Below are 72089 nucleotides of genomic sequence, written 5' to 3' on the forward strand. Positions count from 1 at the left end.
CCAGTCGTGGCCAGATTTCAGAATATGACTCAACAAGGTCATCACATGGTGGAGTTATGGCTTTTCTGCTCCTTCATGTATTGCTGCCATTGGCTTTTCTGCTTCTTCATGTATTGCTGCCATTGGCTTTTCTGCTCCTTCATGTAATGAATTAGTATCCTTTTTGTGAATTTTGTCTAACTGTTTTGAATCTCCAGGATAGGACATTGGTTATGGTTATGATGACCTTGAAATGTACTTGGGCTGCAATGGTCCTTATAATACTACCTCTGCCTTATGTTATCTTGGTCTGAACTGATAATTTTAAATTCCTTTTATGAACTGACATGTTAGAATAGCTTGCTAATTAGATAATAACAGAGGAAAAGTTCAAGCATTGTAGTGCAGCTTATAATAATTCATCACCACTTCTTTGAAATGTTGTTAATTTCTTTGTATTCATAAGACAATCACCAACGATCAGGGCGGTAACTACAAAACGGCAATCTCAATATGGGTAATGGGTTCAAAACCATAGAGCCTGATGTCTCATAATGAGAAATGTGATTTTGGAGAATTTTTGGTTTATTTTGAAGAAAATGTATTGAAGAATAAAAAATTTACAATCTCAATATGGGTAATGGGTTCAATGTCACCGAAATTTCATCTATCTTATTGATGAATTGTGTTTTTTAAATCTAAATATTAAAATCCTATGGTTGGAGGAATTTTATTTTTGATAGAATTTACTTGGTGAAAAGGACATGCATCAAAGTGAATAGAGGATCAGTTGCTGTGAGTATCGATGGAGTGTGTTAATTTTCTTATACCCAAATACAGGTGATTCCTTGTGTTGTGCTGTCTTTGTTCGTTCATCCCACAACCCAGCATCATACTATTAACCAGATTTTCTGGGCTTTTTGTGTTTATCTTGAAGCTGTATCAGTTCTACCTCAATTGCGAGTCATGCAGAACACAAAGGTCTCTTAAAAATATATTTCAGTCTGTTCCTTTTACTTTACTATCTTTTAATTGTTTGAAACTGTTTGTAGTTAATTCTGAAATTGAACTTTCAGATTGTTGAACCATTCACAGCACACTATGTTTTTGCCCTTGGAATTGCAAGGTTCTTGAGTTGTGCACATTGGGTCCTCCAGGTTTGTTGGGATTTTGACTTCTAAGATGTTTTTATCATCCAATTCTGAAAATATTTAAAACTATTTTATCATAATATCCTCTAATTGAGTATCATCAATAATTTTCATATTTATACCTTGGCTTTATTATAAACCTTGGCTCGCGTTGTTGTGTATCACACTTCTACTTCAATGAAGTTTTTGGATTTAGCACTTTGATCCGAAATCGTGTATTTTTTTACAGGGTTTTGGAAATGTAGGTTCTTGGGCTGCACAATTGATTGATGAGAAACCTGCTGTTGGGTTACTTCTCTATATGATGTGATCCAGTCGTCGTCATCAATATCAGTTTTTGCCTGTTGTGAATGAGGTCGATAAATCCTTTCTATTTGTTGTTACTATTCTATAATTATTCTGTTTCTATTATGTATTCTCATCTATGTGTTGTTTTGTTTCAATTTAACAATATATTTTTGGCAGAACCATATAGCAAGAATTGGAAAGATGAATGAGATTTTTAACAATATATTTTTGTTTTCCATTGTTTTTAGGATTTTCATACATCAATCAATTGGTTCCAGATTTTAACAACAATTACAGTAATTAAAGAGTTTAACATACTCATTCATTTACCAATACTCAAATATTTAGGTGAGTTGGTTCCTGATTACCTGCCGCAGGTGCCAGGTTTGCATAGGATAGTACAACAAACTAACAGTAAGGGAAAGGGTCTAACAAAAATGGAAGTTCATAACAGACTCTATTGAGTCTGTAAGGCAATACAAGAAATGTAAGTAAACTGAAATCAATTGAAATCTGCCCATTAAAAAGGTGCCTTAGTGTTTTTGTGTTGTAGTCTACTTCTTTGGGATTCCTTGGTTTATTGGGCACAATACATGTATCAGTTTCCTTCATTCTTCTCCAATGTTATCAACATGCCGCCATTGAGGTGCTAAGATCTTTTGCACGGCAGATTCTCTGGCAGCAATCATAGGCTACAACGTGATGTTTATCTGGTGGACTTTTGGTTTGCCACCATATTATGCCATCTGCCTTTGCTAAGTGTTTCACTTTTGCTAACCAGTCATTCATTTTTCTGTTTTTGGCAGGAGATAACAATTACGGTGATGACAAGATTCTGTACGCTCATGAGTTCCTAAGTGAAACAGATTGTGTTGCTGATAATTGTAGGGGTCTAACTGTAAGAATTATTACCAACATTCAATTGCCACTGCAGAGGCCCTATAACTAACTACTTATTTTGCAGGTCCAAGCTAACTCATAACCGAATTCGTAACCAAATTTTGACAGAATGGAAGGGGAGAGAATTGTGGGATTTAAGATGGTTCAAGGACCGATTGAGAATGGTGTTGAAGGAGGCAAATTTGTTGTGCATGAACATGAGAATGGAAAGCTGGAACAAGATATGGGAGCTGGTGAGGCCATCAAATTTGGCTCACATGGAGATGAATCTGCTAAAGGGGAAGCTAACTAAGTTACTGATTCCAATACCCCGAAGAGCACTGCTGAAGACTGGCCTGCACCTAAGCAGATTCTGATGGAGGAGATACAGGGAGATCAGTTCCTTATTCTCCTGTCTGATGCACTTCACAAGACCTTTCAACTTTAGAGATTACCAAGAGATTGCATATCAAATTAAATGTGGTATTATTACAAATTAAATACATGTTTAATATACCATTTAATTTAAATTTAATACACTTTCATACTATTTTACTATTAATTTTTAAATTTTCTTGCTAAATAAAAGTGTAACAACAATATTTTGTAATTAAAGTGATATAAATAGTATCATAAAAAACAAATTTTTTTAAACATTCGTATTATTTTTGTAGCGTTTATTTATGTTTACATTTATTTTGATTTTAATATGTTTTTTATTTCTCTCTCTATTATGTTAACATTATTTATATATTTTATTGAATGTGTATTTATATGCATAATTAGATAACATGACTGATTTTTCTCTCTCTAATATGTTGTATAAATGATTTTAACTATATTTAATTATAGTATATTTATAAATATTTTAGTCCATATTCTTTAATAAAGAATATTTATGTATATATATTTTTAAAATAACATATGACATATAATTATAAAAACTATAACAAATATTTTCTTCATCCATTTTTTTTATATAGATAAAAAAAGTATTTTTAATCCGAATTTTTTATGAATGATGTTATTTTTATAAGCGAGAAAAGTTTATTATTGAATCAAATATTTTTATATATAATGACAATGTTATTTATTATATTATTTCTGGTATGCTGAAATGCATTTAATGCATAGTGACTAATATCCCCAAATATTTTTATATATAATGACAATGTTATTTATTATATTATTTCTGGTATGCTGAAATACATTTAATGCATAGTGACTAATATCCTCGAGATGTGCATTATCATAATCTTACCATATCTCCATTCTTTGTATCTCTCATCATTGCTTTTGATTTTATTCCAACCCACTTTTTTCAACAAACCAAATCCATTTTCTGAAACAAACATATCTTCTCTCAACAATTTAATTAATTAATATTATTAATTAAAATTTATGCAATTAAAATAAAAATTTATTTCTTTTCTAAGTGATTTTTGTTTTTGTTTTAAAAATTGAAAAAATTTAATTTTAATATTTTTTGTTACATATATTTTTATAAATGTAAAAAAATAAATTGTTGATATAAATATTTTTTATAAACGGGAAACAGTTTACTATTGGTACAATTATTTTTATAAATGAAAAAAAATGTATTGTTGATATAAATTTTTTTATAAACGGAAAATGTGTATTATAGAACAAATATTTATTAACACAGGAAAAAGCGTATTGTTGATATAAATATTTTTATAATCGAAAAAAGATAGATTGTTAATATAAATATTTTTTAAATGAAAAACAGTTTATTGTTGATACGAATATAAATGGAAAGTGTATTGTTAATACAATATTTTTATAAACGGAAAAAAAATGATTTGTTGATAAAAATATTTTTATAAATTGGAAAAAATTATTGTTGATACAAATATTTTTGACATCGGATATCAAAATATTTGAAAGCAGTGATATAATATTTAATGCTATATTCACTTTTTTTCTTCACTTTTTACACATTGAATACCAACTCTCTTTTATGTGACATCAATAAAAAGAAATAACTTACTAATCCAACTTTATTACGGGAAAAATGAAACCACTGATCTAAACATGTAGTGAGTCAATAAAATTTTATTGTTTGTTTTCTTATATCGTAAAAATTATATAAAACGGGAAAAATGAAACAACTGATCCAAATATTGATATCATTTACATTTTATCTTTTAAATAAATAAACAATAAATAAATTTTTTTATTTAACAATTTAATTTTTCTTTCATTTCATTTTTATTATATATTAAAAACAATGCGCGTACTATACCAGTACCCGTGCGTGCATGCCGCTAGTAGACATTAAAAAGACATATGTTGATCAAATGAAATAACACGTGGCATTAAATAAACCTTCCATGTAAAGTAAGCTCTTGAATAAAGTAATGATCCACTTCACTGTTGATAAAAAGAAGAAACAAATTCATATACGCTCACTATATAGAAATGAAATAGATATAAACTTGACTTACTAAAGAAAACAGAAGCAAAACCCAATATGTCTTTTTCTTTGACAGTGTTAGTAGTAGTTCTCCTCCTTCCTGGTGCTTACAGCTTGAGCAGAGATGATTTCCCTTCTGACTTTGTCTTTGGTGCATCAACCTCTGCTTACCAGGTTTCTTCTTCTCTATCTTCTTCTGGTTTTTAAAAATAATTAAAGAAAAAAAAGGATTCTCATTATAATATAAAAAAGCTACTTTAGCTTTTGAGAAATAATAATAAATGTGTTGTGATATATAATTATATAATTTCTGAACTCTTATGATTAAAAGGTTGAAGGTGCGGCAAGTGAAGATGGTAGGAAACAAAGTATATGGGATACTTTTTCCCATGCTGGAAATGGTATGTATATTGTCCTTTAATTTCACTAACATATACTTCATTTTTAATATATAGTATTTCATTTCTTAATTAATATCTATATTGTCAGCAAATATGTACAAAGGTGATGGAGATGTTGCATGTGATGGATATCACAAATATAAGGTCCGTGACTATAGACTATAGACTATAGAATATAATATACATACACATCAATACGACAGAATGTGTATCGCATTAATTTTTATTTATCTTCATTTAAAAATTGCTATAAGAAAATACAAGATCTTGATTTTTCTGCAGGAAGATGTGCAACTCATGGCTAATACAGGTTTAGATGCCTATAGATTTTCAATTTCATGGTCAAGACTTATTCCAGGTAATTAAACTCACTAATTAAAGTGATGTTAAAGAGATTATTAATTAATTAAAGAATGTCTAGAGATTATTAATGTTATTTTAATTTTTTTTCTAACCAGATGGAAGGGGACCAATCAATCCCAAAGGACTTCAATATTACAACAACCTCATCAATGAACTGATAAGCCATGGGATCCAACCACATGTTACATTGCACCATTGGGATCTCCCACAAACACTTGAAGACGAATACGAAGGATGGATTAGTAAAAAAATTGTGTATGATTTCACAGCATATGCGGATGTGTGCTTCAGAGAATTTGGTGATAGAGTTAAGTATTGGACCACAGTGAATGAGGTTAATGTGTTTGCAATGTTTGGCTATGGTGTTGGAACAGTACCACCTCAGAGGTGTTCTCCTTTCTCTATAGCTAACTGCTCAAGAGGAAATTCTTCAACTGAGCCGTATTTAGCAGCACATCATATGTTGTTAGCACATGCTTCGGCTGCAAGCTTGTATAACAAGAAATATAAGGTAAAATTTATCAAGAACTTGTCATAATCATATATGATGGATATGTATGATGATATTATGTTTATAAAAATTATTTTTGTAAGTGCAGGGAGTACAACATGGGTTTATTGGGTTGAATATTCTTACTATTGGGTTTGTTCCACTCACAAATACTAGTGGAGACATTATTGCCACTCAAAGGGCCAGAGACTTTTGGAACGGGTGGTAAGTAATGATTTATATATCAAATGTCTTTTTCTTCAATGTTTGTATACAACAGTTTATGATATACCTACATGCATCAATCATATACCTAATCCGGCAAGTATATCCTCTTCACAAATAAAGGGTGTGAACTGAGATCAGTTGGTGAATTTTGTCAAAGGTCTTGACTTAGGAATATAATAGTGTGTAACTTGATGTGATGTCTTTGTTATGTTTTCTAGTAGAGTTCCATAGATATTTTGGACTTATAACCTTTGCTTTAGACAGATGTAAGAGGGGATGTGAAAGGATCCTTTAGGAAATGATCTCACAGTTTTGCCTTGTTTAGCTATTATGATTTGATATCCTTCTAGAAGAGGTCTATTTTAGGTTTCATAATACTAGAACTTTCTTTTGGATAACTACTGACGTCTTCGATGGCCTGACGTCAAAAAGGATGACGTCACTATATCTATTGATACTCTAATCCGACACACCCTTATTTCCTTATCGATATCGATCTTTTACGTTGTTGGAGTAGGGTTATACCATGGTCCTTTCTCCTCGGTCTTTCTATCTCGTTAGGAAGTGTAAATCTTACATGGGACGTCATGAGGCCGATTACATGAATTTAACGGTTCTTAACTTAGGTATTCGAAAAGGTCCCTTATCGAGATAGACCAAAGTGTGTTGAGCCTTACTAAACCGGAACAATGCTAAAATAATAGTAATTTCATAGAAATCCAACTTTTATTACAATATAATTCTTGTTTTTTAATAAAGACAATTTATTGAATATTAAAGGAAAAACAAAAAGGGCGAGTGGATGTAAAACTTAATCTATAAAAATCTAGTAAAAACGATAGTTGAACATGCCCGCCCAACCTATCTCAAAAAACTTTCAAAAACACAACTGAGAAGTGAATTCCACCAAGTGTCATAATCAATAAATAAATTTTGACTAATCTATCTGCACGTACGTTTCTCTCTCTGAAAATGTGAGATATCTTGAATTTAAAGGAGCGTATAATGTGTAAAGTATTCTTCCATTTAATTAAAAGATGCCAAGGGATGATATTCAAATTAGAAAATACACGAATGACCATCAATGAGTCAGTTTCAAGCTAAAAAAAATTCAATTCTTTGTGTTAGCATATTCGATAGCAAACATGATTTCATGCAATTCAGCTTGAAAGGGGGTACAAACTCCAATATTAGTTGCGAAAGCTCCCACAAATGTTCCTAAATTATCTCTAAATATGACACCATAAGTTGATATTTTGGGATTTTCTCTTGAAACTCCATCTGTGGTGCATTTTAACCAATTATGACTAGGAAAACACCAATTGACTTATATGATTCTAAGTGTGGGAGGAGGTCGACATTTGATGTCAAATCATTTGATAAATAAAAACTTTGAATTGAAGAGTACATGCGGCCTTTGAAATAAGTATATGTCATATAGAGTAATTGTTTAACATAAAGAATGTCTCTATCAAAGTCAATGTTGTTATTTTGAAACAAGATATCATTTTTTTTGTGCCTAATTTTTCAAAGAGTCATTATAATGAGAGTCGTGATCAGATTTTGAATTTGTGAGCTCCAACTTCTGTTAGCAAGTTTGAATAACCTTTTGTAACTAGTTAAATCAATGTTCATGCCAAACAATATCTCCATCTAATGTCAGAAAAGTAAAGTGTATTTTCATCAAAGAAATAAGTGGTATGCAGTTTCCACATCATGATTGAAGAGAGAGCATCTTGAAACCATACACATTCCCCTTCAAACCAGGTTGTCTTTTGTTGCAATAACATTATGCATTAGCTTTCAAGTCACTAATGACTTGAAAGGTGGTATGTAGGGATGCCAAATGAATTTTGTCCAAGAATGCTCCATGTGATTACACCTGATACAATTGTAGACATCTTTAAAAGATAGATCATCATTTTCAGATTTTGTCTAGATGAGTTTATCATCAGTAATAGTATCAAATGACAAATTAATCTTCAAAATGTATTCAACAATTTAAAGAGGCAAAATGTATAATTCCAATTGATATCTAGGATAATTGAATTTACCTTAATAATTTGCATAAATTAAATATCCATTGATAATACTAGGTGTAAATCTTTAATTTTTTATCCCAGTCAATTGGTAGCCCATAAAACAACACTCTTTCCATTATCAACCCGTCGTCTACTATGTTCCTCTAGAAATGAACAGGAATACTTAATGTTAGGCCATATTGAAGAATAAATATGATGCATGGTCGGTTTTTTGTGCCTAAATTATCTACTAATAAGCATATAAGACCATCGATGATTTGTATTCAACAAATTCCAACAAATAGATAAACAACCAGCTTTATTTATTACCTTAATATCTCTCAGTCTAAGACCTCCTCTAGATAAAAGTGAGCCTATAAACTTCCAAGAAGTTCCAAGAAGTAGTAATCAGCTTTCTATTGTCTATGTTAATCGTTCACACAAAACTTTTAATGCAAGCATCTAGTTTGTTAAGAAGATTGATTAGCCATTCATAAATCTTAAGACTATACAGCAAACATGTCTTGTATGACCGACTAAATTTATTAAACCCTATCCATCATAGAAAAAGGGTGTCTCTTCCAAGTAGCTAGCTCGGCCAATACTCTATTTGTTATGATATGGAGATGATAAGTGCTAAGCTTGTCTTTGAATATAGAAACTCCAAGATTCCAAGCATATATGCAACATCCCTCAGCCTAGATCCAGAAATACCTAAACCATAAAGCTTACATTTAGTTGGATTGATATAATGACCAGAATTCTGACCATATTCTTGAAGGATATGGTTAATGATTTGAGCCTTTTTCCTAGTAGCTTTGAAAATATCATAAGGTCATCTAAAAAAAAGTATTAATGGGAATGATTATCTTGCCAACTGATATATGCATGCCAACTTACTCAGATTCACAAACATAGATAACTGCATACTAAGTGTCTCTTCAGCAATGCAGAAGAGCATGGGAGATAGAGGACTCCTTGCCTCACAACTCTAGAGTAAGAAAAAATCTTGCAGGTTTTCCATTTATCATCATTGATAATTCAGCTGAGTGTAAAATGGTATGTATCCAATCACAAAACTTTTAGTCAGAACTAAATTTAACAAGAACTTTAATAAGATCTTGCCAATTTAAAGTATTAAAGGTTTTTTTTTGTCTATCTTCAAAGCCATACAACCTCGACAGTATTTTGTGTCAAACATATTAATGGCTTCCGAAGTAATCTCAATGCACTTATAAATATATCTTACCCCCAATAAAGCTTATTTGGTGTTATGAAACAACTTTAGGAGTTAAGATGGTTAATATATCTACATTGATCTTAATGATGATTTTGAATTGAAAATTCGCAAGCGCAAGAGGTATATACTTCCTTATAGAATCTACTCCATGTTGTTTAGGTATCAAAGTCACACGAATTGAATTGAGATTAGGAAGGATCCAACCTTGTTCAAATAATTGATACACTGAATTGATCACATTAGTCCCTACTATATCCCAATTGACTTGGAAAAAACATCCCTATATCCATCAAGGTATGGAGTAGAATTATCATCCATTTTATGTACTCCAATCTTAATTTCCTCCGGCTAAGGCAATCTAGTGAAATATCCATTATCTGAATGAGTTATAAGTTGGGGGATAATTCTATCCACCAAATCAGTATAAATGCAATTGTTTTCTGAGATAAACAATTTTTTATAGAATTTAAACATGATTATTTAATTTAATGTCAACCTTTAAAAAAATCGTGTCATACTTCATTATAGTGATTTTGTTATTAACATATCTCAATTTGATTGTGTTGTGAAAAAACTTTGTAATCATATCTCCATCCTTAAACCACTTATTCCTTACCTTGTTTCTAAAAAAATAGTTTTGCATATATAATGCCTTATTTAATAAAAGTTAAGCATTTTTTTCCTCCAATTCAAGATTATCATTGTAACTTGCACCATAAACCAAACTTTGTATCCTGTTAACTTTATCAATATCTTGAGTAACTTTAAGATGAATATTGCCAATTATTTCCTTGTTCCATTTCTTAATATTATCTTTAAGATTTATCAACTTAGCAGATAAAACAAATATAGAGCAACCAAGCACACTAGTTTTCCAATTATCAGTAATCCATTATCTGCATCTATCATCTAGAGTCCAAACCTTCATAAATTTTAATTTCCTAGCTGAACCAAACCTACCTTTGTCACAATGGAGAAGAATAGGATAATGGTCAGAATAATTCTTGGTAAAATTGGAGCGATTGACCATGTTCTAATTATCTAGTCAATTCTGATTACAAATGGCCATGTCAAGCCTAACATAAGAGTAAGCATCACATTTCATCCCATTGGTCCAAGTTTAATAGCTATCATTAGTGTCAAGATGCATAAGCTCATTTTGTTTTGTTCAACTAAGAAATTCATTAGTAGAGTTTTGTTTGGAGAGAATCTACAAATTTTCTCATGGGAACCAATAACTGCATTAAAATTATGTAGCATGCACCAAGGGTTGGGATTGGCCTATTCAAGATTGGTAAGTTTATTCCATAAGTGTCTTCGATTCACATGAGAGTTACTTTCATATAAAGTTGCAATAAAGAATTTAGTTATATCTAATTTTATAGAAAAAGTTACATGTTGTTCAAATAAATTCAACACAGTGAGATTCATATGTATTACACAAAAAGCTCGTATATTTGAATTATGATTCTGTTTAAAATTTTATTCAATTGTCTTAAGTTTGATTTGTTTAAGACACTCAGAAAGGAAATGAGGCTAAAGAATCATTGATTCAACAATCAAAAGCAAGTCAAGCTTTTGTTGATCACAAATATTTTTAATAGTCAACCTAGTATCAAGGTTTCCTACCCCTCTAGCATTTCAATAAATGACTTTTATTGAGTGGAGTTGTATTTACCCAACATGGCCCAGGTGTTAATTTTCATTATACGTTGAGTAAGATTATCCTTTCCCCTACCATTTTTATATCATAGTAAATTCTTCAAGATGTGATTTAGGAGGATTGTATTCATCACCTCATATGTCATTATTCTTCTCCAAATACAAATCATCACAGGGATCTCTCACCGACTTCCACCACTACTTTTCATAACCACGATATCAGGATCAGGTTGCTTCCTTGTATCGTTATCTATCTTTTTTCTCAATCACTAAATTTTTATTCAAATCATTAGCAGACTTTAATACTATATCTTCTTCATTCAAAGAGCTTGTTTCTGGTCAATGTTCCTCATTAGCATTAACCTTATTCTCTCGATGAATGACCATAACAAAGTTATCATTCTCTATCTCATTCTCAAGAGTATGATTTATTTTATTTTTCAAATCTACAGAGTCATCATTCAATGTGTTATTCACTATGACATTTATAAACTTATTATTCTATACGTCCTTCACATTGTAGTTAAATGGTATAGTCTTTTTGGAATTTTTAAGTGTGTATCTTGTATATTCTTTAATTAATGGCTTCTCAACACTCTTGCCTTTCATTTTTAAACATTTGTCACTAGTGCGACCAACACACACACACACACACAAAATGATCACAAAAATAGGTAAACTCTCGTATCCCAGTTCAACAAAAAATGCATAACTCTCTTGTTTCACCAAAAATACGATCATATGCAAAGTATATGACTTGTTAAGGCCTATTTTCACACGAACAAAATGCCCCAAAGTTCTTTGCAAGCTCATCAATCAATAAAGGAGAGCCAACACCAGAAGTAATTGCAAATAAAGTAGTTGTTTCCCATTATTCTAATGGAAAACCATTCATCCGCAACCACACTTAAGCATGTGTAATCTTCAAATTGTAAGGCCTAAAATCTGGCGTCCACGTAGACAAACGCATGAGTGAGGGATTAATATTCCATGTCCCTACACTTTAAATTTTGTCAAGATCTTCCCTTAATTTGAATGAAAATTCAAAATATCCACGTCACAAAGGAGTTAAACTCTAATTAGTAATTGGGCTCTATAATTTTATGAGTTTGTCCCGTAATTCTAATGCCTTCAGTGGCACGTTACCTTTACTATTGATCTATCTCCCATGTAAATTATTCCTACAGCGTTCGAGTCCTGCTTTGTAAGCCTCTTCATATATCTTGATTGAGAGATCATTACCTTTTAGACAATTGAAAAAATTAAATATCGATATGTCATATGCATTTTGAAAATCTTGTGCAAGGAATTATTTGGTGTTTGGGGTTGGGATGGAGATATAGGAGTCGTTCAAGGAATAATAATAATAGACGACCATAGGAGGAGTTCATGCCGATTAGATTTTCTTTCAAATCCTAGTAGAGCATCCCAAAAACCGGTGTCATGCGAATACGATATCTTCTTCTCATACATTGTTTCGATGATTCGAATAGTAAAACTATAGCACAATGTCTTACAAATCTTGTGTCCAAAAATCCGCTCACAATACAATTATTGTTACAGTTACATTAATTTCTAATTTATTTTTTGCAGGATACTAAATCCATTAACATTTGGTGATTATCCTGATATAATGAAAAGGAATGTTGGCTCAAGGCTTCCTTCCTTCACTAAAAAAGAATCAAATCTGGTCAAAAACTCATTTGATTTCATTGGAATAAACTTTTACAACACATTTTCTGTTAACAACTACTCCGAAAGCCTGAACATGGAGGATAGAGATTTCATGCAAGATATGGCAGTAGAAATTACAAGTATGTTATAAGTTGTTTTTTTTATATTTTCTAACTACATAACCAATTCTATATGGAGCTTTAACAAATTACTTATAAATGTTGTTTCTTATTGTAGTGCTTCCTGAAAATGATACATTTATAGACACGGTAACATAATTTTTGTAACGAGATCTTCATTCTCTTTTCATTTGTTTATGATTGGTTTAGTTTTTAATTACAACCTGGAATTTTCAACAGGCGCTAGATTCCTTGAAGAATGACTATGGAAGTATTCCAATTTATATACATGAAAATGGTATGACAATTTTCCAATATACATCATGATCATTCCATTCTGTTCTTTCAAATATTGATTTATTTGTATGACATGCAACTCTTTTTATTGCAGGCCACAAAACACCTCATAATTCATCATTGAATGATTTTTCTAGGATAGAGTACTTGAATAAATACATTGGGAGCATAGCTACAGCAATAAGGAGTGGATCAAATATAAAAGGCTATTTTGTTTGGTCCTTTATGGATGTGTTTGAAATACTTACTGGATATGAAGTAAGTTTAGGCCTTTACTACATAGATTTGAAAGATCCAAACTTGAAGAGACAACCTAAACTCTCTGCTAAATGGTACTCAAGTTTTCTGAAAAATAAACCTATGGACTCAAAGATTATTATGGAAATTGGGAGTGATGCATCTTTGTTATAATGCCAAATAATCTCATTGTTTTGTTCTATCACGTGAATGAATGAATAAAAAGGTTGTGGTTCGTGATGCCGAATATGAAAGATAGGAAATTGTATCCACACAATATTATGTATGTACTGGTCCTATTATATGATGAAAATTTTAATAGAATTCTTTCTCAATCATGTGAGCATGTTTTGGTTAAATCTAGTTGTCCAAGTTATCACATCATATATTGTATGAGTGGAAGGAAGTTCTTGTGCATAATTTCAGTTGTGATACGTTAAAGACCGGATGTATTTTACTAGTGGAAGGAAGTTCCAACTGAAAAGCTACTTCTTTAATGGCCTTGATTATCTTAAAGGGTTCATAGAACCTCTTAGATAGCTTACGAATTCTTCGACCCTCTACTGAGTTTTGCCGATGGGAAATTCGGTTCCTGTTAGCAGCTGCTTTCATGGTCTCTTGGGCTTTAGCAAGTTTCCTCTTTAATTCTTGTAGCACTTTAGTTATGTCACAAGAGAGATTCTTCGAAAGCTTGTATGTTAGTGTTTCCAGCCATATAATCCTGCAATTTAGGAGCTCTCAACCATAAACCACCTGAAAAGGAGAAATCCCAATGAAGCTATGCGCTGCAGTATTATAGTGACATTCCGCCCAATGTAGGAACTGGACTCAGTGACTTGGTTTGTTGTGTTCAAAGCATCTGAGATATTGTTGCATCACTTTATTAACAACTTCAGTTTGGCCATCACTTTGTGGGTGATAGTCTGTCGACATCCTCAACTTTGTACCACTTAGGTGAAACAATTCGTGCCAAAAAATATATGAGATCCTTGTTGGAGACCATACTCCTCGGCATCCCGTGAAGAGTTCAGCAACCTTTGAAGCTGTGAATTGCGTATGTAACATACCAAAGTGCAACCTTTGAAGCTGTGAATTGCGTATGTAACATACCAAAGTGCAACCTTTGAAGCTGTGAATTGCGTATGTAACATACCAAAGTGAGCAGCCTTAGATAGTCGGTCCACCACTAGGATTACCTTATGATTTTGGAATGAAGGGAGACCTACTATAAAATCCAACAAGATGTATTCCCACACTTTATCTAGAATTGCTAATGGTTGGAGTAAACCATAAGGAACGTGATTTACAGGTTTCATCTGCTGACAAGTCACACACAGTCACACACGCATGAACCCATTTACATCCCTACGCATACCTTCCCAGAATACATTTTCCTGCAACCGTCCTAATATGCGATGGATTCTGTTGTGCCCCCAATCGGTTATTGAAGAGTAATTCAATATTCAGAAGTTGTGATGTGGGCTGATCTTCTGATGGTTACTCAGAAGATGTCGTTGACCAGAAGATGCTGTCTGGGTCCCATTAGCTTAGCTGTTTAGTAGTAAGGGTACTTTAGTATTCTGCAGTACTGTTTGTACCTTAGACTTGTTCACTAAGTTTACTGTTTGTACCTTAGACTTGTTCACTAAGTTTACTGTTTTAGGGCTTATGTGGCAAGATTCCTTTTTATAAATAGCCTTGTAGTAGCTATCATTTATTAACAACGCAAGTAGAATACAACATTTATTCTCTCATCTCTTTTGCGCCATTATTCGATTATTCTCTTTGTCACCATCTTTATTCATTGTGCACCAACAATTGGTATCTAGAGCTCCGGTTCCAAACACAGGGAAACACGAGTGAACGTGAGTTTGTGTGATTGATTTTGTTTCTGGGAAACAAAGTTGTGTTGAATCACATTTTTCTTGATTGTTTGTGGGTTGGGAAACACTGTGTGAGTGTGAGTGAAATCTGTTTTTTGTCTGCACAAGTTTAAAGATGAGTGGTAGCAACTTGAATACCAAACTTCCAGTTCTTGATGGTAAAAACTGGAATAGATGGATGATTCAAATGCGTGTATTATTTGGTGCTCAAGATGTTCTAGATCTTGTCACTGGAGGATATATTCCGGTTGCAGCGGATGCAACGGAAGAACAAAGAGAAGCGCAGAGAGAGACGAAGAAGAGAGACCAAAAGGCGTTGTTCTTCATCCATCAGTGTATGGATGTGAATGTGTTTGAGAAGATTGCTGATTCTATGACGTCAAAGGAGGCGTGGGATATACTGGTCAGATGTTACGGTGGTGACGTATCAGTGAAGAAGGTGAAGCTTCAATCCCTGAGAAAGCAATATGAGAATCTCAACATGAAGAACAATGAGAAAGTCTCTGAGTATATCTCTAGAGTGATTGTGATCACTAATGAGATGAAGGCTTGTGGAGAAACTCTTTCTGAACAAGTAATCATAGAGAAGATATTAAGGTCACTTACTCCTCAATTTGATTATATTGTTGTATCCATTGAACATTCTAAAGATCTGGAAACCATGAGAATAGAAGAGTTGCAAAGCAGTTTAGAAGCACAAGAGTTGCGTCTGACTGAGAGAACTTCTGAGAGAGAAGTTGAGCAAGCTCTGAAGGCTTCTTTTGTCAAGAAGGACCAGAAGCATAGACGTGGTGATAGATTCCAGAAGGAAGCCTCAACTTCTGATGAGAAGAGATATCAGAAGGTAAAGGATAAGAAGAAAGTTCAATGTTACTGTTGCAAACAGTTTGGCCATTTTGCTAGAGACTGTTTGACAAACAAAGGAAGGAGATCAGAAGAAGCAAATATAGCCAGAGGAGGATCAGATGATGAACCTGTGCTATTGATGGCTTCAGAGTCGGACAATAGATGTTCGTCAGAATGGTGGTATATGGACACTGAGTGTTCAAATCACTTGACTGGAAACAAACAATGGCTGATAGATTTTGACTCTGAAAGGAGGACAAAGATCAGATGTGCTGATGATAAGTACCTATATGCAGAAGGTATGGGAAATGTCAAAGTCAAAGTGAAGAATGGAAAGACTGTTCTGATCAAGGATGTTTGGTATGTTCCTGGAATCAGAAGCAATCTGATGAGTGTGGGTCAGCTCATTGAGAAAGGTTTCTCAGTTGTTATGAAGAACAACCTCTTGAAGTTGTATGATTCCAATCAGAAGTTGATTATGCAATCTGAACAGGGAAGCAACAGAACATTCAAGGTGAATGTAGAAACAGCTGAAACAGAGTGTCTGAGTGCTGAAGGCTCAAAAGGTGATAGTAAGCTGTGGCACAAGAGGTTGGGGCACTTGAACTATAGAAGTCTGGGGCATCTAAGTTCTAAGAAGCTCGTACGTGGCATTCCTAAGATTGTAAAGCCTGAGAAGTCATGTGAGGTATGCATGAAAGGCAAACAACCCAGATTGCCATTTGTATCAGAAGTTGCTCCAAGAGCAAAGCATGCTCTGGGAGTAGTGCACTCTGATGTGTGTGGACCATTTCCAGAACCTTCACTTGGAGGAAATAGGTATTTTGTGTCTTTTGTGGATGAGTTCACAAGAATGACGTGGGTAACTCTCATTAAGTTTAAGAATGAGGTGTTTACAGAATTCCAGAAGTTCAAGGTGAAGGCTGAGAAGCAGAGTGGTCAGAAGATAAAGATTCTCAGAACGGATGGTGGAGGCGAGTATAACTCTACAGAATTCCAGAAGTTCTGTGATGATAATGGAATTGAGCATGAAGTTACTGCTCCTTATACTCCTCAACACAATGGTCTTGCTGAACGTAGAAACCGTACTTTGCTTGATATGACGAGAAGTATGCTTAAAGAGAAGAAGCTTCCTCATAATCTATGGGGAGAAGCTGTTGCTACTGCAGCATATGTGCTCAACAGGTGTCCAACGAAGAGGCTGAAGGAAATTGTTCCTTTAGAGAAGTGGACTAAAGAGAAGCAAAGTGTTAGTCATCTGAAGGTTTTTGGTTCTGTGTGTTACAAACACGTTCCAGAAGCTAGAAGGAAGAAGCTGGATGATAGAAGCAAAGTGATGTTATTGGTGGGGTACCACAGTACAGGTGCATACAAGCTCTATTGTCCAGAGACTAACAAAGTTGAAGTCAGCAGAGACGTCATTGTGAAGGAATCAGAAGTTTGGGATTGGAGAAAGTCTCAACCAACTTCTGATGTAGAGATAACTTTTGAAGAAAAGTTAGAGTCAGAAGATGAAGTATCTTCTGAAGACGAGTCAGAAGATGAAGTATCTTCTGAAGATGAGTCGGAAGGAGAATCTGATTCTGATCCAGATTCTGATGATGATCCAGATTCTGGTGGTAGTCATAATTCTGGAAGGGAAAACTCTGAAGACATAGGGTCTGGAGGACAAGCTTCTGGAGATGATCATGAAGGTGGTGACTCAGGAGTAGCTGACTCAGGAGTAGCTGACTCTGAAGTAGCTCAGCGACCACAAAGAGTCAGAACTATACCAAGAAGGTTTGAAGATTTTGACATGTTGCAAGACACAGAAGTTGACTCAGAAGGAGAGGTCATTCAGTGCGCCATGTTAGTAGATTCTGAACCAGTGAGTATAGAAGAAGCGCTCAAGAAGAAGGTCTGGTTGAATGCCATGAAAGAAGAACTTGAGGCTATAGAAAGAAACAAAACGTGGAAGCTGACATAACTTCCAAAGAAGAAGAAAGCCATCAGCGTCAGATGGGTTTTCAAAGTAAAGCTGAAACCAGATGGATCAGTTGGTAAACACAGAGCAAGGCTAGTGGCTAGAGGTTTTCTTCAGAAACCTGGACTAGATTACTTTGAGGTGTTTGCTCCTGTAGCTAGACATGAAACAATCAGACTGGTGATTGCGTTAGCTGCGAACAGAGGTTGGTCCTTGATGCATCTGGATGTAAAGTCTGCATTTCTGAATGGTCCATTACAAGAGGAGGTATACGTGTCACAACCCCCTGGCTTTGTGAAAAAGAATAAGGAAGGGATGGTGTACAAATTACACAAAGCTCTGTATGGATTGAAGCAAGCGCCCAGAGCTTGGAATTTGAAGATTGATTCATTTTTCAAGAAGCAAGGGTTTCAGAAGTGTGAGATGGAATATGGAGTTTATGTGCAACATTCTGGAAGCAATATGATTCTGTTGTGTCTGTATGTTGATGACATATTGCTTACGGGGAGTTGTCCAGAAGATCTGATGAAGTTCAAGAAGGTGCTGATGAATGAGTTTGAGATTACAGACCTTGGGAAAATGTCATATTTTCTAGGGATGGAAATTCTGTACTCAGAAGATGGTATCATTCTGCATCAGTTGAAGTATGAGTTAGAACTTCTGAAGAAATTCAAGTTGGAGAATTGCAAAGCTGCTGTTACACCGTCAGAAGTGAATCAGAAGTTGGACTCTGATTCTGATGGTGAAGATGTTGATGCTACAGTATTCAAACAGCTGGTTGGTTCTCTAAGGTATTTGTGTAATACCAGGCCTGATATATGCTATGCAGTTGGATTGGTTAGTAGGTTCATGAGTAAACCTAAGTGGTCCCATTACCAAGCTGCTGTCAGAGTCTTGAGATATGTCAAGGGAACTCTGAAATATGGCATATTGTTTCCTTCTGGGAGAAAGGAAGAATCAGAGTTATTGAGTTATTCTGATTCTGATTGGTGTGGAGACAGAGTTGATAGAAGGAGTACTTCTGGATATTTGTTCATGTTTCTGGGAGGCCCTATCTCTTGGAGTTCCAAGAAGCAACCTGTTGTTGCTCTATCAACCTGTGAAGCTGAGTACATCGCAGGCGCTGTAGCTGCATGTCAAGCTGTGTGGCTTCTGAATCTATTAGAAGACCTGAAGATTAGGGTGAAGAAGCCTCTGAAGCTGATGATTGATAATAAGTCTGCAATCAATCTTGCCAAGAATCCGGTGTTACACGGAAGAAGCAAGCATATTGAGACTAAGTATCATTTCTTGAGAAGCCAAGTCCAGAATGGAACATTAGAAGTTGTGCACTGTAGCACCCAGAAGCAGATGGCTGATGTTCTGACGAAGGCAATCAAGACGGATCAATTTCTGCTCTTGAGGGATGGAATTGGCGTTATCAACTTCTGAGTGAAGAATATGAATTAAGGGATGGTATTGAAGAGTAATTCAATATTCAGAAGTTGTGATGTGGGCTGATCTTCTGATGGTTACTCAGAAGATGTCGTTGACCAGAAGATGCTGTCTGGGTCCCATTAGCTTAGCTGTTTAGTAGTAAGGGTACTTTAGTACTCTGCAGTACTGTTTGTACCTTAGACTTGTTCACTAAGTTTACTGTTTTAGGGCTTATGTGGCAAGATTCCTTTTTATAAATAGCCTTGTAGTAGCTATCATTTATTAACAACGCAAGTAGAATACAACATTTATTCTCTCATCTCTTTTGCGCCATTATTCGATTATTCTCTTTGTCACCATCTTTATTCATTGTGCACCAACATCGGTGACACATAGAATTCCTCCAAAAGCAGTTGTTTGAAAGGAGAACCATGAGGTATAAAGAGCTTTCCCTTGTGGAAAACCAAGCCATCAGACACTTGGAAATCCTTGAGGTTGTTATAATTGGTTTGGATGTTGTGAAGCAGCTGTTGGATAGTCTCATCACGAACCTGTTGGTGCTTAAGCTTTGTGATGAATTCAAAATAAGGGATGGAAAGGGCTAGACAATGACCACGAGAAAGAGCGTCTGCAACTTTGTTTTGAGCACCAGGCTTGTACACAATCTCGTAAGAATACCTTAAAAGTTTCGTCAAATAAAACTTCTGCTACGGAGGTTGTATAACCTGTGTCATAAGTTTCCTCAAACTCCTTAGATCTGTGTGAATTGTAAATGTTCTTCCTAATATATAAGTTCTTCATTTCTTAATAGCGGACGTAATGGCACACAAATCTCGCACATATGTGGATGCTCTCAACACTCTAGGGCAAGATTGCTTGCTATAATAAGAGGTGGGATGTGCATTTTGAATCAGTACAACACCCATTCATGCACCGGATGCATCAGTCTCCAAGATAAATCTCTCTAAGAACTTAGGTAATGCCAATACAGGAGCTTCCGAAATTGCACGCTTCAAGGCCTCAAAAGTTGCATTTTCTTCCGTACTCCATTCAAATGCGTCCTTCTTGAGTAGTTGAATGAGTGGTGATGCTATACTAGAATATCTTTGGACCAATTTTCTGTAGAAACATGTCAAACCAAAAAAATCTCACAATTAGTTGATGTTGAAAGGGGCTGGCCAATTCATCAAGCACTAATTTAAATAAACCAGTGTTAAAAAAAAGGTAACATCCACCAAGAGACTGTTTGGCTCAACTTTTTATCTACTTTTCTTCTTCTTATAAGAAGATGGAGGGCTAAACACATTTTTTATAAAGCTCTTGTGAAAAAAAGTAGCTTTTTTTTAAAGACCAAAAATTGAATAAAAGGAGCTTGTAGAAAAGGAGTTGAAACCAACTTTTTCGGAGCTTAAAACATGTGGTCGCGGTTCGAATCCAAAACACTTTTCTTTAAAAAATGGCACTAGTACAATAGAGTATAACTTTTTCAATTTTTTCTATGGTTCATAACATCTAGAGTTATATTTTATTTATTCCTTTTTTTTCTTCTTCTTTTGTTTACATTATAATTTTGTTGTAGATACTCGTATTTTTTAACTTTTATTCATTTTGTATATTATATCTTTTTTTATTGTATAATAATATTCAATAATAATATTATTAATTTCTTATACTATACACTAAATTATATATGTTAATACAACAATTAATCAATACGCATTATATATATATATATATATATATATATATATATATATATATATATATATATATATATATATATATATATATATATATGAGGTCAGAATCAAATGGCACCAAAATGTCAAACTTAATAAATTGACACCTCCGATAACTTTTTACTGCATATCCATATAACAAAATTCACAGTTGAATTAAAATCTAACATCATATATATCATGTATAAAAAAATTAACATCAATCGGAAATCATTTGATATGTTAAAGAGAATGATCAATATTAACGGTTTTGTTGAAGTTTTGTAAGATGTTAGTTTTTATGCATCTCGTACACATATCAAACGATCTGCAATTGATGTTAAATTCTATACACATGATTTATATTATAATAATTTACAATCTAATGGTGAATTTTGTTATAAAGATATGTGGTAAAGAGTTATCAGAGGTGTCAAGTTACTAAATTTGATACATTGGTGTCATTTGATCATGTCTCATATATATATATATATATATATATATATATATATATATATATATATATATATATATATATATATATATATATATATATATTCCGAAACAACTTTTTTAAAGTAAAAATAATTTTAAAGTTTAAAAAAAGTAACTTTTAATACTTAAAAAAGTTGGGCCAAACGAGCTCCAAGTCTTTAATATCGAAACTATAACATAAAACAGAGTGTGCATAACGCGATTAGTTCAAGATTGAGAACAACAACAACATCAATGACCACAAAGTGTTATATGCAAGAATATGCATGCTCTTAAACTACATAATCCAGATATTTCAGTCTGCCATAAAGCACCACATAGATATTTATCCAACTCTTAACCCGAGTCTAGTTTAAAATTTCATTAGAAAGTCCTTATCTTAATTGTTTTTCTTTGAGCTGAAAAATAACTCTACGATCTCATAAATCAACCCCAACTCTGATGGACACTCTCAAGAATGATACCGAAAAAATTATGAAGATTATTGATGTTGCAAAATGACCGGTGAACAGAAATGTTATGAGAGTTGTAAGTTATATCAAGGGCTTGTATGTGAATTATGAACCTATAAAATTTTAGAGGTGGAAATTGTTGTAAATTTTAATTATATTTAAAAAGTTTTAAATAAGTTTACTTTTAATTTTTAAGTGACAAATATTTTTAAAGAAAATTACTGTTATTATTTAATTTATTTATGATTTATAATAATATTTAATTTGATTAATGATTATTTTATTATAATAATGACTTGACTTAGTCAAAGTCATTAAATATATTTTTTTTCTCTTTCTTATATAAACGTCTATTCTTCTTTTGGACAAGAAAAAAAAGGAAACAAATAAAGTGAATTGCAGATATTTCTTTTCTTCAGATCACATCTTCCAGCTATTTACAAGATGATTTCTTGTTGTTCTGTTGCCTCAGAATCTCATTGAGAACCTGTTGAATCCTGGGGGATTTGCGCTTATGAGGCGGATAAATCCTTAAGGACAGTGTATTTACACGCCTCAGGTTTATGTAATGGTTTATTATTTTGCATGTTCAATGGTTCTTATTCTGAGAAGAGATGATCGAGTTATAGTGGTGGTCAAATTTCTACAACAATCTTAAGGATTTATTCTATCGCCAAAAACTTGAAAACATTTAGAGATGTAACATCAATGTCCCACCATTTCAGGTTTTGTCCTTTCTAACTTATATATTAATTATTTATTTTTAAATATTTTGCTATTGATTGAAGTCTATGATTGTAATTTTAAAAGTTTTGTTGTAGTTGATAACTAGTATTGCAAACGGTAAGAATATTAATTTTTTATGTTTTATATTTTTTAATGAAAAATAAAACTCATGTATGGTTCACTAAATCATTGATGATATTCACTTACTAAGAGATTGAGAATATTTAAAGGTGATGATTATTAACATGTAAAATGATATTGTGGGAAATCTCTTTAATTTCTAGACATGAAAAGATCTCAAAAATAAAATACTAATTAGAAATTTTTACTATATATTATATAATGATAATGACCTTTTCTTTTTGTTTTCGTTTGGATTATTTTTCCTTAACGTTATTTTTTTCAACTTATAAAATACGTTAACATTGATATTCAATCATAATTATTATATAAATAATTATTATATAAGCAAAACCAATTCAATTGATATCATTATTATTGGTATATTATTAATATCAATTTTGTTGACAAAATATTTCTCTACATATTATGGTATAAGAAATGGGTGTATTTAATTGTGGTAGTAAATTTAATTGTGTAAATTTAATACGTTTCTTATGTTTTATGGCTTTTATTAGATTTAAGTTTTGTTATAATAGAAGTAACTGATTTTTTTTATATAATAATGATTAGTGGTCAATATTAATCGGCATTTATATAATTATTAAATTTGTTAATAACTTTAATCAAAATAAAACGTGTCCACTAGTTTTTTCTCTCTTTATAGTTAATCTTTGGTTTTATGATATAGTTATATTGAAATTAATGAAAACTAAAATAAACTCTTTGATAGAAGAGAAATAATTGACATGTATAATATTGAATTTTCTTTTTTTGATGCTGATGTTGAGATATTTGAGAAAATTGTTATATTAAATTATTCTTAACGCACACGTTAATGATCTTGAAAATCAAGCATATATAATGTTACTTATAAAATGTTTTTTCTATTAATAGTGTATTATTGAAATATTTTTGTTATAACATAAATTTTTGTGAGAATAAAATAGATTAATATTTTTTTAATTTGCCAAAGTATATTTTTATTGTGGGGGCATGCATATAATAGTTATATTATGAGGTTTTAATTTAATATATGTGTATATGTATGAATAGTAATATTTAGAATATTTTATTTAGTTTTAAAATAGTATATTTTACTAAAAATCATGAAGTAGTTTTAGATGCACATGATTTGATGAGAGATCAAGTGAAATAGAAATGAGATTATTTATATTTGATAGAACCATCAAATATTTGAGATATCATAAATTATTATATATGATATTTGTCATTATTTTAGCATAATATGATATTGCTTAATAAAGTTGATTATATGAGAATAAATATATTTATATGAATTTAATTGTTCACTTTTTATTGAATTAGTGTGTAATTTATTTTTTATTTTTATTGAGTTAATGTGTAATTAAGGAGTATACTTGTGGTTTGACTGGTCAAAAATAAAAGTTGACTAATGATCGTTTTTAGCGTGAGTGAAAAAAAGAAAATTATATATTGAAAGGTTAGTGTTTTATTTATTTAATGAGGAATGTGAAAATATTTTATGGTGACATAAAATATATAAAAAGAGAATGTGAATTACAATATTATTTTGAGTTGATGGATTACTGTATTAAATTAATACAATGATAATTAAATATTATTTCAATAAAAATAAATATATAGATTTTTTTTTTAATCTGATGACAAGTTGTTGCTCGAAAGAAGACCTGTAAAATAATTATTTAAATAATGGAATATATTTATTATTATTGATAGTGATGTCGCTTAATGATCATATAAGCAGACCTGTAAAAATCTATTGTGGAAATCAGAATACTTTTATAAACTTGAGTAAGTATATGCGATTGATTGACTTAGAGACGTCTTAGTCAATATTTATTAATGGGAGAAAATATGTGTCTTCCTAAATTGTGTAAAGTAGCTACTAAAATATGAGATCAGGATGATCTTGGTCAATACTATGAAAAAACCGCTGGGAAGAAACTAATTTGTGACGCATCGAGGGGAATTGGAGTTAGCCAATTGAAACTAATAGTTGACGGGAACCCAACCTTTATGATTGGAGATCCCATGAAAAAGGTTCATATGGGTAAGAACAAGTCACTTGTTAGTTCTTCTAGCACCAAAAATTATTTGATTAATTTTTGTTTGCGTCCTTTTCTTATGGTGTAATTGAGAAAGTGCTAGACACTGCATTATTGAGAGGATAAGCTTATGTAGCATTTAATGAATTTCATATCCTTATTGGATGTGTGTGATTTGCAGCATACACTTGATGAAATTACCTATATGAGTGTCGAGTGGGGCCGCTTGTATGAGATTTTGGCAAAATCTCTTGAGCACTCATGAAATAACCAGGCACGCGCATGGCCTACTAGCGTACCACAACGTCAACAACAAGAATTGTGGGGTGTGATGTGAGTGGTAGACCTCTAACATACGCTAAGTGATATTGGTTCATATAGCTTGCTACACCAATCTCACTGTATGTGAAGTACTATCATTCTAGGACTTGTTCATATAGCTTGCTACACTAGTTTGATGCATCACATTCATGGTGTGAATCCATAAAATTTTATTTATTCTACTTTTAAACTTTTGAAATATGTTGGAATATATTATTTCTATTTGTATTATTTCCCTTTATTCTCCATTAAGGAAATAATTAATATCATTATTGTATTACCATTATATATACCAGCTTAGAGCTGAGGAATAAAATACAACAGCTTTTTACCATTCCTTTCAATATGGTATCAAGAGCTCTGGGTTAGGGTTTACTGTAAACCTTTCACAACAGCTTCCGATTGACATACCCCTTCCACAACAGCTTCCGATTGACATACCCGTTTAATCCCCTATGGCGAATCACAACACGAATTGGCCCGCTCTAGGTTTTGCCTACACCGGATCCAATGATGGCGGTGGCGGTGGCCGCGGTGATGGAGGCGGCCGCGGTAACGGTGGTGGTCGCGGTGACGGCGGTGGCCGCGGAAATGGCAATGGTGGCGGAAACGGCGACAAAACATCGGGTATCACAAACAATGACAGTTATTTCAATATAGGCGGCAATGACCAAGAGGGTTCCTCATACTCCCTCAAGGTCAATATTCCTAAGATGAATGGGAATAACTATAATGAATGGGCCCAAAAAGTTCGCTTGGTATTGGATAGCAAAGGGAAGCTTGGTTTTTTAACAGGAGCAATAGCTGAACCGGCAGTAGGAGACCCTCTTTACAAACAATGGAAATCTGAAAACTCCTTGATTATTGCGTGGTTGGTAAGCTCTACGAAAACTGGAATAGGTAAGCCTTATATGTTTTTGCCTTCTGCAAAGGATGTATGGGAAGCTGTTAAGGAAACATACTCTGATATTCAAAACTCTTCACAAATTTTTGGTTTAAAATCAAAGTTATGGCATGCGAAACAAGGGGACATGAATGTTACTGACCATTAGGCAAGAGTTGGATCTATGTTACGATGACAATTGGAGGTGTACAGAAGATAGTGTTTTGTTTCTCAAAAGACAAGAAAATGATCGTGTCTTCATGTTTCTCGCTAGGCTCAATAAAGACCTTAATGAGGTAAGAGGTAGAGTTTTAGGAAAAATACCATTGCCAACTCTTCGTGAAACTTTTGCAGAAATAAGAAGGGAGGAGGCACGACAAGGTATTATGATGGGCAAGACACCACGAAGCTCTGAATCTGAAGGCTCAGCTTTGGCTACTAGGAACCTTGACGAGGGAAAAAAGGTAGACAAAGTTCCTTGGTGTGACCACTGTAAGCGTGAATGGCATACGCGTGAAACCTGTTGGAATCTCAAAGGGAAACCTCCTAACTGGAAGAAGAAATATGGTCGTGCATTTCAGGCTAGTAATTCTAATCAAGGGCAGCAAATCTCTTCACCTCAGCTTCCACTCACTACAGAACAACTAGACAGAGTGTACAAACTCCTCGAGTCTCCAACTCCTTCTTGCTCTATAGCAACAAAAGGTAATTCTACATTTATTAGTGTCAGTCCCAGTCATACTTGGATAGTAGATTCAGATGCCTCTGATCATATGACAGGTGAATCTATTTTTTTCTCTTCATATAGTTCATGTGCAGGTAACCAAAAAATAAAAATTGCAGATGGCTCTTTTTCAGCCATTGCAGGTAAAGGGTCAGTTGTCTTGTCTCCAATGTTAACTCTGAAAAATGTCCTTCATGTTCCAAATTTATCATGTAATTTAATGTCCGTCAGTAAATTAGCCCAAGATATAAATTGTCAAACTAATTTTTTCTGATCTCACTGTGTCTTTCAGGATTTGAACTCGGGAAAGATGATTGGCAGTGCTAAGGAGAGTGAAGGACTCTACTACCTTGACATTGGATCTGCATCACAACTACCTTCAAAAACAATAAGTTCCTGTTTTGAGTCTTTTTCTGTTTTGAATAATAAAGATGAGAACATTATGACATGGCATTTAAGATTAGGTCATCCTAGTTTTCGTTACTTAAAACACTTGTTTCCTAAGTTATTTCATAATAAGAACTTTTCTTCGTTTAAATGTGAAGCATGTGAGTTTGCAAAACATCATCGTTCCCAATTTTCAATACAGCCTTATAAACCATCAAAACCTTTTTCTATTATTCACAGTGATGTTTAGGGCCCTAACCGTACAAGTACACTCTCTCTCAAAAAATGGTTTATCTCATTTATAGATGACCATACAAGAGTATGTTGGGTGTACTTGTTAAAGGGGAAATCAGATGTTTGTCAATGCTGTAAAGAATTTTTTTACAATGGTGCAGAATCAATTTCAAACAAATATCCAAGTCTTTAGAAGTGATAATGGAAAAGAATATTTTAACACTATCCTGGATGATTTTTTTCTAAAAAATGGGATTGTACATCAAAGTTCATGTCCTAATACTCCCCAACAAAATGGAGTTGCCGAAAGGAAAAATAGACATTTATTGGAGGTTGCTAGAGCTTTACTTTTCACAAATAAAGTACCAAAATATTTGTGGAGCGAATCCGTTTTAACAGCTGCATATTTAATTAATAGAATGCCCTCCAAAATTCTTAATTTTCAAACTCCGATTAATACTTTCAAAGAATGTTTTCCTAGTTCTCGTGTTTTAAATGATCTGACATTAAAAATCTTTGGTTGTACAACTTTTGTTCATGAACATAAGAATGTTGGAAAACTTGAACCACGTGCTATAAAGTGTGTTTTTATTGGATACTCCCCAACCCAAAAAGGATATAAATGTTTTGATCCAAAAACCAAAAAAAAATTTTGTCACTATGGATGTTACATTCTTTGAAAATAAACCTTTTTTTGATGACACTCATCAAGGGGGGATATAAAGGAAGACTTGTTTCAAATTGAGAACATGAGTTTTTTAAATAATTTATCTTTGCATGTATCACAAAGTTCTGAGACTTATACTTCTGCACCAACAAAAAATGGTCATGATTCTTTATCTAATCCTACTCCTGTTATGAGTAACTATCCTTGTGAATCTGAGCCTACATTTTCTCATGTAGAAAACAATGAAATTCCTGAAAACGATGATAGTGATGATCTAATTGAAATGCCACAATATAATGAGTCACTTCAGGAAAACATATTTGAATTAGGAAACAGGATTTGGAAAGGGAAGGTTTTTGTGAAAAAGAACCACAAAGGAATGGATGAGTCCACATCTCCACACTGTCAGGAATCTGAACCGGGGAATGATCAACCTCCTAAGAATAGGAAAGGTAAGTCCATCTCTGTTTCTGAAAGTCGTATTTTGTATCCTGATATAGATGATCTTATTGCCATTAGAAAACCTGTTAGATCATGTACTAAACACCCCATGTCCAATTTTATATCATATTCAAATTTGTCTTCATCTCTGTCTGCCTTCACCTCAAAATTGTCTAGTGTAGAAATTCCAAAAAATGTACAGGTTGCTCTAGAAATTCCAAAGTGGAGGGAAGTTGTACTTGAGGAAATGAAAGCTTTAGAAAAGAACAAAACTTGGAGTGTTATGACACTACCGAATGACAAGAAGACAGTTGGATGCAAATGGGTGTTTACTGTGAAGTATAATTCAGATGGGTCAATTGAAAGGTACAAGGCTCACTTGGTGGCTAAAGGATTTACTCAGACCTATGGTATAGACTACTCAGAGACATTTGCTCCTGTTGCAAAACTGAACACTGTAATAATTCTTTTATCTCTTGCTGCTAACCTGGATTCGCCCCTACATCAGTTAGATGTTAAGAATGCCTTTCTTAATGGCGATCTAGAAGAGGAAGTATACATGGACATTCCTCCTGGCTTTGAAGACAAATTTGGATCAAATGTATGCAAATTAAATAAGTCTTTGTATGGATTAAAACAGTCTCCTAAAGCTTGGTTCGAAAAATTCACTCAGTCCATGAAGAAACAAGGGTACATTCAAGGACAGGCTGATCACACCTTATTCACAAAGTTCTCCCATGATGGGAAATTGGCTGCCCTGATTGTATATGTTGATGATATTGTCCTTACTGGAGACGATACAGTTGAAATGGCAAGAGTAAAAGAGGAATTAGCAGTAGACTTTGAAATCAAGGACTTAGGATCCATGCGATATTTTCTTGGTATGGAGGTTGCTCGGTCAAAGAATGGTATTGTGGTTTCACAACAAAAATACATTCTAGACTTATTGAAAGAAACAGGAATGAGTGGATGTCGTCCTGCAGATACCCCTATGGATCCTAATGCTAAACTTTGGGGAGAAGGTAGTGTTCCTGTTGACACTGGAAGATATCAGAGATTGGTTGGAAAACTGATTTATTTGTCACACACTCGACCTGATATTGCTTTCTCAGTTAGTGTAGTAAGTCAATTTATGCATTTTCCTTACGAGGAACATCTTGAGGCAGTCTACAGGATACTGAGATATTTGAAGGGAAAGCCTGGTTAAGGCTTACATTTTAAGAAAACTAGTGAAAGAAATGTATCTATCTTCACGGATGTTGATTGGGCAGGCTCAGTCATAGATAGAAGATCAACTTCTGGATATTGTACCTATGTTTGGGGTAATCTTGTGACATGGAGGAGCAAGAAACGAGGAGTTGTAGCAAGAAGTAGTGCAAAATCTGAGTTTAGAGCTATGTCTCAAGGTATTTGTGAAGGGTTATGGATCCTTAGAGTCCTAGAAGAACTTAAGATGAAAATTGAGCTTCCATTAAACTTATATTCTGACAGTAAAGCTGCCATTAGCATAGCTCATAACTCAGTTCAACATGACAAAACCAAACATATTGAGATTGATCGACACTTCATAAAAGAGAAGTTAGATGCTGGAATCATATGTCTCCATTTTGTGACTTCAAATCAACAAACTGCAGATATCCTTACCAAAAGTTTGGCAAGACCAACCTTTGAGCATTTGATTGACAAGTTGGGCATGATAGATATCTATGCACCAACTTGAGGGGGGGTGTTGGAATATATTATTTCTATTTGTATTATTTTCCTTTATTCTTCATTAAGGAAATAATTAATATCATTATTGTATTACCATTATATATACCAGCCTAGAGCTGAGGAATAAAATACAACATCTTTTTACCATTCCTTTCAATAAAATATGTGGAGGATTGTTGTAAATTTTAATTATATTTCGAAAGTATTAAATAAGTTTACTTTTAATTTTTAAGTGACAAATATTTTAAAAGAAAATTATTATTATTTAATTTATTTATGATTTACAATAATATTTAATTTGGTTAATGATTATTTTATTATAATAATGACTTGACTTAGTCAAAGTCATTAAATATATTTTTCTCTCTTTCTTATAGAAACGCTTATTCTTCTTTTGGACAAGTAAAAAAGGGAAACAAATAAAGTGAATTGCAGATATTTCTTTTCTTCTGGTCACATCTTCCAGCTATTTACAAGATGATTTCATATTGTTCTGTTGCCTCAGAATCTCATTGAGAATCTGGAAAGAACCTGTTGAATCCTGGGGGATTTGCGCTTATGAGGCGGATAAATCCTTAAGGACAGTGTATTTACACGCCTCAGGTTTATGTAATGGTTTATTATTTTGCAGGTTCAATGGTTCTTATTCTGAGAAGAGATGATCGAGTTATATGAAGGATAGAAAAACACTTAGAAAGGGGGGGTTTGAATAAGTGTAGCTTTAAAAAACTAGACAGATAAAAATAAATTGCACAGTTATTTTTATCCTGGTTCGTTGTTAACTAAACTACTCTAGTCCACCCCCGCAGAGATGATTTACCTCAACTGAGGATTTAATCCACTAATCGCACGGATTACAATGGTTTTCCACTTAGTCCGCAACTAAGTCTTCTAGAGTATCCTGATCACAACCTGATCACTCTAGGAACAACTGCTTAGACACAAGCTAAGACTTTCTTAGAGTATCCTGACCACCACGTGATCACTCTAATTACAACTGCTTAGACACAAGCTAAGACTTCCTAGAGTATTCTGATCAACACTTGATCACTCTAGTTCCTTACAACTTAATGTAATCTAATAAGAGTTTTACAATGCTTCTTAAAAGCTATAATCACAAACTGTGATATTTCTCTTAACGTTTAAGCTTAATCTCACTAAGATATTACAAAAGCAATGTAGTGAGCTTTGATGAAGATGAAGATTCTGAGCTTTGAATTGAACAGAGTTTCAGCAAGTTAATATGAGTTGTTTTGTTCCAGAATCGTTAACCTTGCTTCACATCAGAACTTCATATTTATAGGCGTTTGAGAAGATGACCGTTTAATGCATTTAATGCTTTGCGTGTTCCGTACAGCTTTGCATTTAATGTTATACGCTTTTGTCAACTACCTCGAGCCTTGTTCACGCTGTGTCTACTGACGTTGCCTTTAATAGCTTCTAACGTTCCTTTTGTCAGTCAGCGTAGCCTGCCACTTGTACTTTCTTCTGATCTGATGTTTGTAAATACAACGTTTGATTATCATCAGAGTCAAACAGCTTGGTGCAAAGCATCTTCTGATCTTCTGACCTTGAAGTGCTTCTTAGCGTGATACCATCAGAACTTCAGTGCTTCTGATCTCATGTTCTTCTGATGCTTCCATAGACCCATGTTATGATTCTGCTTCGACCATCTTCTGATGTCTTGCCAGACCATGTTCTGATGTTGCATGCTGAACCTTCTGAGTCAAAGCTTCTGAGCGCTGATTTATGCATACTCTTTATATATTTCTTGAAAAGGAAATTGCATTGGATTAGAGTACCATATTATCTTAAGCAAAATTCATATTATTGTTATCATCAAAACTAAGATAATTGATCAGAACAAATCTTGTTCTAACAATCTCCCCCTTTTTGATGATGACAAAAACATATATAAATGATATGAATTTGCGATCAGAAAGAGCAGACGGCAAAAGACAAATTACACAGCTATAGCATAAGCATGTGAATATGTCTCCCCCTGAGATTAACAATCTCCCCCTGAGATAAATAATCTCCCCCTGAAATAAATACTCGAAGAACTTTAATAAAAGACTTCCCTGATTATTTCGGTAGAGACGATCACATAAGCTTCTGTCTTTAGAGAATTCATAGCTTCTGACTTCTGCTTCCATTGGACAGCTTCAGAACTTGAATTTCATTAGATCCTTAGACCACTCACAGCTTCTGATTCCTGCTTCCATTTAGGACAGCTTCAGAACTTGAATTTCTTTGATCTTCAGAACATTCACAACTTCTGATTCCTGCTTCCATCTAGGACAGCTTCAGAACTTGAATTTCTTTGATCTTCAGAACATTCACAGCTTCTGATTTCTGCTTCCGTTTAGGACAGCTTCAGAACTTGAGTTTTCTGGATCTTTTGAACATTCACAGCTTCTGATTTTTGCTTCCCTCGGATAGCTTCAGAGCTTTGAATTTCTATCAACATTACTTCATGCTAGATTTGTATCAGAACATTGTTGAATGTACCAGAGCATCATCAGAGCATCTCTACATCCTGAAATGTTACAGAACAAAACTAAACGACAAAAGTCAGCATGAACGAGTCAGAACATAAAATGTATATTAGAACACATGATATGTATCAGAGCCATATAGGCTAAAATAATGTATTAGAGCAAATAGAATTTTGTCAAAGCAAATAGACAAATTTTGGATCAAATTCTATTATTAGTGCTTCTGATTCTGAAGCTTGACAGCACTCAGCTTGCTTCAGTTTCCATAAGCTTATTCTTTTTACAGAATAACGCTTCTTATGGTTTTGCTTCTTGTGTTTGCTTTGAAGATTTTCTTCACTTCTTTATACCTGCAAAACACTTAAACCATATAGAACTTGCAGTTCTTGTTAGTGAATGTGTGGGAGCTTTACCCAGCAACTGATAGATTAATCAAATCATTTATCATTTATCTTCTCCCCCTTTTTTGTCATAACATCAAAAAGAATATTCAAAAGATGCAGATGTATAAAACGACAAATAAAATCACTAGAATGTAAAAAAAAACAAAGAAACTTTTCATTGATAATCAAAAGATATTACAAAAGTTCTTATGTTTAACAAGCAGATGCAACAAGGAAAGAAAACTACTAAGACCAAAGACTAAGACCCTAGCTAAGACAAAATCTGCGCCAGCATGTCTTGAACCCTGTCATAATTTGCAGTTTTTCTTGCCATGAAGGCGTGAAAACGCATCATTGACTGCTTCTTGGGCTTCCAGGCGAGGGGTTAGGGAGACTTGATTCTGATGCAGATTTTCCACAATCTCTATCAGAAACAACATTCTCAGCAGGTGAAGATGAAGAGACTTCTTTGGAATGGGTTGAGGGAGAGGAAAGGTTAGATGAAGAGGAAGTTGAGTCTTGAAGATAAAAAGACGAGGAGGAAGATGGAGATGATGGAGGGCTTTCACCAGGAGGTTGAAACACACGTCTAAAATAGTTTCCAGACAACTGAGCTTCGAAAGAATTCACCTTGAGAGGGTCATAGGTGATCTTTATCTTTTTGGGTTTGGAAGAAGAAGTTTCATCAGCTTTTCTCTTTTTGTTTTCATCATTTTTATGGTTTCCTGGGCTTGATGAAGAGTTCATGATGGATTTGCAGATAATGAACAGCTAGGGTTTGATATGAATGCAGAGAGATAGAGAAGGAAAATAGAGAAAATATAAGAGGGAAGGAGAAGCGTTTGAAGAGTATTTAAAATGAAACGAATGATGAATAGCATTTAATGTTACGTGACATGAGGAGAGATAATAAAGACAAATGAGGTGACTTGCACAGTTACCTATGGTCGGCGTCCCTTCAACTGCACGCGCGCTTATCCATGAACAGTAAAGACAGGTTTACCATCCCGAGATAAAACGTTACAGCTGTTTTGCTTTTAAAGAGGTTCTGAATCAACTTAGACAATGAAACGTTAGTAATAACTGAATCATAATTTCTAATTGATTTTCAATCAGAACTTCTGATTAAAAATAATCCACTTTCATTTCAGAAGATACTCATACATAAGAACTTCTCATCTTCTCATTCTGGGCATAAATCCATACTGATGTTCTTCAGAATGAACTTAAACCTATCTTCAGCCAGGGGTTTTGTAAAGATATCAGCCCATTGATGGTCTGTATCCACAAAGTTTAAAGATAGAACACCCTTCTGAACATAGTCCCTTGTGAAATGATGTTTAATCTCAATATGTTTAGCTTTTGAATGAAGAATAGGATTCTTAGATAAACATATAGCAGAAGTATTATCACAGAATATAGGAATGTTACTCTCATATATCTGATAATCTTCTAGCTGACTCTTCATCCAGAGCATCTGTGTACTACAACCAGCAGCAGAGACATATTCTGCTTCTGTTGTTGATAGAGCAATAGTTGCTTGTTTCTTGCTATACCAGGAGATCAAATGACTTCCAAGAAATTGACAACTTCCTGAAGTACTCTTTCTTTCAATTCTGTCTCCAGCATAGTCAGCATCGCAAAATCCTACTAAGTTGTATTCTTTAGATTTTCTGTAAACTAAGCCAACATTAGTAGTACCTTTCAGATACCTTAGAATTCTCTTAACAGCAGTTAAATGAGATTCTCTAGGGTCTGATTGGAATCTAGCACACAAACAAACACTGAAAAGAATGTCAGGTCTAGAAGCAGTCAAATATAGAAGAGATCCAATCATACCTCTGTATAACTTCTGATCTACCTTCTTACTTACCTCATCCTTACCTAGGATGCATGTTGGATGCATAGGAGTTTTGGCTTCTTTGCAGTCTAGAAGATTAAACTTCTTCAGAAGTTCCTTCACATACTTGGTTTGGTGAACATACGTTCCTTCTGATGTTTGATTTATTTGTAATCCAAGGAAGTACTTGAGTTCTCCCATCATGCTCATTTCAAACTCAGCCTGCATAGACTCAGCAAACTCCTTTCCAAGTGTAGCATTAGATGTTCCAAAAATAATATCATCTACATATATTTGACAAATTAAAATATCCCTTTTAAAGGTTTTACAAAAGAGAGTAGTGTCCACTTTTCCTCTAGTGAAACCATTATCCAGAAGGAAAGAACTTAAGCGTTCATACCAAGCTCTGGGAGCTTGTTTCAATCCATACAATGATTTCTTTAGTTTAAAAACATGATTAGGAGACATAGAGTCTTCAAACCCAGGAGGTTGATGGACATAAACCTCTTCATCTATATAACCATTTAAGAAGGCACTCTTAACATCCATCTGATAGAGAGTGATGTTATATTGAGTGGCAAATGAAATTAATAGACGAATAGATTCTAACCTGGCCACTGGTGCAAAGGTTTCTGTATAGTCAATCCCTTCTTGCTGACTGTAACCCTGAGCCACCAGTCTGGCTTTGTTTCTTACCACTTCACCTTTCTCACTGAGCTTGTTTCTGAAGACCCATTTTGTACCGATTATATTGAATCCATCTGGTCTAGGAACAAGATCCCAAACATCATTCCTTGTAAACTGATTCAGTTCTTCTTGCATAGCAATTATCCAGTCTGGATCTTCTAGAGCATGATCAACAGAAGTTGGCTCGATCAAAGATACAAGACCTAATTGACAGTCTGCATTGTTCTTAAGGAATGCTCTTGTTCTGATTGGATCATCCTTCTTTCCAAGAATGACATCTTCTGAATGACCAGAAATGAGTCTGGATGATCTTCTGACAGATGGTTCTTCAGAAATGCTTAGATTCTCCAGAGAAGCTGATACTTGATCTTCAGATTCTTTGCTTCTGAGAAGCTCTGCTTCTGATGCGTTGCTTCTTGGCTCAACAACTTCTGATACATCAATATCACAATCTGCAAAATTATCAAACTGCTTTGGTTTTTCAGAACCAAGCTTATCATCAAACCTGATATTGATTGATTCTTCTACAACCAATGTTTCAGTATTGTATACTCTGTAGCTTTTGAGCGTTCAGAATATCCGAGAAGGAAACATTTTTGTGCTTTGGAATCAAATTTACCAAGATGATCTTTAGTGTTCAGAATAAAGCATACACATCCAAAAGGATGGAAATATGAAATGTTGGGCTTTCTGTTCTTCCACAATTCATAAGGAGTCTTATTTAGAATAGGTCTGATAGAGATTCTATTCTGAATATAGCATGCAGTGTTTATTGCTTCTGCCCAGAAATGCTTAGCCATATTGGTTTCATTGATCATGGTTCTGGCCATTTCTTGCAGAGTCATATTCTTTCGTTCTACAACTCCATTTTGCTGTGGAGTTCTAGGACAAGAGAAATCATGGGCAATACCATTTTCTTTGAAGAACTTTTCAAAGAATCTGTTCTCAAATTCACCACCATGATCACTTCTGACCTTTATGATTTTACACTCTTTCTCAGATTGAATCTGAGTGCAGAATTCAAAGAACACTGAATGAGACTCATCCTTGTGTTTCAAGAACTTTACCCATGTCCAGCGACTATAATCATCTACAATGACTAATCCATATTTCTTCCCTCTGACAGATGCTGTTTTTACTGGGCCAAACAGATCAATGTGCAAGAGTTCTAGTGGCCTTGAGGTAGAAACAACATTCTTGGACTTAAATGCAGGTTTGGAGAACTTGCCCTTCTGACATGCTTCACAAAGAGCATCTGATTTAAATTTCAGATTAGGGAGTCCTCTGACAAGATCCAGTTTGTTAATCTGAGAAATCTTTCTCAAACTAGCATGACCTAATCTTCTGTGCCAGACCCACTGCTCTTCAGAAACAGACATAAAACAAGTCACCTTCTGACTCATAAGATCTTGCAGATCTGTCTTATAAATGTTGTTCTTCCTCTTGCCGGTAAATAGGATTGAGCCATCCTTCTGATTTACAGCCTTGCAAGACTTTTGATTGAAGATTATATCATAACCATTGTCACTCAATTGACTGATAGAAGAGGTTATGTGTTAACCCTTCTACAAGAAGTACATTTGAAATGGAAGGAGAGTTACCAGACTTTATAGTTCCAGAGCCAACTATCTTGCCCTTCTGATCTCCTCCAAACTTGACTTCTCCTCCAGACTTAAGCACCAGGTCTTGGAACATAGACCTTCTTCCTGTCATGTGTCGTGAGCATCCAGAGTCCAGGTACCATGACATGTTGTGCTTTGTCCTTTTTGCAGCCAAGGATATCTGCAATAGGAATAATCTTATCCTTAGGTACCCACATTTTCTTGGGTCCTTTCTTGTTAGTTCTCTTCAAGTTCTGGTGGAACTTGGGTTTAGCAAAATATTTAACAGGAGGAACAGAATGATACTTCTTATTCTGAGTTTCATGATATTTCCTAGGTTGTGTCACATGCTTCTTAGTGTGTGTTATGTGAAAGTTTTGTGCATGTGATGTGTGCCTAATATCATGGGAGTGGCCAAATTTAAATTGGTTATACAGAGGCTTGTATGATATTTTCATATCATCCACAGATTCAAGCTTGTATGGGATTTCACCCTCATAACCAATGCCTACTCTATTATTTCCAGACACAGCATATATCATAGAAGCAAGTTGACTTCTGCCTATGCTTGTAGATAAGAATTTTCTGAAGCTCAAGTCATATTCTTTCAGAATATGATTCATGCTAGGAATGGCTTTTTCTGTTTCAGAAGGAGATCCACTGTTTTTGGATAAATTTAAAACTTTTTCCTTCAGTTCAGAAATTTTCAATTCCAGCTTCTTAGTTTCAAATTCAAATTGCTTCTTCAGCTTTTTGTATTTGATACTAAGATGAGCTTTGAGTTCCAGAAGTTCTGTTAGACTGGAAACTAACTCTTTTCTAGATAGTTCAGAAAATACCTCTTCAGAATCTGATTCTGATGTAGATTTTGATCCATCATCTTCTGTAGCCATCAGCGCAAAGTTGGCTTGCTCATCTTCAGAGTCAGGTTCATCTTCTGATTCAGAATCATCCCATGTTGCCATAAGACCTTTCTTCTTATGAAACTTTTTCTTGGAATTCTCCTTCTGAAGTTTTGGACATTCATTCTTATAGTGTCCAGGCTCATTGCATTCATAGCACATGACCTTCTTTTTGTCAGATCTTCTGTCATCAGAAGATTCTCCACGTTCAAATCTCTTTGAACTTCTGAAGCCTCTGAACTTCCTTTGCTTGCTCTTCCAGAGTTGGTTTACCCTTCTGGAGATCATGGACAGTTCATCTTCTTCTTCATATTCTGATTCTTCAGGATCTTCTTCTCTTGCCTGAAAAGCGTTAGTGCATTTTTTGATATTTGATTTTAATGCAATAGACTTACCTTTCTTCTGAGGCTCGTTTGCGTCCAGCTCAATTTCGTGGCTTCTCAAGGCACTGATAAGCTCTTCCAAAGAAACTTCATTCAGATTCTTTGCAATCTTGAATGCAGTTACCATTGGACCCCATCTTCTGGGTAAGCTTCTGATAATCTTCTTTACATGATCAGCCTTGGTGTAGCCTTTATCCAGAACTCTCAATCCAGCAGTAAGAGTTTGAAATCTTGAAAACATCCTTTCAATGTCTTCATCATCCTCCATCTTGAAGGCTTCATACTTCTGGATTAATGCAAGAGCTTTGGTCTCCATGACTTGAGCGTTTCCTTCATGAGTCATTTTCAAGGACTCATATATGTCATAGGCCGTTTCCCTGTTAGATATCTTCTCATACTCAGCATGAGAGATAGCATTCAGCAAAACAGTTCTGCATTTATGATGATTCCTGAAAAGCTTCTTCTGATCATCGCTCATTTCTTGCCTTGTCAGCTTTACGCCTCTGGCATTTACCGGATGTTTGTAACCATCCATCAGAAGATCCCATAGATCACCATCTAGACCAAGAAAGTAACTTTCCAGTTTATCTTTCCAGTATTCAAAGTTTTCACCATCAAATACTGGTGGTCTAGTATAACCATTGTTTCCATTGTGTTGCTCAGCAGAGCCAGATGTAGATGGAGTTGGATTTGCTTGAGGTTCACCAGCCATCTTTTAATTTGAAGCGTTTTTCTCTTCCTGAATCTTTTCTAAACACTGTTAAGTGCTTGCACCTTAGAACCGGCGCTCTGATGCCAATTGAAGGATAGAAAAACACTTAGAAAGGGGGGGTTTGAATAAGTGTAGCTTTAAAAAACTAGACAGATAAAAATAAATTGCACAGTTATTTTTATCCTGGTTCGTTGTTAACTAAACTACTCCAGTCCACCCCCGCAGAGATGATTTACCTCAACTGAGGATTTAATCCACTAATCGCACGGATTACAATGGTTTTCCACTTAGTCCGCAACTAAGTCTTCTAGAGTATCCTGATCACAACCTGATCACTCTAGGAACAACTGCTTAGACACAAGCTAAGACTTTCTTAGAGTATCCTGACCACCACGTGATCACTCTAATTACAACTGCTTAGACACAAGCTAAGACTTCCTAGAGTATTCTGATCAACACTTGATCACTCTAGTTCCTTACAACTTAATGTAATCTAATAAGAGTTTTACAATGCTTCTTAAAAGCTATAATCACAAACTGTGATATTTCTCTTAACGTTTAAGCTTAATCTCACTAAGATATTACAAAAGCAATGTAGTGAGCTTTGATGAAGATGAAGATTCTGAGCTTTGAATTGAACAGAGTTTCAGCAAGTTAATATGAGTTGTTTTGTTCCAGAATCGTTAACCTTGCTTCACATCAGAACTTCATATTTATAGGCGTTTGAGAAGATGACCGTTTAATGCATTTAATGCTTTGCGTGTTCCGTACAGCTTTGCATTTAATGTTATACGCTTTTGTCAACTACCTCGAGCCTTGTTCACGCTGTGTCTACTGACGTTGCCTTTAATAGCTTCTAACGTTCCTTTTGTCAGTCAGCGTAGCCTGCCACTTGTACTTTCTTCTGATCTGATGTTTGTAAATACAACGTTTGATTATCATCAGAGTCAAACAGCTTGGTGCAAAGCATCTTCTGATCTTCTGACCTTGAAGTGCTTCTTAGCGTGATACCATCAGAACTTCAGTGCTTCTGATCTCATGTTCTTCTGATGCTTCCATAGACCCATGTTCTGATTCTGCTTCGACCATCTTCTGATGTCTTGCCAGACCATGTTCTGATGTTGCATGCTGAACCTTCTGAGTCAAAGCTTCTGAGCGCTGATTTATGCATACTCTTTATATATTTCCTGAAAAGGAAATTGCATTGGATTAGAGTACCATATTATCTTAAGCAAAATTCATATTATTGTTATCATCAAAACTAAGATAATTGATCAGAACAAATCTTGTTCTAACATTATAGTGGTGGTCAAATTTCTACAACAGAAGTTGAGAGGAAGTGGAGATCCTAAGAGCATCTCCAATGTGCAACTCATTTTTGATTTTTTGTGGGACTCATTAAACCACATCATTTTGAAATAACTCGTCCAATTTTTACTCCAATGGTGCAACTCTAGAAAATTCATATTAGTTCCCACAATTTTCTATTAAAAATAAAGAAATAGCCATTCAACAACACCCATTTTTATATTTATTGTTATTTTATTCCAAACATCCGTTGCATTGCATTACTACGGTTGTCCAGCCTGGCCAACTCCAATGGTTCAGAAATTGAAAATGTTGTTTGCCACGTTGGAGAACTTTTTGAAAAACTGGCGTTGGAGACACTCTAAGAGAATTAATACGGAACCTTGAGGGAAACAATTGACTATATTATTATTATTATTATTATTATTATTATTATTATTATTATTATTATTATTATTATTATTATTATTATTATTATTATTATTATTATTATTATTATTATTATTATTATTATTATTATTATTATTATTATTATTATTTTATTATTATTATTAGAGTTTAATGGTGATGCACTGATAGCGTAAAAAAGTTTTACAATGTCATCCAATGAGAATAAATTATTCTGCCATGTTATCTCAGTAATTTAAAAATAACAGTATGACTTGATAGAATACATGGTCGTGATTGGTTGATAGTGTAAAACTTTTTTACACTGTCAGTGCATCACCCCTTTTCTCTTATTATTAATAATTTAATTTAATAAAATATGAGTTTAAAGATTATACACTGTCAGTGTAAAACAGTTTACACATACGACCTATCAAACTGCTTTAATTTGCCATGTAATTTCAATTTTTTTAAAATTAAAAATGTAATTTATTCTAATGCATGTCTCTCATTGATTGACAGTGTAAAAATACTTTACACTGTCAGTGCATTTCCTTTTTTTTTCATAAAATATATAGATAAAAATTAATAATGTTAAATATCTTATATATCAAACAAATCAAATAAACTATTAAAAAATATTCATATCATAGTCTCACAAAATAAATCAAGAAAATAGTTTGTTATAGTTTATTTGATTATTAATTAAAGGATTAAGCTTAAAAGTTCTTAGTTACGTAATTAAACAAAAGTAGAGGTGTTATAATTAGGGGTGTTCGCATTGCGGTTTGAGCGGTTTCGACGTAAAAAATCATCCGAACTGCAAGAAAAAAAATTGCGGTCAGTTTGATTCAGTGGGCTTTTAGAAATAAAACCGAACCAAATTAAACCAAACCAATACGGTTTGGATTGATTGGGTTGGTTCAGTTTTTTTTACAAAAATTTATTGAGTCATACATACACATATAAATGACAACAAATTTTGTATTTATTCATTTATGCGCTATCAAATAACAACAAAATTCATCATATTTAGATAACAACTTTTCATTTAATATACAAAAATAATATTAGATAAAAGTGAAATAAAAAACATAAAATAATAGCATAAATTAATATAAAAAACATTATAATGAAATAGAAAAAAAAAAAGAAATATTAGAAAATATGAAGAAAAAAAAAACAGAAGAGATGAGATGAGAGATTAGATGAGAAGAGGAACACTAAAAATGTAATTGGAAGAGAGAACAATAGAATAAAAATAATAAGATGAAAAAGAAAGAATTTAAGAGATGAAAGACTAGAAAAGAATATGTGATATGTACTTGGAAAAGAAGATGAGAAGAAGGCACAATACCTCTAGGAGAGATTTGAGAAGACTTTAACTGAAACCTTAAGTGTGAGGAAGAGAAAATAATTCGTAATCGTAAGGTTAAAACATAATAGGTTTCAGTTTGGTTGAATATAAGTTAATTGAAGTTTGGGAGATTGTAACATAATGCGGTTTGGTTCGGTTTGATTCGGTTTGTAAAATACAAACCGCAAACCAAACTGAACCACGCGGTTTATTAAAGAATGACCCAAACAATCCGAACCAAATGCGGTTTTTTGCAATTTCGATTTGATTTGGTTCGATTTTGCGATTTTCTATTTGGCCGGTTTGATTTTGAACACTTCTAATATAAATTATATATATATATATATATATGTTGGAAGTTATTAGAGAGATAAGTACAGAATCTGTTATTCTGTGTTATACTGCTCAGCATAATATTCATTGTAAATAATAATCAGTAATTAGCTATTAAGAATTAGTAATTAGTTGTCTTCTACCATATTTAGAATTAGCATTTAAAGAGAGAATAATTGCTCTGATTCTCAGGCCAGAATTAGGATTATTAATCTATCCTTGTATTTTATAAATACCTTTTATGTATTACTTACTGACATATCAAAGAAATACAAATTGTTTTGTTTCTTTATGGTATCAGAGCTGGAAGAATTCCTTAGGTTTCTTTCTTTTGCTTCCGTTTTTTTCATTTTTCCATCCCACATAATGTCTGATCACTCGTCTGATACAGAGTCCCAGCATTCGCCCAAACATTCTTTACCTAAAACTGAAATACCTCAATCTGTCAGAACATACCATGAAAACCACCCTGTTCAGATCACAACAATTCGACTGAACGGTCCTAATTATTTTCGGTGGTCACAGTCTGTCCGTTTGTATCTCAGGGGGAGAGGAAAAATTGGCTACATCACTGGAGACAAGAAACAACCAGACAAGGAAGGTGCAGACTATGATAGTTGGGATGCTGAAAATTCCATAGTCATGACATGGTTAGTCAATTCCATGACTGAAGAGATAGGTGCAAACTATCTTTGTTATGCTACTGCAAAAGATCTTTGGGAAAGTGTCTCTCAGATGTATTCTGATTTGGACAACCAATCCCAAATTTATGAATTAACTCTCCAGCTTGGAGAAATTCGTCAAGCTGAAGATTCTGTTACCAAATACTTCAATTGTCTCAAGCGTATTTGGCAAGATTTGGATCTGTTCAATGTATATGAGTGGAAGTCACCCGAGGACTGCAAGCACTACAAGAAGATGGTGGATGTTCGTCGTGTCTTCAAGTTTCTTGTAGGTCTAAATATTGAGTTTGATGAGGTTCGTGGCCGAATTCTTGGCAGGAATCCTATCCCTCCAATTGGTGAAGTATTTGCTGAAGTGCGTCGCGAAGAGAGTCGCAGGCAGGTGATGCTTGGAAAAAAGGTTGCCATTGTCCCTCCATCAGTCGAAGGATCTGCATTGGTTGTTCCTCAAGTCAATCGCAAACCTTTCCCTAATCCACGAGGTGGTGACAAGAACCATTTAGTTTGCGACTACTGTGGTCAAAAGCGTCACACTCGGCAAAATTGTTTCAAACTACATGGTAGGCCAAATAATAGAAAAGCTGGAAGGTTTGGTGACCGCCCTACGTCTACAACCAATGAGGCTGGCTCGTCTCCATTTACTAAGGAGCAAATGGATCACCTTTTTAAACTTCTAAAGTTCAATTCATCACCTAATGTTCCTGTTGGAACAGTGGCACAAACAGGACCAGAACTCGGGGAAGATGATTGGAACTGCTAGAGAGATGAATGGATTGTACTACTTTGATGAAACTTCTCTTGGAAATGCAATGGTTTTTGGTTTAAATAGTGCAACTTTACCTCCCGTTTCAGATCAAGTTATGTTATGGCATAAAAGATTAGGCCATCCTAGTTTCCCTTATCTTAAGTATTTATTTCCAAAATTTTCCAAAGAAATAAATTCCTCACAATTTCATTGTGAAGCTTGTCATTTAGCTAAAGATCACCGCGTGTCTTTTACTTCAAAAGTTTATTCTGCTTCGCAACCTTTTTATTTAATCCATAGTGATGTTTGGGGTCCTTCAAAAATTAAAACTATGTCTGGAAAAAAATGGTTTGTGACATTTATTGATGACCATACACGTGTGTGTTGGGTTTATCTCTTAGAGAAAAAATCTGAATTGGAACAAAGGTTTAAAGATTTTTTTTCAAATGATTGAAAACCAATTTCAAACTAAGATTGGCATTCTAAGGTCTGACAATGGCACTGAATATTTCAACAAATATCTAAGTACATTCCTAGTAGCTAAGGGGATAATTCATCAATCCACTTGTCGTGATACTCCACAACAAAACGGTATTGCTGAAAGAAAAAATAGACATCTCCCCGAAGTTACTAGAGCTATTATGTTTTCTATGAATGTACCTAAATATCTTTGGGGAAATGCCTTATTAACTGCTTGTTACCTCATCAATAGAATGCCATCTCGTGTTTTAAAATATGACACTCCTGTGCAAGTTTTACAAACTTATTTTCCCACATCTCGCATCATTACGGATCTTCCCCTTAAAGTTTTTGGTTGTCTTTGTTATGTCTACATCCCAAATATTTTCCGTTCCAAATTGGATCCTAAAGCTGAAAAATGTGTTTTTCTTGGCTACGCTTCAAATAAAAGAGGTTACAAATGTTTTAACCCAATAACAAAGAAATTTTTTGAAAGTATGGATGTCAATTTTGTTGAAAATCAACCTTTTTTTAATAAAAATTATCTTCAGGGGGAGAATCGTTGTGTTGATAAAGAAGATAATTTTTGGGAAACTTTACCTGCACTGGATGATATTGTGACTACAAATCATCCAGAACCTAGAATGCTTAATCTTGAATTGTCGGATAATATAATGTCTGAAACAGGGGGAGAAAAATTGATTGAGGATCATAATCCTCAACTTCAAGTGTATGTCCGAAAAAGGTTTCATAAAGGTATTACAAATCCAATTGTCTCTCCGGAAAAAATCCAATCTGATTTGCCAAGTGAAGGTCCTACTGAAACTTCACCTTCTAGTTCTTCGTCTGGTAATCCATCTTACTCTTCCAATGATTTACTGGATTTGTCTTTTCCTGATATGAATCTTCCTATTGCTTTGAGAAAAAAATTCCCGACCTTAATATCCCAATTGCTGATAGGAAACGTACTCGAACATGCACTAAACACCCCATGTCTAATTACTTGTCATATGACAAGTTATCACACACTCACAAGGCATATGTGTCTAGGATTTCGAATTTGTTTGTGCCCAAAACTATTCAAGAAGCATTAGGTGATCCGAATTGGAAATTAGCAGTGAAAGAAGAGATGGATGCTCTAAGGAAAAATAATACTTGGAGTATCACTGTTCTACCTCATAATAAAAGGGCATTCAGATGTAAATGGGTCTTTATAGTGAAATGCAAGGCTGATGGAAGTGTAGAGAGGTACAAAGCAAGGCTAGTCGCAAAAGGTTTTACTCAAACTCATGGTATAGACTACCAAGAGACCTTTGCCCCTGTTGCTAAGATTAATTCCATTAGAATTCTTCTCTCTCTTGCAGTAAATTTCAATTGGACACTTCACCAATTTGATGTTAAAAATGCCTTTTTTGAATGGAGAATTACATGAACAAGTATATATGAGTTTACCTCCTGGATTTGAAGAAAATCTTGGACGGGACAAAGTTTGCAAATTGAAAAAGTCCTTATATGGATTAAAGCAATCACCAAGGGCTTGGTTTGAAAGATTTGGAAGTGTTGTTAAGAAACATGGTTTCACCCAAAGTCAAGCAAATCACACATTGTTCTTTAAACATTCAGATGAAGGTAAGATTGCTATTTTAATTGTGTATGTCGACGACATTATCATGACAGGAGATGATGTTAGCGAGATAGGTAATCTAAAGAGAAGACTTGAAGCTGAATTTGATATCAAGGACCTTGGAAAATTAAAGTATTTTCTCGGGATGGAGTTTGCAAGGTCTAAGGAGGGAATCTTTCTCAACCAACGCAAATATATACTTGATTTACTCACAGAAACAGGGATGACGGGGTGTAAAGCAGCTGAAACACCAATGGATCCCAATGTAAAACTGCAGGCAGCATCTAAAGATGAAGTGGTAAATAGGGAACGCTACCAACGACTGGCCGGTAGACTAATTTATTTGTCTCATACAAGGCCTGATATAGCCTTTGCAGTAAGTGTGATAAGTCAGTTTATGCATGCACCAGGACCTACTCATTTTGAAGCTATTTTCAGAATATTGAGATATTTAAAAGGAACTCCAGGGAAGGGATTGATGTTCAAAAACAGCGGGCATATACAAGTGGAAGCTTACACAGATGCTGATTGGGCAGGTAATATAAATGACAGGAGGTCTACTTCAGGCTATTGTACTTTTGTAGGTGGAAACTTAGTTACATGGAGAAGTAAAAAACAAAATGTTGTAGCTAGGAGCAGTGCAGAGGCTGAATTCCGCTCAGTGGCCCATGGTTTTTGTGAAGTACTATGGATTAAAAAACTCATGGAAGAATTAAAGGTCTCTAGCCCAACACCAATTAAAGTCTACTGTGATAATAAGGCAGCTATTTCCATTGCCCATAATCCTGTCCTACACGACAGAACGAAACATGTTGAAGTGGACAAGCACTTCATTAAAGAAAAAATTGACAGTGGTGAAATTTGTATGTCCTATGTACCTACCACAAGTCAAGTAGCAGATGTTCTTACAAAGAGTCTTCCAAAGAGACAATTTGATGATATGGTGAGCAAGCTTGCAATGAATGACATATTCATGCCAACTTGAGGGGGAGTGTTGGAAGTTATTAGAGAGATAAGTACAGAATCTGTTATTCTGTGTTATACTGCTCAGCATAATATTCATTGTAAATAATAATCAGTAATTAGCTATTAAGAATTAGTAATTAGTTGTCTTCTACCATATTTAGAATTAGCATTTAAAGAGAGAATAATTGCTCTGATTCTCAGGCCAGAATTAGGATTATTAATCTATCCTTGTATTCTATAAATACCTTTTATGTATTACTTACTGACATATCAAAGAAATACAAATTGTTTTGTTTCTTTAATATATATATATATATATATATATATATATATATATATATATATATATATATATATATATATATATATATATATATATATATATATATATATAATCTTTTTGGCTCCCTTAATACTTAGAACTTAGCTCCCTCACTAAGTGGCAACAATTCTCATATATAAATCGATTTTGTAGAGTTGAATTAGACCTAAACCATATTTCTTAACGAGATATCAAATCAATTTTCATATTTTTTTTATAATTTTTTAATTTTCTTGTCAAAATAGTAATGTTTAGGACCGGGTTGGAACCCAATTAGTATCACACTGGGTCGCCGACATCATAAGTAGTCGGATGGTAATTGGACACGTTTTAGAGCCACATTTTATTCGAACATGTTTATCTCGAGTTATTTAGAAAATCTCAAATTATATATGCATTGGTTAGATATAAAGTCTTTAAAGTGTTTAAGAAATGATATTTTGGCACTCAATTCCTACACTACGCCATATGTCACTATTCACAAATACGGTGAACAATGACATACATAATTTTGACATTTTCTTTATATTTTTTTCTCTCTCCAAAACAACTTTGGTTAATAGGGTGTAAAAACTTGGTTAATACAGTTTGTAGTTTGGTTAATAGATATCCTGACAATAAAAAGTAGTATTAACTGGAAAAATAAAAGTTTGTTGATTCAGTTTTATAAGTTGGTTAATATAGTTCATAGTTTGGTTATTAGTGTCTTGACTGAGAAATACAAGTTTGTTAATTGAGTGTTATAATTGGTTAATACAATTCAGAGTTTGGTTAATATATATTTTCACTTAAAAAGATAATCTTATGTGATGAATAACTTTGGTTAATACTATGTATAAAATTGGTTAATACTGTTCATAAATTGGTTAATTAATTCTCAATATATAAAATATATTAAATAGTAAAGTAAAGTTGGTTAATGGAGTGTAAAAGTTTATTAATATATTTATATATCATTGTCGAATATGATTAATAGCATGTATTTTATTAGTTAATGAAGTAGTGAAATTGGTTAATAAATTATATTAAAAATAGTTGGTTAATAACGTATATTTTTGTGGTTAATTCAATTGTGAAGTTGGTTAATGATATAATCATATATTTGTGTTATAAAATAAATTTAAAAAAAAATATTTTATTTTAAATATTATTATTTTATTAAAAAAAACAATGTTCACCATATAATACAGTGAATAGTGTATATGGTGTAACAAATGGGTATAAGAAATGGTGTTAAGATAGAATTGCTGAAAGTGTTTATATACATTGATACATTACATTAGAGGTATACGGTTGAGTTTAGTTTGATCGAATTAAATCAAGTTTATCATTTTCTCATTAGATTGGATTAGATTGTGGGTTGTGCATATAATAAATTTTTTAAATTTTAGATAAATGTAACACAACTCAATACAAAAATTTTAAAACATAAATAGGATGGAAAACGATAAAAATACATCATTTATGTACAATTTAAAAGTGGAAAACAATAAAAATAAATAAATAAACAATAATATTTAATCTTAAAATTACATAAATTAATTAGTCTAATATTAAGTTAGTAGCACTATTGACGATGAATGAAATATTAGAGGACTTAGTAGTCATATCTTAAGTTTTTCATATCAAATAATAAATAAATACTAATATTATGTCAACGAGTATACGAGTTCAAAAATTCAAATCTGATATCCGAACTAAAGTTATACAGGTTGTCACGAGTTAGCTCAAACACAACCTTAAATGAACATGATTGAATAATTCATTATTGATTTGATTTAGGTTGATGGATTCGCGAGTTGACTCCTAGTTATGAACACTCGTACCATTTTCTTTAAAAGTTAGTTTATGATATTAAAGTCTATCGATCAAATCATAAGCGAACCACCAATAATGTTCTACTTGAATTAACTTATTTATTAAATAGATAATATTTATGTTGTTTAAATGTTTATTTATTTAAATAAATATACTATGATTTTTTCTTTAAATTTATTCAACTTGTCATAATCATATATATAAAATGTTTAAATAAAATTTATATTATTTATTTTCTATTAATTTTTTTAAAGTATGTCAAATATATTTTTTAAAAGATTTCTCAATCATATTTAGAAGCGTGGTTTTAAATTAGATCAAATTTATTTGAGTAATATCAAACTATGTTTCTTCTAAAAAAAACTCCAAGTATGTTTATTCTCACAATTCGTGCATTTTTTTTTAATCAAAATATTTTTTAGTCTAAAAATTTTAACTCAACTAATAGAAATTAATTTTTTAGATTGAATTTAAACTCTAATATTCACAATTATGTATTAAATTTTTAATAATTAATACTACTCCGTCTATATTGTATATGTGAACTTTTAATAGTTAAATCTAAATATTTTTGAAAAATATTTAGACAAGGTTGAGTAATAATTTCTAAACAAATTAGTCATGCTCCCTGTATATAAAAAAAAAAAAAAATCATTTGTGTTTAATTATTTTAACCTACGAATTATTGAGTTTAGCATGATCTGGAATTGATTTTTAAACTATTATTCTGAGGGTATAAAAGTAATTTTGATCCAAAATGGTTACAATAATGGTGTTTAGTTGTTGAAGATGAAGAACAGGTTGTTACATACGACTACGACTTTCTCATAAATTCAAACCAAAATCTGCATTTTGATTTTATCTTCTTAACATATCAAAGAGTTATCTTGTTTTTCTTCAATCATTTATCAATGGACGTCACTGAATCCCCTTCAGATTCTTCTGAAAGATTCAAGCTTTACGATGAGCTTGAATTGCAAGAGTTTCAGGACAAATTTGTAATCAAATCCCATCAATCTCCGAATCATGGATTCTGGATTAGTCGTGTTGATGGAAACATCAATTCCCTTGATGGTAATTTCTTCTTCTTTTGAGTTTATTGGTTTGAAATGGAAATATGTTTTACTTTTATGAAGCTTGTAGCTTAATTATTGTCATTTTTTAGGAGAAGTTGATTTGCTTTTCAAGTGGAAATTTTTTTTTGTAGGGTTTTGGTCTTGGTGAGTTATTAATATTATTTTGGGAAAGAGAGGATTATGGGCAATCTTTTACATTTATACATTTATTAATGAAGTTGTTTATAGCCAAAAACTAATGTTTCTTTTGCTTGCACTTATTCAGTAACATATTTGAAATTAATATATATTTTTTTGTAATAATTTCCTTTATATTAGATGAAGATGTTGCATCGGATGTGTGTAAAACTAAACATGACAGAATTAGAAATAAAAATATTATAGAGAGACTATTGGGGTAACACCTACAGTAGAGAGAATGGTGGAAAATAAACTTAAGTGGTTTGGGCACGTAGAGAGAAGACCTGCAGATTGTGGGGTTTGTAGAGTAGATCAGATGGAGAGAAATCAAACAACTAGAGGAAAAAGAAGATCTATGAAGACTAAGAGAAGTTATTAAGAAAGATCTCGATATTGACGATTTGGATATAAGCATGATCCTGGAAAGAACATTATGGCAAAAGTTGATCCATGTAGCCAATTTCACTTAGTGGAATAAAGCTTGGTTGTTGTTGTTGTTGTAATCTTTTTTTCTTTTCGGTATGAATCTTTTGCAGGTGACACAGTCTCAGAAAGTCCAACAAAGACGTCTACGATTTATGGTGTTGTGGGAACAATAAGATTGGTTGTAGGTAGATATGCTTATAATTTTATCTTGAGTTGCTTTTTTATGTACTTGCATATGCATTCAGTCATGTCTTATCGTTTTTCCATTTTGTTGGATGAGTTTCTAAAATATCTATTAAGTAAGATGCTACAAGATGCACGTGGCGAACTTTTTTACACCGACGGTGCAAATCAGTTAACCTAAAAAAGAAATATAGTCCTGTTTGTACTTTAATATATGTCCATACATAGTAGTGTATTTTTTTGTAATTAATGGCATTAAACAACCTATTAAGGAAAGCCTTCTTCTCAAGTAGATTATGTTGAATGCATTGGTTTAGCATAAAGAAGTTAAGCTAGCTATAGAACTGTTATGAAGGGAGAAAAATAATCTTTATTTCTCTAGGAACCACCTGGTTAAAGAACATAACTTCCTTTATACACATTAAGATTGAATAATGCTATATTGATACAGGAACTTATGCTATTGTAATAACTTCTCGTAAGGAAGTTGGAAGTTTCCTTGGTTTTCCAGTGTATCGCTTGATGTCTATGAGAGTTCTTGCATGTAATGAGGCTCTGAAGTTTTCAACTCCTCAAGAAGTAAGAGGTTATGTAATTATAAGTTGTTGAGGGATCGATCAATCAAGTGTTATACATGTGATCCATACTCAATATCTCCTTTGTGTTCTATCTTTTTGTAGAAACGGGATGAAGAATACTTCTTGACATTGTTGAAAATAGTAGAGTCAATGCCAGGCCTATACTATTCTTATGAAACAGATATTACATTAAAGTGAGATTCACGGTCCTTATATTGCTGGTTTATTATTATTATTATTATTATTACTATTATTGCAATATTGATGTTCATAAGATGTAATCCGTCTTATCGATCAGCTTGCAGAGAAGAAGCAAGTTAGTTGAAGGGTGGATGAGTAAGCCACTATGGAAGCAGGTTAGTTGACATGATGCCACTGCAACGTGCCACGAAAATTCTCTTTCAGACCATTTCTCTTATGCATTTACTTTTACAATAGGAAAGATCGAAGAAAAGCCTCTTCAACCTGTTGACATCATTTGATGCAATGAAAAGGGGGGAGGTTGCTTAAAATTTAATGGTTTCTTTTTTGCGATTTTATGTTTTAGGCTGACCCGCGATATGTATGGAACAAGCATCTTATGGAGGAGCTCATTGAGTTTAAGGTCAGATAATTTTGCAGCATTTTCTGTTTGTTGAAGTAAAAGTTCTTTTTCAATTTCACTAAAAAATGAAGTCTTCTTAAAGCTTTAATGAACTTCAGCTTCTCCTAACATAAAATCTTTTCTATGACAGCTTGACAGATTCATCTTGCCCCTAGTACAAGGGAATATCCTGAAATTTTAACTACTTTTTCTCTCCCCTGACCCCTTTCTGCGTGAATGTCTATGTATGCATGTGTTCTCGGTATAATATTAGTACATGAAAATGAAGTATGCATTAACTTATATAAGCCTGCTACGTTGTCCCTTAACCGACACTTAAGCTTCCAAACAGCTGAGCTGAAACCAAAAGACTTGTCTGCTAAACTGACATTAATATCAAGGAGATGTACACGACGTCTAGGTACAATGTCCAAAGATGCTTCATTCTTATAATGGTTGTTAATAAATTTACAATAACTCATTATAAATTATAATATGACAATATGGTGAAGTATAGGAACTAGAATGTGGAGAAGAGGAGCTAACTTTGAAGGGGACACTGCCAATTTCATTGAAACTGAACAGTTACTTGAAACTGAAGATTTCAGTTTCTCATTTTTGCAGGTATTATCTTACATTAATGAGTATCTACTTCCATTGTTTCCTTTTGATATTTTCTTTTTACAGTTAGTTTTGTTTTCCGCTAGCATATTTAGTTTTATAATTTACATTACACTATCGATTTTTGAGCTCCCTGTTTATGATCTGTACTCTAATTAATATTTTGCAGGTGCGAGGTTCAGTTCCTCTTTTGTGGGAGCAGATTGTTGATCTAAGCTATAAACCACACCTTAGGGTTATTAATCATGAGCAAACAGTACGCTTTTATTTCTCAGTCATTCTGATTCTTAATTTGTTTTCACACAATATAATTATATGCATTTCTTATTGTTTTTCCCCTTCTACTCCTTCTGTTTCAGCCAAATATTGTGGATCGTCATTTCCACGATCTCTCACAAAGATACGGAGAGATAATAGCGGTTGATTTAACTGACAAAGTATACTATCTACTCTTTCTCGATACTAATCTGAATCTATCGCAAATTTATTTTTCAGATTGATAGTGAGTTCAAAGATATGTAGCATCTTTAAATGAAACTGATTTTGGTTTTCTAATATAGAGGCTTTATTACTGTTACTTTGTGTCTTCTATTTTGATCAATTTCATGTTAATTTTACTTTGCCTCAGCATGGTGAAGAAGGTCAATTAAGTGCAGCATACGCCGCTGAAATGCAAAATCAGCAAAATGTGAGGTGATAATTTCGACTTTTTTCTTATGCTCTATTCTGGTTGTGTTATATATCATTGATTGTTATGACTAATCTTTTTCACATTTTTTCAACTACATCTGTTGTTTTATGACTCACGAACCATGACACTATGGCAGATATGTGCCTTTTGATTTCCATTTCCACTGTGGGAACTCAAATGATGGTATGAAAATCCTTTACGATCAAATTTCAGAGGATTTTCAAAAACAAAGGTAATTAAAAAATTCAAGTATTTATTAACGAATATCAATAGCTAGTTGCCACAATCCTGATATGCTGGCAATCTATATGATTTAGATTTTTAATCATTTCTGTTTCAGCTGAGCAGATACTTCATGATAGATAGAAAAGGAGATATACTAGAGGAGCAGAAAGGGATTATCAGAGCAAACTGCATCGATTCCCTTGATCGAACAAATGTTACTCAGGTTCCCCGCCATAGGATAATTTGATTTAAAGTTTCTTAATCCATGTCTGACTGTCCTCCTTTGTGTAAGTTATGCAACTACTTATTTTGATTATCTTGTCGCTGTTTGCAGTGTTATATGGCACAGAAGGCATTAAATCTTCAATTGCAGAGAATTGGAGTTCTTACCTGCTCCGAGTGCATTTCAATGTTTGACAAGGAAAATGGAAAATTTAGAATATGTATGAAAGTTCTTGATAATCTCTATTATTTTTTATGAATTATAACCCTGCTTATTTGAATCCAATAATTTTATTTAGTATGGGCAGAGCAAGGTGATGAGATAAGCCAGGAGTATGCTGGGACTAATGCTCTCAAAGGAGACTTAGTTAGGTACGAAGAATTTCGGTAATGAACGAATCCTGTGCTTTTATGTTTTCTTATGTCATCCTGATAAATTTTTTATTTATGATGCAGATATGGAAAGAAAACCCTAGCTGGATTAATCAAAGACGGGATTAGTGCAGTTTCGCGCTATTACTTGAATAATTTTCACGATGGAATTCGGCAGGCAAGTTCGTTTATGCTCATGATTCATTGCAGTCAATAAATATGTGGCAGTTTATCCAAAAATGGTTAATGAGTTTGATGTCTTCTGCAGGATGCTCTGGATCTGATAAGCGGTCACTATACTGTCCGAAGAAATGCTCCTTCTCCTTTTCAACGAAATAGCTTTGAACCTTTATCTGTAAGTAACATCGGATCCTAATATCTCCATTTTCTACCACCTGAATCGTAAAATGGTTGAAAAAGAAAATGAGCTAATCTTGTCGTGGTTGAGATCTTATGAAACCATTTTAATGTGCTTGACATGCTTTATAGAAAAATGTAACTTTGCAGTACCTCCCTGTGGCATCAGTTTTGATCATTGGTAGTTTGACAGCAACTTCCTTCACTCTTCATCAAGGTATTTAACTTTCTTTTGCTTGATGCTTGCTTTGCCTTTTTTTTTTTTTTTTTTTTAATTTAAATTTGAAAATCTGTTGTTATTTTATAGCGGGCCGAAACACGCAGCAGTATGTGTCTTCTGTAATCTGTGCTGGAATAACTGCTGGAATCATGGCAATAGTCAAAGCTAATGGAAGACAGTTCTGCTCAAGGCCCCGATTGTGTGGTCTCTTGTGATACAAGTAACCATGATTTTTTACTACCCTTTTGAACAAAACTTCAAAAAGAAGAAGAAAAAACGGTGGTCTTATTCTAGACATTGTAAATATGATTAAATTTGATGCTTATGTTGATAAATATTGTTTTGGGATAGGTTGCTATCCATAAACTGTTCATATCTATTGGTGCATGCACAGCCACTTTGATTTTTTTCTTAAAAAAAAAATAAAAAAGGTCTTATTGATATTAAAATTATTTCATACTTCAATATTTTACATTTTTTTATATATAAATATTATCAATTATTTGGAAGGAAAAATTATAATTTAAAATTCAATCATTGGTAAGAAAAGCATATTAAATATTGATCAAATCAAACATTAAATTCGTAATCAATAATTTAATTTAAAGCGTTTAATTGTTATACCCCATCAATGAAAAACTTCAACTACCTAACTAATAATAAAACATACCACCAAACACCATAATTTATCCTTAATATAAAAAATAATTACCCTTACAAAAGCTCTTTAGTGTAATTTGCTAAATCAAAATTTTATTCCTACCAATCACATTTCTCTATTCCTCCAAGTGGCAATCCCCTTCCAATATTTCTATCGGATGCTTCTTAATATCCATTAGTTTTCACTAGAGCTGTCAAAATGGGCTAGTCCATATGGGCCGATCAGTCGGACCCAAAAAATCATAGGGCTTGGGCCTTAAAATTAGAGCCCATATTTTTCAGGGCCTTTTTAGCCCAGCCCTAAAAAGCCCGCTACCCATTAGAGCTAGCCCATATGGGCTGTGGGTAGCCCATCAGACCCGCATAATTATAAATTTTAAAAATATATATTATTTATATAATCTTACTCCATAGCATATTGATTTTTCTTACTTCACTAAATTTTATCTCTATTTTATTCAATCTTTCTCTTTTAAATATTATACATTAATATAATCAATATTTTTTATCGTATTATATTAGTTTTTCTTTTATAATAAATATTCAAGTATTATTTTATACAATTTAGACATATATTGTATTTATAAGAGATAATATAGTACTTAAAAATGTATTATGTTTAAAATAACATAATTTTTAATTTTATTTATAATAAATATCATGGAGTTTTTATTTTAGTTTTTTTAAATAAAAAAGTCCATTTAGAGCTGGGTAGCCCGAAGCCCATCTAGAGCCGGGCTCGGGTAGTAAATCTCGAGCCCATATTATATAGAGCATTTTTGGCCCAGCCCTGAAAAGCCCAGGACCGGCCAATTTAGGGCCGGGTAGCCCATATTGACAGCTCTAGTTTTCACAATTGTCCAACTGGGTAAATCAATTGTCCAACATCTTTCATCATTTCCTTGCAAATGCCCAACAAAGACATATTTCTTCCACATTTTCACAACTCATTCTCTCTCTTGCAATCACTTTTCGTTCTCTCTCTCTCTTTCAGCTTAAATCCTTTCACCATAATCATCAACGGGTAAGAAATCTGGTCTCTTGATAAAACATTGATCTTTTCAAGCTTATATGATTTTCGCTGTCTTGTGATGCATCTTTTTTTCTGATTTTTTTACTTTTCTTTAACATTGTTTCATAACTTTTGTGTTTATTTTGTTCTTAAACATATTTATTCAAGTTGTTTGTTTTATTTGTGTGAAAGACTATGTTCATTGTTCATTTGTGTTGTTAAAAGTATTGTGTGTTTTGTGTGTAATGCTATTGTGAGTTTACCACTCTCATTCTTATACTTCTATTTCTCTCTCATTCATCAGATTTTTCACTCTCTCGTCTAAAAAACAGCTCCTTCAACCCATTCAACCCAGCTCCTCCATATTCCTATTAACATACAAAGTTAAGTATTTAATTTTTTTCACTAAGAAAATCAACCTTTGTGATTTTTTTGAATTACTTGCTATTTTTTACAGGCACATCAAGAAAAAGTTGAAGAACTCAAGCTTCTCTCTAAATGAAAGAGAAAGAAACATGGACTCGGAGCTACCATGTTTATTTTTTGTGAGAAAAAGATTCAAAATAAAAACATGTTGGTTCTATTTTTTTTATCGAGAAAATGAAATACTTTATTCTTTTGATGTTACAAAATGCATGTTTTCATAAGGTAGTAAATCTGTTTGCTACTATGTGAAAGACTTCCACTTTACCAATAGTATGGATGATTTTGAAGATGAATACACCACATAGTGAGAAGTGTATGAAATACAAAGTTTTGAAGCTTGGATAATTTAATTATATATATTTTTTATAGTATCATTTTTTCATTATTCTATTGCTCTTTTTTCTGGTTTGTCTAATTGGCATATATAATATATTAGACAACTTTATTAAATATTTTATGCATTCAAGCAAGTCTCAAATATTATCAACTAGGAGTACTTATTTTAGACTATCCTAATATTATGAACTGCTATTTTTGTAAAAACAACACCATTACTTTTTTTAATTAAACCTAAATTTCTGCTATGGAAAAGATGGGAGTTGACTTGATAGAGTAAGTAATACTCCCTTCGTCTCAAAATAAGTGTCTTATTTGAGTTTTGCGGTTCTTAAGTGTAGCGGGGAAAATTTGAGATCGAAGCCATTGATTGACTCGACTCAATATTTCAGTGAAAGTCGCCACCGCGCTTTATTGTTTCCAAAGGAAAAGGGAAAAGAACGAAGAAAACCCAAAGTTTGTTTTTAAAACAAAAAGAAGAGATCTGAGGTACGGGTGTTGATTATACAAGGGGAAGGTTTTAAGCACCCCTCATATCTGTGGTACTCCACAGGAACCTTTTTGAAAATCTGTGTCGTGTGTGCTAAAAAGGGGTTTGTTTTATTTTTAAAATAAGCTCGGCAAGACATTAAGCTTTGTGCCTACATACCTCCTCGGTGCAATGGAGAAGTCAGAGCTAATGTAGTTCCGCTTAAAGGGAAAACGTACATTTAAAACGAATAAACACTTTATCGTCGTCGGAGAGAAATACTCAGCCACTGATCTTGAGCATGAGAACAAACGAGTTCTTTGCATCGCAAATGAAAGAAGGGCTCCAACTCGGATAAAGTCAACGAGTATGCCACTAGCTCTCTCACGCGGAAAAGATCTCATTATATCAATCAATTTCAAAATCGTGGGGTATCGCCACTCGTTTCAACAATTAGTCGTGTCTAAGCTTTTTGAAGAAAAAGGCCACTAAGGGCAAAAGATATTTTTAAAGAAAGGTTTTTAAAAAGGTTGCAAACATAAGAAGGTTTTGTAAAAAGAGAGAAGATTTTGAAAATTAAAGAAGGGGAGGAGATGAAGAGGCTATCCTAATGCGTAAAATAAAAGATAAGGAAAAGAACGGTCTAACCGAAATAAGAAGCCAACACTTGACATTATGAGTCAAGGTAGATTTCCCACCCTTTGGACTTATCAATACCAAACCAACGCATTACCACTTGGGGATTCAAATGAACTTATTATGTTAGCACCACTTTGCATTAAGCACATTAAAATTCTGACGGAAATCGGGCAGAGTAACGGCTATTTTCAGGTAAAATCCTTATCACAATGCCTTGGAATTAACCATCAAGGGCTTTCAAGGAAATACTTGCATACACAAACAGACAACAATCCAATGCCAGACAGACAGAATAACAGCAGAGTAACAACAGAATAAGGGTCCAGAGGTACTAAGTCCATAAGTCCGAATCTCCAAAATGCTCGGGATAGTAACCAATAGTCCAAAAGAGAGCCTTAAGTGTTTTTTAGATTTTTCTTGTTTATTAGTGTTTTAGCATAAAAGTAAAGTATGGTCCAAGTGGACAAAAGAAAAATAGCGGAAGCATAAACATATGTCCAAATGGACAAAGAGAAAATAGCGGAATATAAACGTCCAAATGGACAAAGAAAAAAATAGCGGAATGTAAATATGATGAAATGATAAAATAAAGCAATAAAGAAAAAAATAAAAGAGCGATATAATAAATTGCGGAAATTAAAGTCAATTGTTAGATGTTAAAGATAACCATCTTGAAACTTGTCAAGTATGTTATCAAAGTTAGTAATAAAGATCGATGGTGAGTGAAGGATGTTCTCGGATTTAAATTCAATGGAAATTTATCAGAAGCTTGATAAAATCATAGCGCCTACACGATAAACTTCCATAAGTCATAAATCAACCGCATACAATTCTCTTCCATATTTGATCTTTTTTATTCGGGACACGAAATATTGCGCTATGTTAAGCAGATCGCCAAGTGATTTATATAGAAATCACCCTACAACGAGGCCGGTCAAAACTTTTTGTGCTAATGCATGCGAGAGAAATGATATGTAGATCATTCTCCGAAAGCAATACCACACGAAAAGAAAATAAGGAGTGATCTAGTCTTTACCAAGAATCCATAAGAATTCTCAAGGTATCAAAGACTTTCATCAATCAAAAGAAAAAGAAATAAAAGATGGAACCATATTCAAAAGCTCCTTTCATCCATAATTTCAATCACTTAATATTGCGGATTCGGATTCTCATCCTATCGACGCCCTAAGTCCATTGAAATTAGAGAGAAATTAGGCCTCTAACTTGTGATTCAAAGAAAATATCAAAAGAAAGGAGTAGAAGATGAGTTATAACCAAAAACAAGTCAAAAAAGGGAAAAAAAAACACATTCTGCTCAGATGTAAATCGATTTACATAGAGTGTAAATCGATTTGCATAACTCTGTTTTCAAATCTGCGCAGTTTTTCAGTTATGTAAATCGATTTGCACCAGATGTAAATCGATTTGCACAACACAGTTTTTCAAAAAAACAGCAAATCAAGAGAAGAAAACTTGTTTAAACATAAAACCCAATACCTTGTGATCTTGGATCAATTTGTGCACGAAAATGTATCTAGTAAGCAAGCAAAACTCATTAATGTAGCACCAAAGGTGCATCAAACATAAACAACAATGGATCACATCTTGGATTATGGAAAGGATCTAGAATTTTACCAAATCTTTCACAAACTTTGAATATTCTTCAAGAACACACAACCACAAGCCTTGATCTCTCACAATTGATGAAGAAAGTAGTGTTTAGGTTGAGGTTTAGCTCTAAATTAGTGAGGTTCAAGATGTGACTCACTAATTTTTATGGAAGAAAAAGAGCTTTGAGTGAGGGGTTTGGAAGAAGTGAGGAGAGAAAGAGCAAGAGTTTTCTTGGCTATCAAAGCTTGAAAAATGAAGAGGGGAATGCCTTAATTTATAGCACTTAGGCTTGGGAATTTTTGTGGTTTGGAGTTAGGATTGGAAAATAGAATTAGGCTTGGGAGATGGATTTGGAGCCAAAAAAAGAGATCCAATGGTCTTGATGCAATCACATGAGGGTTTATGATCAAATGATGTAGGCAATCAAATACAAGAGCTAAGTCATGCTTCCCATACTTGCAAATGATGTCAACACTTTCAAAAGCTGAAATTTGCCTTCATTTTTCCAAATTCGCACTAGTGCAATCGATTTACACTTTATGCAAATCTATTTACATTGCTGAAAAAAAGGCAAAATCTGGGGCAAAAACAGTTGTGTAAATCGATTTGCACATTATGCAAATCGATTTGCACTGATGGCAGAAACAAAATCTGGGCAAAATCAGTTGTGTAAATCGATTTACACCTTATGCAAATCGATTTGCACAGTGAGATTGTTGAAAAATGCCCTTTTTGAAGGATACTTTGACTTGGTACCTACAAAACACAAACATACAAAAGCACAAGGCAATATTTTTGGTATTTTGGTTAGTAAAACAACATATACAAAAAAAACATTGGTGTTTGATGATTCCTTTGTAGATGAATTGAGCACAACATCACAAGTAGAGTTCTAAGTCGAAACTTCTTGATTGATGATTGATATGCAAATGATGTATGATCTTAGGGTCAAAAATTGGGGTATGACAGATGCCCCTATTTAAGTTTCTTCTATCCGGAGATGTGAGGGTTAAAATCCTCGGCTCGACGTAATTGAAGAGACTTAAATATAAAACACACAATTTTTGAACCTAAGGTATGATGCGATGCTAATGAATGCATCAAGTATGATTATGGAATAGAGAGAAATATAACACCACTGGGGAGATAAGAAAGGATTCCACTGGGGAAAAGGCATGTGTTATCCAGGAATGGCACTGGACTTCATGGGAGAAAGAGACAGTAAACAGAAGCTCCCAAAAACATGACTGAAGATGATCGGGGAGGGAAACAAAATGAATTGCGAGGGAACTGAAATTTCCCTAATTTGTTCTTGATGGAAATTTGTCACAGTATATGTTTTACAAAAATAAAAATTTGAAAAAAAATTATAATAATAAAAGGAGATTTATTATTAAAAGTTGAGTAAAAAAATTAATAATAAATGAGAATTTATTATTAAAAGTTAAGTTAAAAAAATAATGAAAGGGGATACATGAAAACTAATTTTAATATATATATATATATATATATATATATATATATATATATATATATATAATATACTTATAAAATTAATTAAGTTATTTCTTCAACGTCATATTGTTATTGCTTTTTAATGGGTGATAGTGATAAATTAAATGGTTAAAATAAATATGTCTTAAAAATCAATCATTAAAATTAGTAATAATTAAAATATAAATAGAGAGACAATGCACTAATAAATGTGTCTTAAAAGTCAATTATATATATATATATATATATATATATATATATATATATATATATATATATATATATATATATATATATATATATATATAGGGAGGATCTCAAGTGAGAGCATTTTTAAAATATATATATATATATATATATATATATATATATATATATATATATATATATATATATATATATATATATAGGGAGGATCTCAAGTGAGAGCATTTTTAAATATATATCTCTTATATATATATATATATATATATATATATATATATATATATATATATATATATATATATATATATATATATATATATATATATATATATATAGGGAGCATCTCAAGTGAGAGCATTTTTAAATATATATCTCTCATTTAAAAATGCTCTCACTTGATATTCTATATATATATATATATATATATATATATATATATATATATATATATATATATATATATATATATATATATATATATATATATAGAATAAATATTGCTTTTTAAGGAATGATTAAATTAGAATAAATATTGCTTTTTAAGGAATGATTATATTTCAGTCATAGTTTACACTGATAGTTAGTGTCAATTTAAACTTTTAATATCATTCTAATTTAATGGTTATAACTGACCACTTAATGATTTCATGATTATATTTAAAAATAGTGTCTCTCAATTTTAATAACAAATAATTTTTAATTTATCCAATCATAATTCCTTATCATAAAATAAAATATATTTTTCCCTATTTTAAAAACTCAAGTTATTATTTATTTTAAAAAATGTGATTTTGAAAAAAAAGGAAATACTATGCTAAATATTTCCATAAAAATCACGATTCTTAATTAAAAAAATCAATTTACTCACAATTTTAAAAAAATTCATTACTTTTTATTTAAATAAAATTCTATTCTTAAGAGCATTTTATTTTTTTCAAAAAAAAAAAACTATATTTTATTTACTTTTTCTTAGTAATATTTGTTTCAAATACGTAATTTTTAATATTTCACAAATACATAATTTTTAAAGATAGATGACCATCTGCAATGCATCTCAGACATGTTTCACACATAGTCTACCATCATCAGTTGACTACCTAACATGGTTCACACAGAGTTGGTCATCTTTAGTGCATCCTAACATGGTTCACACTTAGTCGACCATCATCAATTGACTACCTGACATGGTTCACACATAGTTGACCATCTTCAATAAATCCCTAACATGTTTCACACATAGTCGACCATCGTCAGTTGACTACCTGATATGGTTCACACATAGTTGACCATCATCAGTGCATCTCTGACATGGTTCACACATAGTCGGACATCATCAGTTGACTTACTAACATGGTTCACACATAGTTGACCATCATCAGTGCATCCCTGACATGGTTCACACATAGTCAGATATCATTAGTGCATCCCTGACATGATTCATACATAGTTGAACATCGTTAGTTGATTGTCTGACATTGTTCACTCATAGTTGACCATCATCAGTTGAATCTCTTCCATGGTCGAACATTATCAATTGACTCTCTGACATGGTAAACACATAGCTAATCGTCATCAGTTCATCTATAACACGCTTCACACATAGTTTACCGTCATAAGTTGACTCCCTGACATGGTTAACACATAGTAGATCGTCATCAGATCATCTGTAACACGCTTCCCACATAGTTGATCATCACTAGTTGACTCTCTCACATGGTTCACACATAGTTGGACATCATCAGTTCATCTGTAACACGATTCACACATAGTTTACCATCATCACTTGAATCCCTGACATGGTTAACACATAGTTGACCATCATTAGTTCATCTATAACATGGTTAACACATAGTTAACCATCATCAGTTCATCTGTAACATGCTTCACAAATAGTCGACCATCATCAGTTGACTCCTTGACATGGTTCGTGTCATACCCCAAAATTTGCCCCATCTACTTCACCTACAAAGATTCAAAGACTAGGGTTCCATTCAAGCAACACTCCTAGCCAAGAGCCTCTTGAGGCTAGGGTTTGAGATTCCCCTAAGAGGGACCAATGAGATAAGGCTTTTAATCAAGGGTATATGGTTTATAGTGATCTAATATAACTCCATAGCAAAAGTCAAGGCACCACTCCAAAGGTTACCTGCTCAAACAGTCCCAAGATCTACAATCAACTGATTCAAATCCAAAGTCAAGGCATGATCCAAACTCCTAACCATTGGTCACACAACAAGTATGAGGATGTATATCCATCATTTGATCAAAGCTTGATCATGATTCCATTAATAGAAACTCAGAGATGAACAAATACAAAAAGGTTCAAATTAGGGTTTCTTTAGGAGAAAGTCAACCCAACTTTGACTGGGCATAACTTTCACATGGAACATCAAAAATTCCCCACTCAAAGCCTATTTTGAAGGAAATTGGATTCTCTACAACTTTGTCTCTCACAAGCTAGGGCTAGAAATGCTTCATTTGAGAGGTACAACACAAAAGATTACAGGTCATTTTCAGGCATCCTTCAAAAGCAGTTTTTTGTTAAAGAAGATATGATCAAGATAAAAGCTCCAAATGAAAAATATGTTCCAAAGTGGCTTGTAGAGGATACTTTGAGGTTTCCAAAAAGTATTAGAACTCCCTCATAGCTTAAAAATTGAATGAGATATGATTGATCAAAGTTGGGTGATTTTGGAGGACCAAATGTGAAAAAAAGAAGGTTCAAATTGGATTTCTTGCAAATAGGCCCATACTTTTATGACTTGAAATTGGACCATAAGTTATCTAAAACATATGCCACGAATTGTATCACTTTATTTGATTTTTTACACAATTTTATTTCATTTAAAATTGATTTTTAATGATTTAAATAAGTAAGAAATCAAATATTTTGATAGAAAATATATTTTGGTGAATTCCAATCAGCATTAATGGCAAAATATGGTATAATTTTCGTGCTCAATCAAATGGGAAGAGATTGATACAAAATTGTGACGAAAAAAGAAAGATTATGTTCAAGAATAAAATCAATTTCTACAAACTTGCAATATTGGATTCAAGGACTTTGGGCTTCATTCTTTTGACCTAATCTAGTTCCCCTATAAGTATACAAGTCATAGCAATGGATTAGGGGAGAAAAAGCTGGGCGAAAAGACAACTGCAAGAACGCAAAAAGTCACCAAAATTCTGAAATCGGTTTGGGAGAATTGGGGCATTTCAAGGAGTTTTAAGGATCGCAAAAGGTTCCCCGAAGGTTACTGAATAATCTCCTATACGCCAAGGTAGGTCCTTATTAATTTTGATTCGATTTGCATATTTGAAGCATTCACATGTTAAATTGTTGATGTGTTGTGATTTATATGATGTCTGTGGTTGTTACTGAATGGTTAAATTGAAGTTTTCATGGTCTAATCTTGTATTGCCATTAGAGACCGAGCGAGGTTTAGGGTTTGCAAATTAGGGGTTTCTTATAAGGGTTAAATTGGGGTCAATTAGTGGCTAGGTTGAGTTCGTATGGCCTAGACGAGGCTTTCTGAATAGGTGCGAAGAATTTATATGCATAGGAGCTCGATTCGCTATTTTTCCAGGTTCTTGTTTGCTACGAACTAAGCGCAGCTACTTCGTAGCTATTTCTCTGAATATTTTAGATCTTCATGAAGAAGATGAATATGTGGCAGTAGGCTATTGGATCTTTTAAAATTTCGCGCGCGTTTGTCTCTTTGGTAATTGCGCATATGATATATTGGCATGAACGCGTTATGTAAACAAACATGTATGGTAGCTGGGTTGGTGGAGAGACGCGTATGGGAGTGGAGGGTCACAGGTTCGAACCCTCCCTCCAACATATTATTTTTTCTGAGAATTACTTCTGGATCCTGTGCGCCTTAGCCTCAAACCCTCACCATGTACCCTCATGATCTAGCCCTTTGACTCTTCCCCCAACCAGATCTGACGCCTCTAATCAAGTCCCTATACCATATACCCTATTAACAACCTCATTGAATCAAAATCTAATTAACTAATTTAATTTAATTAATATAATTGGTTTTAATTAATTCTTTTTATATATAATTAATTATATAATATTTTTTTTGTAAATAAAAAATGTATGATATTATTATAAAAAATTCTAATTTGTTGTTCGTTCCGATTAAATCGATTAATCGCTATGGTCAACAATAATTTTAATTAAAATGTTATTTAATTAAATAAAATTTGGTTTCTATTACTTGGTTAAATGGTTGCAACTATTTTATTAGTTGTGATGATTAACCGTCTTTCCTTCGCTTTAATTTGTTATTCTTTTTAATCGAATCAATCGATTACGAGGGGTAACAATGCATATAAAATTCACATAAAAATAATTAAAAAAATACTATTATTTGTTATTAGTGATAATCAAATTAATTGATTAAAATTGGTAACGATCAAATTATTAATCTTTTAACTATGGTAGTTGAATCAATCGATTATTGCGGTTAACAGTACAAATTAAATCAGGGTTGTACGCCCACTCTTAAAACACTTCCCAAACTTTTCAAAACTTCCAGTATCAAATTACACATTATCATAGGCTATTTCAAAAGCCTTTGAGGCAAATTCCCAACCCAAATCAAGTTCTAATCCTAAGGGCGTACAATCCTTCCCCGAACTACGTAGACTCTGATCCTCCATTAGGAGGTACGTAGGCACTTGGCAATAAGGCGAGTCCCCCCTCTTCCAAACTCTAATCATGTTCAATATAATTAGCCTTTTAACTCTATTAACTGTCTGTCACCTTTCTTTATAAGCCTTGCCATAAACCTTTATCTTTGAGATGTTAGCCTTTAGGAAAGGGTTGAGGGTGCCTAACACCTTCCCTCGACTTGAATATAGTATCTTACCCTGATCTCTAGACTGCGTAGGTTTCCTATTCGCCTTGGTAGAATAGGTGGCGACTCTAAATTTATTTTTTAGGACAGGTTGCTACAGCTGGCGACTCTGCTGGGGACACACTTAATGGTGAATTACTATACTCCTATAGGTTTTGGCAGGGTTTAGGTTTGTGGCAAGCTATTTGGGTTTTTGGCAAACTTTTTAGGATTTGGCTAATCCGCCACTTTTAGGGTTTATTTATTTTTATAAATATTTAAATTTTTATTTATTTATAATTTCAGTTGTTTACATTAGTGTAAATAAATACCTGTCTATTTAAATATTTGCTGTTACTTTATTTTTTATTACAAGCGGCTGGACTTTGAGGTTACTTTTTTAATATTCAAATTTAAATTCATTTATTTATTTATCTACATCTTTATCTATTTACAATAATTTTATTTATTTATTTTTACTGTAATTTAAATAAATATTTGCTTATTTATTTTTATTGTTGTTGATATAATTGTTGTTGGTTACACTGTTGGGTATATTACATTGTTGTTAAAAACCTAAGTGTGGGAGTTAACTTTGAGATCAATAGGGGACATGAATCGCCTACGAGTCTCATTGATAACTCCACTCGGAGTGGGTTGAGTATTCGGAAATGTCCAAAACGAGGCTTGACTTTGTTGAGGGCAGGACTGGATACTTGGCTGATCTCTCCGAGAACCTACCCCAAAAATTCGAACCTCATGGATAAAATGAGTTGTTCTAAAACACAAAGAGACAAAAAGTCTCGGAGGCTACGAACGACCCCATGAGACCTTCTAGAACCCCCATAAAAAGGTAGGCTCCCTAGAGCCGCTACGTCGAACCTATGAACCTAGGACTTTTGTGCTTTTGTGCTTGATATATATTTGCGATTTATATGCCACAAATGTATGCGTTTCAATTTTGCAGGTATCCCTACGTGGTCCCTAGCCTGTAGGGACTCTAATTTCTAAGACCACGTCTTTCCCACAAAGGACATCATCATCTATGCATTCCCTAACATGTAGGGATTTTATTTTTATATCCTTGTATCTACAACTACGCGTCCTTCTCACGAGGGACATCTTCGTTTACGCACGTCAATTGGTCTCTCAATGGCCATGAGATATAGTGACTGTCTCGAACGGTCACTCTGTGCCTACATCTACGCACTCCCTCGCCTGTAGGGATTTTCTTTCATGCCCGTGTGTTTTTACAATGACTTCGTCCTTCCCCCGAAGGACGTCCTCATTAAGCATACGTCGATTGGCCTCTCGATGGCCATGAGATCCAGTGACTGTCTTGAACGGTCACCCAATGCTTATTCCCGTGCACCCTCTAACTTGTAGGGTTTGGATTCCCATCTATACATCTTTCATCCCTAGCCTGTAGGGATTTCACTTCATCCGATATCGTCCTTAGATAAGTTGTGTTCCACACATAGAACCTTCCCACCAAGGACAACTTCATTGGTACACGTTGATTGGCCTCTCGATGGCTATGAGACTTGGTGACTGTCTTGAACGGTCACCAGCCGCTACCTTCTGCATATTCCCTAATCTAAGGGATTTCCATTGACATGTCGTAACATCTATCTCACAAGAATTTCAATAGGGTCTAATGTCGCCTCTAAGGCTATCCCTAGGATTACATGTCACCTGTCTGCATTGCATACAAGGAGTTATGATACAAGGAGTCTCTCGCATACGTATGCATTCGCATTTTCATGCAGTCATACATTTGCATCTACATTTACATTCGCATCTTCGCCCGCATCCACACTTACCGTGCTAGCCGATTTCCCGAGACTCGCAAAGAAAAATCCAAAGGACCATAAACTATGGAGAAAGGAGGATAAATTATCGAGAACGAACTTGGTCTCACAAGGAAAAAGAGGATGTCTTTCACCATGCCAGCTGTTGCACCCCAAAATTTGCCCTCTTTATTTGAGCTATAAGTTATTAATGACGTTTATTTCGTCATTCAAAAATTGGAGAAGAATAATAAAGAGTTTTCATGAGTTTAAGAAGAAAGGCGTGAAAAATGGTTTAAACAGTGGAAATACGAGAAAATTCGCAAGTCATATTTGGAAGGTGATATGAGCTAAGTTCCCGTGTAGTCCTGACCGTTTCGACGATATCTACAACTTTCGTGTTCGGCTCGGATGCCAATTCTTTGAGGAAGGTTGCCAGATTTGCAAATTAATTGAAGTTTCGTAGTGAAAAACAATGCTGAATGTAGGGTTTCGGACCTCGGAAAATTCGTATCTCCTAATCCGCTCGGCGGATTCACTTGAAAATTTAACTGGAGCTCCGTACCATCATTACCAAGATTTCAGATGTTCAGACCGAAGGCTAATTATGCACGGAAAAATTCCCAGAATTTTAAGGATCGCCGCGTTATCTCGGTAAAAAGTGTGTTTTCAAGTATGTCGCGCCGAGTTCGAAAATTCGTAACTCCTTCGATTTTTATCGTATGAAGTCCATTCTTGCGGAATTCTCTCGGAAATTTCGTTAGCTTCGTTTCTTCGTCACACATGCCTGTTCAAATTTTGAGCCGAAGGTAGGGTTTTATCGAGTTCTTTGAGCGGTACTCACAAAATTCTGCACAGTCGCACCAGATGAATCGACGTTTCTCGTCATTCAAATGCGTGTAATTTCTTCATCGTTGATCGGATTGAGGTGATTCTCGCGGCGATGAGTCACAAATTTTGTCATATTCACAGTGGCATTGGTTTCGTTCCGAAATTCAGAGCCGAACCGAGTTTCCTTAAAAACGAGCCAAAATAAGACGCACCGAGGGCAATTTGGACACTTCGCGTTGACAATATATAAACATTTTGCTCTTCACAAATCAAAAGAGGACTCTCATAATTTCAATTCACCAAGTTTCTTCACAAACACTTTCTCTCAATTCTCTCTCAATTCCCTTGAATCAAAACCACAAATTACATAAAACTTCCATCAATATTCATCAATTTTCTTCAAGATCAAGAACATGGATTGAAGATCAAGATCTCGATTTCGAAATTTCTTTTCCTCTCTCCTCACAAGGCCGTGCGATCTCCCTCTCTCTCCTTCCGTATTTTTGCTTTCGTGTTCGCGTTTGTGTCGTGTTCGCGTTTGTGTCGTGTTCGCGTTTGTGTCGTGTTCGCGTTCGTATCGTGTTCGTGTTCGCGCTTCGGTTTGGATCTTCATCCGGTAAGTTTTTGGATCTTGAACTAAGTGCTTAATTGTTGATTATTATGTGAATTCGAATCTATATCTACCTTTTGTTCTTGATTAATGGATGATTGATGATGATTGATCGGTGAGTTTGTTCATCTTTTGCTCGAATTTGTCGTGTTCATGTGAATCGTGGTTGAACTTAGTGTTTGTTGCATATAATTGATATCCGTTGATGATGAATTGCGATGTCCGTGTTTGAATCCATGGTTCGGTGTGGATTTTACGTGCATAATAGTTGATGTTCATGAATGTGGCTTGCGACGCACTCAAAGTGTTTGTATAAATGCATGCGGTGAATTTTTGCTTGATAATTTGCCTTGTTTGATGCATAAGTCATGATTTGAAGATGTTGTGTAGCTTGATCACTATCGCTTGTGCAAATGCTTGTTGCCATTGTTGCATTTATATAATTGTTGGTGATGATACTCGAATTGTAGTTTGGCTTGACGCGTCGCACTTTGCTCGATTCGTTGTTATTTGGCTTAATTGACTTGTGGATTCATGACTATCCTTCGCCAAGATGCTACGTTGCGTCTAGCCATTGAGATCGATACATTTTTGGCTTGTGCTTAATCATTGAAATCGATATATGTGTGGTTTTGGTGCTTAAGGATTGTTCACTTATTGCTAATAGCATGCCTCACATTAATATTTGGTTTACATATTCTCATATGCCATTGATTATTACCGTGATATCGTGCTTTGTTTCCATGGGTGTTTCATTGTGTTTTGAATGTGTTTTGATGGCTTTTCATGATGCTTACAAGTTGGCATTGTTTCAAGTTGAGTGGAATTGGTTCCCAAACATAAAAAATAGCAAAAAAGTGTTTTTCTACAGTAGAACCCGGTTCCTAGGATGGAGGAACCGGTTCCCAGATGTTTCGTTGGTGTTTGGTACTGTTTTTTGGACCAGGAACCGGGTTGTCCATTCCAGGAACCGGTTCCCACTGTGTGTTTTTTTTCCTAACTTCTTTCTTGCATAACTTTTTACTCGTAACTCCGATTTGCACGTTCTTTATATCGTCGGAAAGCTTATGAGATGTACTATCTTACTAGATGCTTAGTCTTCATTAATTTTTATATCATTCATATTTAATTTCTCTTTGATGTTTCATTGTCCATTTCATGTTTACATTACTTGTCTGTTTTCTTTCGCTTTATAGTAATAACGCAATTCCGATTGTGATGTTTGTTATCTCTAACTTGTGTGCTAGTGTGCAAGGCTCTTGGATAGTCACCGACCGGCGCTTATTGCTTGAGTGTTCCACTTTACTCGCGGAACACGATCCCTATTCACTTGTATCGTGTTCTCATCTGGGAGACACGTTCCTATTACTTTATACTTGCTTGTTTGGGTTGCTTGTTCCTCTTGCAGGTGTATTGTGATTGTACTCGGCGTGCATGTCGACCTTTTTGTAATTTCATGGCTAATCGGAGTGCTGACCATTTGCTTTTGCTTTGCTAGCTCGCTCGCGGAATTCTTAGTTTCTTCGCTTTGCTTCGCTTTAGTTTACGGATCATCATCCGTTTGGTATTGATCCCGTTTCATTTTATTTCTATTGCACTTTACCGCTTTCCGCATCATCCTATAATATGAGAAGTAGGACTTAGACATTCATCTGGCCAAGCCCTCGAAAGAGGCTCTGTTTTTGTTGGTGTGTTTATATTTGTGCTTTGCGGCAGGGAGTCACGGTGTAATAAGTCCTATATGGCACTCCGTTAAATCCTCATGGAAGGCACGCGGAAAGGGTTAGCAATCAACCCCCGCCTAGTCTCATCGAGTCCGTTCGGTATGCGCACGCTACGCGTTGCTTGCTTCTGAACTAGCACAAGATCTTGTTATCGAGTATGTCAGGAAAAGGGTTCATGCAGC

General features: G+C 33.7%; 3 protein-coding genes and 1 long non-coding RNA gene across 9 annotated transcripts; all 4 read left to right on the forward strand.

Moving 5' to 3' along the window:
• Positions 1-1664: 1664 nt before the first annotated feature.
• Positions 1665-2775, forward strand: LOC131635349 (uncharacterized). Of its 2 annotated transcripts, XR_009293803.1 has the most exons (4): positions 1665-1714; positions 1796-1905; positions 2225-2302; positions 2383-2775. It is a non-coding gene; the product is annotated as an uncharacterized LOC131635349 (long non-coding RNA). The 2 variants fall into 2 exon arrangements; XR_009293802.1 differs by having other exon boundaries at positions 1672-1905; positions 2383-2772.
• A 1941-nt stretch (positions 2776-4716) lies between these two features.
• On the forward strand, positions 4717-13825 carry LOC131635347 (beta-glucosidase 11-like). Its single transcript, XM_058905966.1, has 10 exons — positions 4717-4908; positions 5066-5135; positions 5224-5279; positions 5418-5493; positions 5594-6009; positions 6098-6213; positions 12733-12953; positions 13051-13082; positions 13173-13230; positions 13324-13825. The coding sequence occupies exons 1-10, from the start codon at positions 4792-4794 to the stop codon at positions 13638-13640; spliced, it is 1479 nt and encodes a 492-aa protein (XP_058761949.1). The 5' UTR covers positions 4717-4791; the 3' UTR covers positions 13641-13825.
• A 29438-nt stretch (positions 13826-43263) lies between these two features.
• On the forward strand, positions 43264-44340 carry LOC131635345 (uncharacterized). The gene has a single exon (XM_058905964.1). The coding sequence runs from the start codon at positions 43264-43266 to the stop codon at positions 44338-44340; it is 1077 nt and encodes a 358-aa protein (XP_058761947.1).
• Positions 44341-50283: 5943 nt separating this feature from the next.
• Positions 50284-55598, forward strand: LOC131635344 (phosphoinositide phosphatase SAC8-like). 5 transcript variants are annotated; one of them, XM_058905960.1, is made up of 20 exons: positions 50285-50588; positions 51307-51381; positions 51831-51958; positions 52060-52151; positions 52256-52313; positions 52505-52561; positions 52692-52724; positions 52880-52961; positions 53058-53164; positions 53331-53417; positions 53521-53598; positions 53790-53854; positions 53989-54084; positions 54201-54300; positions 54412-54520; positions 54599-54671; positions 54756-54849; positions 54940-55026; positions 55161-55245; positions 55336-55598. In XM_058905960.1, exons 1-20 carry the CDS (start codon positions 50426-50428, stop codon positions 55461-55463), a joined length of 1797 nt encoding a protein of 598 aa, XP_058761943.1. In that variant the 5' UTR covers positions 50285-50425; the 3' UTR covers positions 55464-55598. The 5 variants fall into 5 exon arrangements, 3 of the variants coding, with proteins under 3 accessions (XP_058761943.1, XP_058761944.1, XP_058761945.1); XM_058905961.1 differs by having other exon boundaries at positions 55179-55245; XM_058905962.1 differs by having other exon boundaries at positions 50452-50588; positions 50909-51381.
• The last annotated feature ends 16491 nt before the right edge of the window (positions 55599-72089 follow it).

Source organism: Vicia villosa, unplaced genomic scaffold (assembly GCF_029867415.1).
Source record: "Vicia villosa cultivar HV-30 ecotype Madison, WI unplaced genomic scaffold, Vvil1.0 ctg.001467F_1_1, whole genome shotgun sequence".
Classification (NCBI taxonomy): domain Eukaryota; kingdom Viridiplantae; phylum Streptophyta; class Magnoliopsida; order Fabales; family Fabaceae; genus Vicia; species Vicia villosa.

Excerpts from the sequence above, each read along its gene's own strand:
- LOC131635347 (XM_058905966.1), top strand. The coding sequence starts at position 4,792 with ATGTCTTTTTCTTTGACAGTGTTAGTAGTAGTTCTCCTCCTTCCTGGT. Across the intron at positions 6,214-12,732 it reads AGAGACTTTTGGAACGGGTG|GATACTAAATCCATTAACAT; the intron begins GTAAGTAATGAT and ends TATTTTTTGCAG. Across the intron at positions 13,083-13,172 it reads ATGATACATTTATAGACACG|GCGCTAGATTCCTTGAAGAA; the intron begins GTAACATAATTT and ends AATTTTCAACAG.
- LOC131635345 (XM_058905964.1), top strand. The coding sequence starts at position 43,264 with ATGTCTGATCACTCGTCTGATACAGAGTCCCAGCATTCGCCCAAACAT.
- LOC131635344 (XM_058905960.1), top strand. The coding sequence starts at position 50,426 with ATGGACGTCACTGAATCCCCTTCAGATTCTTCTGAAAGATTCAAGCTT. Across the intron at positions 52,314-52,504 it reads GTAAGCCACTATGGAAGCAG|GCTGACCCGCGATATGTATG; the intron begins GTTAGTTGACAT and ends TTTATGTTTTAG. Across the intron at positions 53,599-53,789 it reads CGGTTGATTTAACTGACAAA|CATGGTGAAGAAGGTCAATT; the intron begins GTATACTATCTA and ends ACTTTGCCTCAG.